Source organism: Mauremys mutica, chromosome 8 (genome assembly GCF_020497125.1).
Source record: "Mauremys mutica isolate MM-2020 ecotype Southern chromosome 8, ASM2049712v1, whole genome shotgun sequence".
NCBI classification, from domain to species: domain Eukaryota; kingdom Metazoa; phylum Chordata; order Testudines; family Geoemydidae; genus Mauremys; species Mauremys mutica.
This window is the reverse complement of record NC_059079.1, coordinates 87,087,883-87,159,971: the sequence shown is the minus strand read 5'-3', so window position 1 is coordinate 87,159,971 and position 72,089 is coordinate 87,087,883. Positions and strand designations below refer to the sequence as shown.

General features: G+C 39.7%; 1 protein-coding gene across 1 annotated transcript; it reads left to right on the top strand.

The window, feature by feature from the left end:
* The first annotated feature begins 24,941 nt into the window (after nucleotides 1-24,941).
* GABRA6 (gamma-aminobutyric acid type A receptor subunit alpha6) lies at nucleotides 24,942-47,883 on the top strand. The gene is made up of 9 exons (XM_045027840.1): nucleotides 24,942-24,979; nucleotides 25,196-25,314; nucleotides 25,807-25,874; nucleotides 27,286-27,506; nucleotides 27,594-27,676; nucleotides 28,857-29,000; nucleotides 29,445-29,597; nucleotides 33,921-34,180; nucleotides 47,590-47,883. Exons 1-9 carry the CDS (start codon nucleotides 24,942-24,944, stop codon nucleotides 47,881-47,883), a joined length of 1,380 nt encoding a protein of 459 aa, XP_044883775.1.
* The last annotated feature ends 24,206 nt before the right edge of the window (nucleotides 47,884-72,089 follow it).

Here is a 72,089-nt window from a genome sequence, read left to right as displayed (position 1 = left end):
TTGTACACCATGAGGTTGGCCTCTTGAGTAATTTGCCCTAAAGGGATGATGATGTAATTATTCAGAGGGCTGGACATGAGCATGATGTCCTGATAGTTTTGAGGAAGTCATTCTCTGTGAGGATTGCCTGTTAGTAGCAATATGTGGCTGCTCAGTAGCAGCAGTGGAGATCGGTTGGAGGTTTCACATACGGTAAGAATTTAATTTATGACACCAGACAAGTTTTAGGTCCAGAACAATACAAAACTGAGCTCAATAACAAGTGTTTTGGTTTTTCTTTTTTCCAGCATTTAGACTTCTTAAATTTTTTACATTGCGAAGATTTGGATTGCGTCCCTACCATTGAGGAACAAAGTGATAGTTTACTATTATGGAAAAATGCATATTTATTTTTTGTGATACCTTAAGAGATGGGTTTAATGGAAAGTTGCCATAAAAGGACAACAAAGTAACTTCCGTGAAAAGGCTATTAGAATATACAATAAGAAATAGAACTGGTCACACATGTTTTCTACCCATCTCTCCCTCTGTCCCACCCTCCAAGCAGAAATTTTTTTGTCAGCCCTTAAAACTGAATTTATTTTTTGATTTTTGTTTGCTCAAAACTGAATTTTTTTTCACATGAAAACTACCCTCTCAAAAAAAAAAAAGGATGGTTTTCAAGTGACATTTTTTTGTTTGGGGGTTTCCAGTTTTCCAATGAAAAAGTTTTGAGGGAAGCAGATACTTTCCATAATTTTTTTCTAGTAGTCAAAAATCCAATTTTCCGTCAAAAAATGTTTCAGTGGAAAACTTTTGACCAGCCTTAATGAGAATGATGAATTACACTGACAGTTATTTCTTTTACAGTAGTGGCTCCAGGCCCAGTCGTGCTAGACACTGTATAGACTCATATTAAGAGATTGGCCCATCTACAAAAAGTTTATCGTCTGAACAGACAAGATAGACACAGAACAGATGATGGGTGGATAGAAAGGATGTATTGTTATTAGAGCTGGGCAGGGAAAGGTAATTCTGTTCGGAGAGGATTTTGGCATTTTAAACTATGATTTTGTTTTGATTTGGAATGAAATCCAAAAAATTTGAAATTCTCTGTAAAAGCGAATGGTGACTCTGGGGCAATCTGTCTGGAAAGCTGCACAAGAGCCATGGAGCCTAGAAGCCTAGGATCCCCGACTCTAAGGCAGTCTGCCTGGCAAACTGCCCTGCAGTTGTGGACCTTGGAAGTCCTGGGAGCCCAGGCTACTGAGGGAGCTGCAGGTCTCTGGGAGCTTGGGAGCCAGGGCTCAGAGAGCTTCCAGATTCTCAGATGCCCATCAGTCAGCCAGGTGGACTGCTGAGGAGCTGGGCAGGCAAGCTGGCAGGAAACCAGGCAGGCTTCCAATAGAACCCTGCCTGCAATCTGTCACAATTGTCAGAGTCCAACCATCTCAGCAAAAAGTTTTGATTTCGACAAATCAGTAAATTCCAATGAAAGATTGTTTTGTCAGAATTTTTCCAACCAACTCTCTTTATTACCCTTTTTCCGGAGGTTGGGAATTGAGGTACAGAGCTATTAAGTGACCAGCTCAAAGTCTCACATGAAAAAAAAATTGCTGGTCAGCTGGGAATCTCCCTATTTCCAATTCAGTACCTTAACCAAAAGACCACCTTATCGTTCTTTCAAGAATAGGATCCTTATGCAAACATTTATACATGAGTTACCTCATACACAAAACTAGAGTCCAGCTGGACTACCCCTTTGAGTGACTTTAAGCACATGCATTAAGTGCTTGCAGGATTAGATCCTAAGCATGATATCTGTGGACTAACACACACACTGCTGGACTAAGGAGATGATTGCAGAGTTAACATTTCAGGATACAGAGTTTGTTGAACAGTCAAACTAAAACAGGAGAGGCTGAAGCAATATCATGGAGGAGAATATGCTGAGTCTGCAGAGGAAAATTATATTGATTGACAGATAGAAGTTGATACAAGTTATTGAACTTTATGGAAGTTTCAGAACATAAATATAAGTAGGTGATTTCTGATTATAGTTATAGCCCTTCACAACAGACTATTATTTTATTCTATTCTATTTCATTTTTTAAAGAAGATGCTCATGAGAAAACCAGCACTTTGAATACTGGGGATTCTAATTTCTCAGATTCTGACTGAAATAACAGATATGCAAAAAATAAGTAGGGAAATGCACCCCATATGGTATTTCAGGACTGCTTTCTTATGCAATTTGTTGAAAGTCTATTGGCCAGAGGACTATTCTGGATCTAATCTGAGGAAAAGAGCCAAGCAAGATAAAGCAGTTACAGCCAGAGATTGTCTAGTATATAATGATCACAGTATTGTTAGTTTATAAATTAATAAATATGTGCTAGAGTAAGCAGTACAAATAATTTAATTTTAGAAAGCTGAATTTCATAGAATACAGTAGAGATTTTGGGTACTATGTGCACTTAACTCAGTGACAAAACTCACATTGACTTAATTGGGAGCTGCATCAACCAATTTTTTATTATTTGTAACTCTACAGTATATGGAAATTTACTGTTGAAAAGTGGACAATATTGAAGATCCAATTAGAAACACTGACATGGAAATTTCTCCTCAAAAGCAACAGAGGCTAAGGTGGCTAAGTGGAGATCTAAAATAATAATATAAATATTAAGCAGGAGGTATTTTTTTTAAATTTATTAACTATCTAGTGAGGAGACGGATATGGGTAGCTATAAAAATCAAGAGAAGCCAATTAAAATGATAAATTACTGCAAAGAGAAAACAGAATATATTCACAGCAGGCAGGATGTGGAAAAAGGGAAATTGGTCAACAAATGATTATACTGGGAAATCAGATAAGGAGGATAAAAAATAGCAGTCATTAAATTGTTATTTTACTTTGATTGTTTTTAAACATAACAAAGAATAAAAAGAGTCTAACAGCTGTCTCATCTTTTCTATATATGTAGATATTAGATATCTCATATGTATACACATATTAGACAAGAGTTAGTAAGCAAAAAACAATTGAAATACCTGAGAAAAGAGTAGAAACTTTTTAGATGGACCAAATATCCACTACAAAATAAATACTTTCATATGTGCTTATTTTTTAATCTATTTATTTATATAGGAACTTTTAATATGTTTACAAATCATTGACCTGTAAATGTCACAAAAAAATGATGATGATTACAACAGTGAGCTTTTCTTACAATATCATCATCAGCCGCATTGATGTCATTTGAATCAGATTCTTAAAGCTAGGCATGTGTTTTAAGTACCTTAGAGAATTAGGGTTATGATCCCCACTTCTAAAGTAAATGATAATCAAAATTAATGACCTTTTAAGACATTTTTGTAGCATATCATTGAAGACCAGTCAGATTTAGGGTTATTTAAAAAAAAAAAAGTAGCTACAAGATTAACAGGCATGTTTGGTATAATACTTGCAGGAAGGTGTTAGAAGTAATATTGTAGGGTTTTAGGAGCTACCATTAAAAGCACATTTTGGATAGATTTTCAAAGGAGCCTAAAGGATTTACACTCCCAGATTCCAATGAATTTCAATGGAGTTAGTGTGTCTATCTCCCTCAAGCCGCTTTGAAAATCCCAGGCTTTATTTATAGGTCAATTTCATGAGGAAGAGTTTTTTCTTAGCTAACTGGGTTAGGTTCTACCATAGTCTAGTAGAGAAGGCATCAGGATGGAGGAGACATCATTATGAATTTACAAGGAGCAGTTGCTAAGCCATTGTGGTGTAGACATTATTTTAGTGGAGAATGCACTGCTCTGGACTATACCGAATTGCACATATGTAACTGAGAGCAGAAATATGGCATCCGTCTCACAAATAGTCATAGGATGGCAATCAATAAATATGTACATCAGCTCTCAATTTCCAGTGTTTTTGTGTCCCACTACAGTGATGCTTGGACCAAAGCACTGGGTTTGGACAGACTGTTATTGGAACTTGATCCTTGATCCTTATAGAAATCTCCTGGCTGATTATGTAGATGAACAAAATAAAGGTCCCTTGATATAGCAAATCACTTCAGTACAACTTAAGTCAACGGGACTCTCATGCACTTAAAGTTATGCCCATGATGAAGTGCTTGGCTGAAGAATATTTAATTAAAATTACATTAATAGAAAAGGTTGGGCAATGAAAAAACAACTGGAATTCACAACTGGGCACCTGTTCCCCTACAACAGAAAAAACACATCAGAAAAACTGGACTCGTGGCATCCAAGTTTATACTTGTAGAATCAAAAAGCGGTAAGTTGAATAGAAATGCAATGGAAGATTCTTCACTACATCCTCGTCACTTAAGACACATTGATGCCGATAGTGGCAATGAATGCAGAATGAATGCAGAAACTACAGTCAGTGAAAAAAATTGATATATGTTATGACTGTGCGTGAAAAATGAAGGAAATGTGCTGTAGTGTATATGGCAGAAAAGTGAAGGAGGTGCTTTGTTAAAGAGGTGGATGAGGGCAGTGAACATAAAATTACACATGAAAACTTCACGACTAATTAAATAGTTCAGAGTTTTCAGTCACAGTTCACACAGCCATTGTCATGGACTTATCCACGTTGAATGGAATAAATGTGGGAACTGGAGAATGGACAGTAAAACTCAGGCTAAGCTGCGGACGAGGAATAAAAGGCAAAATCTTATCAATAAAAAGAGAGCTAGAGTGGAAAAAAGTATTCTTGCAGAAGAAGGATCAAAACAATTTGATGGAGATTTAAATCTGAATCAAAGTTTTGAGAAAAAAAAGGCATAAGAACCTAATACAAATTCCACAAACTATGAAGCCATAGCCATATAACTGAGTCATTGAGAGTACAACATACTACTACTTTACCGGGCATGTATCAACTGGTAACATGTCTGACTTTTTTCTTTTTGTCTTTTTAAATAGCCCTTCATCTTTAATATACACAAGAACAAAAATCTGGCTGGTGTTTCTCAGTACTGGAAGCCAAAAAATCCATGATGCACAGTTTAGGATCTTGTAACAAGGTGAAATTTAGGTTCTGGAATAGACCGATTCTAAACTAAAGGAAAAAAAAAACTTCAGCACCACCAAGCCTGGATATAATGGAAAGGAGAGACTGTTTAGGCTAGGAAAGAAGCCCTCTGAGCAGCCATGCATGTGGAGAAGGCTTAGGCTGGGATTTATATAATGTGTAGTTTGCTAGAGCCATGTAAGACTGCACTAGCTTAAAGGGCTCAATTATGATTTTTTTCTAAAACAGTAATAAGAGGCTGCTCAGAAGACCCCATGCAAATGGAACTGTAAATTTGGAGTAAGGAGGCATATTCCAACTACTGATATACACACTCTCCTTGGCACAGGAATGCACATACCCTATGTATGGGGGAACCCAACCACTGATTTAGACTTTCCAGTTTTCCAAGGTCCAGACATGGATCAGTTAGCTACCCAACAGTTTCATATTATGCATTATGAACCTGAAATCTAGAACTCCCTCCCTCAAGTCATATACTCCATTTGATCTTTACATAAACCTACCATAGAGATCAGTAGACCACAGGCAGTCACGTAGCCCCAGGAATGTTAGAGGAGCTGGACACATAGTCAAAATGTTATTTCTTAATTTAATTTATCCGAATAGCTGCTCAGTTTTTATAGCTGCATTTTACCGCTGTTAATGTAAAGTACTTTTTGATAGCCACATAATTAGGTAGCTTATGAATGATTATTGTAGCTCATGATGAGAAGGCATTAAATCAAGTGTTTGTGTATGGGGGTGGAGGATTGTCAGTGTATGGATCAGATTCTGATACCCTTACTTTGAGTAAGTATATACTCTACAAGGGTTCTGTTGATTTCAACAGGGCGTTACTGAAGGTGAACAGATGTAGCAGATCTGCCTATCAATGAAAACTATATATTTTTCCTTCAGAATATATTTTTAAATCAACAACCACAACAACGAGCATTTAGCAATTACTTTGAAGGAAACAAATTTGTCTTTTCCCCTCTGAGTTCTTGCCAGTTCTCCCTTGTAGTTATGCCTATAAATATTTAGAAAGCAGTTGTTACAATAAAGGTTCCAGTATTTTATAACCAATGACAAATTACTGAATCTAATATGTTCATCCAAGAAATGGTTTTGTCCACCGTAAAACATTGGTATGAAGTACAGTGTACAAAAGCATAAATGTATTTCACAGAAAAAGGCAATTTGGGCTAAATTACTTGCAATTCTGAATGTATTTCTACTGTCATGGCAAATGATCCTAAAATTTCATCAGGAGTGGTCTAATGGTTTTATACAGCTGGTAAATTATTTCCAATGTTAACAGTTGTTTCCTTGTGAAATAGGGTATACAAGATAGCCTTTAACTTAAATATAACGTAGCAAATGTTTAAATATTATTTAAAATAGTCTTTCCTTGTTCTGCTTCAATTGTAGTCAATGGAAGATGCCTGCATAGCATTAGAGGAGAAGATAACCTTTGATGTAAAACTATATAACTAAGTTAGCTTTTTAATAAATATTTGATTGGGAGATGTTTTTTTAATTGTATTTTTACTAGCAGGTGAATTATGGATTTTCCTTTTTTCTTATATCTTTCCCTTGGTTTTCTTAAATCCTTTTGATACTTAATATATAATATGCTTATTTTGTTTACTATACTAGGTCAGAATATAATGAACACATATGGGGCTAGAAATGTCTTAAAATATAATTTATAATATGTTGCATTTATTAATATTTCACCCTCTGAACTCATATGAGTATTTCCTTACATATTTAGTTAATATCTCTCCTCTGTTTCAGTGCTTCTTTTCTTTCCATTGTACAACATTATCTTTCTTCAAGCAATCTCTGGTTACCTCAGATCATGTTAATTCTTTGCAAATTTAGGTAATAACAATATATTCTAAAACTCCCAAGGATGTGAATGAAACCATTTTATTGAAGGTTCTAACATTCAATTACTCTAAGAAATCAGTAATAAATTCTACTGCACATATGATTGGTCCTCTGGAGTTCTAGGTGCATTCTTCTCAGATACAGCTTCCGTATGTGTTAAACAGCCCAGCCAACTATAAGTAATTGCCATACTGGACTTACACACGGTCACATTCACTAGTATCTTATCAAGACATGCAACACCAAACACCAACACTCTGGATAAAAATGACTTTTAAGATTGCTTTATTATTCAGTATTAATATGCTGTCAATATCAATGTAAGGAGCTCGGGGCCTGCATCTTGAGATACAAATGTCTGTGTCACTTCTGGAGGTGGAATCAGATGCATAAGGTTTTTTTTTCTTCCCCATTTCTGTGCTTTCCTTACCTGGTGTGTGTATATCTAAGACATTAAAGTGAAACATCTGGGAGCTCTGCCATTTCCGCCCTGAGGATTAACTTCACCGCGGCCCTTAAACTTCTCCTATTATGGCTTCTTCTAGAATACTCATGCTTACATTTGACCCTTGACTAATAGAAGCTCTGCTTTTGCTCTGTGTTCATACATTGTGAGGATGGTGGCAGGGGTGGATAGCTGCACCACCCCTAGATTTTGCAGGGCCCTGTGTGAAATAAGATATACAACACTTCCTGCACTTCCACAATCTGCGTTCCACAGCAAAAGGTGGTAGGGTTTGGCAGCTGGATAGGTCAGGGGTTGTTCTGAAGCTAGGGGAGGGTTTAAAAGCATGAGAAGATCAGAGTGCATGCTATTAGTGGGAGGCTGGAGAGGATGAGCTGCCTTCATTGATCTTTGAAGGTGTGGGGAAGTGGTTGGAAGAGGTCTTGACAGAATGCTCCCTCAGCCCTTCTTCCCCTGCCCCAAAAAATCACAGAGCCTTGGGCAATTCAACATTAGGTGCAGACCTAGTGTCAGCCTTGGGGGTTAGAGATATTATTGGATCTAATGAAGCATTCCTGTTAAAACTGTGTCAGTGTCTCCTTTTGGGATCCTTGTGCACTTTGTTTGAATAGCTCACTCTGAATATCCTTCATTGGGCTTGTATGAGTCAGTTAAAAAAATTGTAATAATATAAGAAATACTCAATTATATTACTCATATATAAAATAGAAAAATATAAAGCAGATATGTTGTACATCTTTGAAAGTAATTTCCACTTAAAGGGAGCATAAATTGTAAATTTATTACAATGTTGAAATGTTTCACCTTTCCTAAATCAAACCACCATCATCATGTTATGTAGTCAGATCACTCATACATTTTTAATTTTATGGTACAGTATGTTTGAATAAAATTTATGTGTAAACATATTTATAATTCATTCAATCCATACATTTAATTTCTGAAATACAGTACAAGCAAACATTGCCCCAGTGCATCATCACTGATTTATTCGGGAACCAAATAGTAAATAAAAGAGCATAAATAGTACATAATCTTTGTTAGAAAATAAGATCATCCTCTTTTTTAAAATTAACTTTGTCTGCAGAAGATTGGTTATTCAGGAAAATATGTAGGCAATGAATTTGCAAACACTTCAGAAATGTTTTATATAGCTGAAGATCAGAATAAATGTTTAGTATTAGCAGTTGGATTTAAAAGTGTGTCACTTCTGAGGAACTGGTTTTGATGGATTAAAGTTACATTGCTTCACATCTTTCATAAACCTGAAAAAACTTGAGAAGCTTGTCCCTTCAGACTAGAGAAATTGAGTCCAATGATGTGACAAATTAATAGTAATAATTAAATGATTACCTTTGTATATTCAGGGTCTTCTGGTTTCAAAGCATGTGTTTTTGCTTGCCTCAGAGCAGTTTGGCACTAATTGAATGGATCTGCATTATGAATTATAAATTCAATATTATATATTAGTGCAAAAATTAAGTTGTACAAATAAAATAAGAAGTTAGAAGATTCAAAAGTTGGTGTCCTGCAGCAACATTAATTTGGTCTCATTGCACATGCTTTGTAACTTATGGTATATATATTTATTTAAAAATAAATAGAAATATAGGAAGACAACAAGAAAAACAGGAATAAGAAGTACCGCATTATATTTTGTCCGCTAGCTCAGACCCTGACATAGGGCTCCCAGGGTACAATGTCAACCAGAAAGAAGGTCCAAAATTGTGTAAGTGACTCTTCACCCTTACTCTGAGTGATGCTGACTAGGAGTCATCATAGCTAGACCACCTGGAGGATGTGCTAGATACTCCTCTAGAGTCTGGAACACCAATGGAAACTTTTCTCTAAGGCCTGGTCCACACTAGGACTTTAATTCGAATTTAGCAGCGTTAATTCGAATTAACCGTGCACCCGTCCACACCAGGAAGCCATTTAATTAGACCTAGAGGGCTCTTTAGTTCGAATTCGGTACTCCACCCCGACGAGGGGAGTAGCGCTAAATTCGACATGTCTATGTCGAATTAGGCTAGGTGTGGATGCAAATCGAACTTACTAGCTCCGGGAGCTATTCCACACTGCACCACTCTGTTGACGCTCTGGACAGCAGTCCGAGCTTGGATGCTCTGACCAGCCACACAGGAAAAGTCCCGGGAAAATTTGAATTCCTTTTCCTGTCTGGACGGTTAGAATCTCATTTCGTGGTTGGACATCGGGGCGAGCTCAGCAGCACCGGCAGCGATGCAGAGCTCTCCAGCAGAGGAGTTCATGTAATCTCTGAATAGAAAGAGGGACCTAGCATAGACTGACCGGGAACTCTTGGATCTGATCGGTGTGTGGGGCGAGGAGTCTGTGCTTTCGGAGCTGCGTTCCAAAAAACGGAATGCAAAGACCTACGAGAAGGTCTCCAAAGCCATGAGAGACAGAGGATACAGCCGGAATGCAACGCAGCACCGCGTGAAAATCAAGGACCCCAGACAAGGCTACCAAAAAATCAAAGCGGCAAACGGACGCTACGGAGCCTGCCACCACTGCCCCACCAGTGTCCATGGACTCTGACGATGGGACAGTGTCGACGGCCAGTTCCTCAGCGATGTTCGCGGACGGGGAAGATGAGGAAGGGTTTGTGGAGGACGAGGCAGGCGAGAGCGCTTACAACGCTGGTTTCCCCGACAGCCAGGATCTCTTCATCACCGTCACGGAGATCCCCTACCAACCGTCCCCGGCCATTAACCCGGATCCTGAATCAGGGGAAGGAGCAGTCGGTAAGTGCTTTAACCATGTAAACTTTTATTCTTAATATAACAGGAAGCTGAAGTATGTGAAAAGGAGGTCTCTCTATATATGGGGATAGAACAGAAATCCTCCTGGGAAATCTCCACAAAGCTCTCCTGGAGGTAATCGAAAAGCCTCCGCAGGAGGTTCCTGGGGAGAGCTGCCTTATTGGGTGCTTCGTGGTAGCACACTTTTCCGCGCGAGGCTTTCATGAGGTACTCAGGGAGCATTGCCTCCCCGAGCACGGCTGCATAGGGCCCTGGTTTGTGCTGGCTTTCACGCAGCATGCGCTCTCTATCTCCTTCAGTGACCGTCCTCAGGGTGATCTCGCTCGGAGACTCCTGCATCTAATTAGGGGAATTACTGTAATGTTACGCCTGGTCCAAAGTATTTTTAAAAAATCTCCGGACAGACGGCATAGCAGAGACTCAGCACGCTGCTGCGTGACGAGCGTAACGGAAAGCCAAAGAATCAAATGGACGCTCATGGAGGGAGGGGGGACTGAGGACGCAAGGTATCCCACAGTTCCTGCTGTCTCCGAAAAGCATTTGCATTCTTGGCTGAGCTCCAAATGCTTCTAGGGTCAAAAACAGTGTCCGCGGTGGGTCAGGGCATAGCTAGGCAATTTACGCAGCCCCCCCACCCACCCCCAGAAGTGAAAGGGAAAACAATCCTCTCTTGACTCTTTTACGTCACCCTATCTTTACTGAATGCTGCAGATAGACGCGATGGTGCAGCACTCAACACCAACATCCTTGCTCCCCCCGCCGCCATGGGTGGCTGATGGTACAAAATGACTGGTACCCATCCTCATCATCAGCCTATTAGCACATGGGGCAGTGCAAAAGGACTGGTAACCATGCTGACTAGCATCGGTAAGGTCAATCAAGGGCGCCTGGCCCTAATTTTTCCTGGTAGATGGTACAATATGGCTGATAACCATCGTCATCATAGCAACAGGGGGCTGAGCTTCATCAGCCCCCACCCTTCATGTGTAAAGAAAAGATTCAATTGCCCGTGGACTAGCAGCAGGATGCTGGGCTCCTCTCCTCCACACTCCTTAATGTCCTATCTGGACTATCATAGCAACTGGAGGCTGCCTTCCACTCATTTCTCACTAACAAGTCACTGTGTCTTATTCCTGCATTCTTTATTACTTCATCACACAAGTCGGGGGACAATGCTATGGTAGCCCAGGAAGGCTGGGGAAGAATGGAATGAACAGGTGGGGTTGTTGCAGGAGCACCCCCTGTGAATAGCATACAGCTCATAATCTATGCAGGATCTGACACAGAGCAGCTGTGCTCTCTGGTTCTCTGATACAGTGGTTCTCTAGTACACTTGCCCATATTCTAGGCAGGACTGATTCTATTTTTAGATACCAAAAAGGAGGGATTGACTCAGGGAGTCATTCCCAATTTTGGCTTTTGCGCCCCTGGCTAAGAGCAGCCAGGGGCACTTATGACAGCAGCAAATGGTGCAGTGCAAAAGGACTGGTAACCATGCCCATCTTATTACCAATTTATGGTGTGGTAGATGGTACAATATGGCTGGTAACCATCTCTGCTGTCATGCAAAAGCAAAAGCATGCTGCTGTGTAGCGCTGCTGGACCGCCTCTGTCAGCGGCATCTAGTACACATACGGTGACAGGCACAAAAGGCAAAACAGGCTCCATGGTTTCCACGCTGTGGCGTCTGCCAGGGCAATCCAGGGAAAACGGGCTTGAAATGATTGTCTGCTGTAGCTTTCCCGGAGGAAGGGATGACTGACGACATTTACCCAGAACCACCCGCGAAAATGGTTTTTGCCCCATCAGGCACTGGGATCTCAACCCAGAATTCACAGAGACAGACTAGACTGTGTTCATTGTTCGCAAAATTTTATCTTTGCAAGGAATTCACTCCCTTTTTCCCATCACACAGCTTGGACTGTCTCCAGACCCGCCACAGCATCCCCCTCACAGAGGCTGGCAAAGATTAGGCGGCGAAATAAAAAGACACGGGACGAGATGTTCGCTGAACTTATGGGGTGCTCCCGAGACGACGCGGACCAGCAGAGCCAGTGGAGGGAGACCCTGTCTCTGTACCAGCGCTCACACAGTGAACGGGAGGAGAGGTGGCGTGAGGAAGACAAGCAGGCGACTCAGACGCTGCTTGGACTAATGAGGGAGCAAACGGACATGCTCCTGCGCCTTGTGCATGTTCTGCAGGACCTCAGGCAGGAGGACAGAGCCCCCCTGCAGTGTATCTGCAACCGCCCTCCCCCGCCACAAAGTCCCATACCCCCCTCACCCAAAATAACCAGAAGGAGGGGCGCCAGAGGCCGTGTAAACTGTCACTGCACCCCAGCAGAGTGCTCAAGTACCCAAAAGCTCTCATACCCTAAATTTTGAGAAGTCCTTTCCTTCCCACCTCACCCAAGCCCCCATCCCAGTTTCATCCCCTAACTGTCTAGTTGATAATAAAAAATACTTTTCTGTTAATTACTGTTTCTGTCATGTTCTTTTAGAGGAGACTGTGTTTGAAGGGGGGGGAAGGGGGTTGGTAATTTGACAGGACAATCACCTTTCCCAGGGTACAGACATGGGGGCAGGATCAGCAGCAGGTCACACACACACTGCAATCAGTACGCACCCTGGTCGGTATGGGAGGTTGTTTGCAGGTTCTGTGTGGGTGGGGGGGTACGTGACTTTGTAGCGGGGGAGGGGGGTTACAGATCTCATGCAACGGTCCCTGTCCTGAACCACACAGCCACGCAGCAGAGGAATCTGTATCCGTCCTCCCCGGCCAAAAGGCCACATAGCCCCCGCACACAGAGTCCCAAAAAGGAGGGATGGCAGGCTCCGTTGAAACATCCAGTCCAGCACTGCAAACCGCTCTGGGAGCAGGAGCCTGTCATTCCTCGAGTTTACAGGCGGTCTTTACATCACTGTACACCCTACCCAGCACAGTCCGTGTCCCAGTTTCAACCCTGTAACGCAAAGTCATCAATAAAGAAACCTTTGTAAAGTTACAGTGGAACATGTATTTTATTTTTAAACGTGTGTTGGAAGTTGGGGAAGCGGGGTGGGCGGGGTATGTAACTGCAGATGATAGTCAACAGTCACTTGGTAAAGAAACAGGGGCAGGTTCAGCTTCTCTGTAAAGAAACTGAACAGTCACAGGTCACGCTGCTCACTGCTCGCTGGTACTTGAAGAGTTCCTTGTTGCTGTGCAAGGCGCCTGCATAGGGCTTCACGAGCCAGGGCATTAGCGGGTAGGCTGGGTCCCCGACGATCACTATAGGCATCTGCACATCCCCAAGACTTATTTTGTGGTCCAGGAAGAAACTACCTTCCTGCAGGCGTCTAAACAGACCAGTGTTCCTGAAAACACGCACGTCATGAACTTTGCCTGGCCACCTGACGTTGATGTTGGTAAAACGTCCCCCATGGTCCACCAGTGCTCGCAGCACCATTGAAAAGTAGCCCTATTTCTGAGCAGCTGATTGTGGAAGAGGTGGACGATAAGGTGCGAGGAGTTGACAACGGCCATAACTGCAGCGGGATCCGTGCTCAAAGTGCTGTGGCGCCCGCGCTGTCACTGAGCAGAAAAGTGCACGAACAGATTGCCCGCAGGCGCTTTCAGGGACGGAGGGAGGGAGGGCGTGATTGACGGTTCAATGATGACAGTTACCCAAAACCACCCTCGACACATTTTTCCCCCCAGCATGCATTGGGGGGAAATCCCAGGATTCCAATGGGCAGCAGGGAGTGCGGGAACTGTGGGATAGCTTCCAAAGTCGACACTGGCCCCGTTACTGTGGACTCACACAGTCGAACTAGTGTATTTAGTGTGGATACACAACTTCGACTTCATAAGGTCGATTCCACAAATTCGAATTAAGTTGATTCGAAATAGTCTTGTAGTGTAGACATACCCTAAGTTGTTTTCCATGGATGGCAGTTAATATCACTGAAGCTCAGCCTCCACCCACCCATGCAGGGCATAAATCAAGTCCCTGTATATGGGTGAAGAGAGAGATGGAACATATGTGTTAAAATTGTTGTTGCACTTGTAACTTATGACTGTACTGACTTTTTTCAAATTGTAATTGTTACAGGAATAGGTAAACCAAAGATAAACAAGCAAGAGAATGGATGTGGAACCAACTTATCAACCAGTTTGAACTGGACCCAACAGCTGACCAGGGACCTAATTGGAGACCGGGGAAGCCACAGAGCATCTGGAGGACTCACTGTGATGTCAACAATTTAACATTTCTCTGACACCGGATGTCTTAGTGCATTCTGTTGTGCAAGACAAAGAGTCCAGGAAATTCAATGGTTGCACATTGAAATAAACAATATTTTTGGGGAAAACTTAAGAAGCTGGGGCCAGAAGACTCCAGGTTCAAATACAGCATTTGGACAGGCTGTAGACTTTGCACAGCTGCAGTCTTAATACACTGTAATAAATATGCACACTTCCCAAGTGGCACACACTTATGCAGACACTCTGATATTATAGTGAAGAGCAAGACACAAGGGCTTGGGAGACAAACCATTACCTCATAAAGGCAGTAATCAGAGACCTTCCAATGCTCAGGCAACAAGAAAGATCCTGAATTGATCACAAAGACTCATGGATTCCAATAAGTTTGAAAGCCTGCTAAAGTACAACAATACCCCATCCACAGGATAAGGAGTTGAGAACCTGGTAAATCATTACCATTCTACACTGGCCTCGGACATTGACACATTGTCCCTCAAACTGCCCCTTTCTCCTCGTTGCTTCTTGGTTTTCTGATACCCTATGCTGGATGAAGATAGAGAGTTGGAAACTCAAGCATCAATGGTGGAAAACAGAGGTTGATTCAGGCAGGATGAAACATAATGGATTCCTCAAAGCCTATGCTGAAGCTGTATTACAGGCCAAGAGAACCTTCCTATCAGCCTCCACCAAGGCTGCCAAATCCCACCCAAGAAGCTATCTGGTGGATAAATTGCTCCAGCAATCCTGAGTGCCTACCACATGCATCATCCTACTTCATTGAAAGAACATGCACATTCAGGAACTCTTCTGAACACCCTAAAAGAGTCCCAATCCAAGACTTGTGAATCTGACCCATGCCCTTCCTGGCTTGTGAAAGAGTCATGAACAACTTATACCACTCCTGACCAAAATAGCCGATGCCTTATTCAGATAAGGAATCTTCCCTTCTTTCTTCAAACAGGGAAGAAATTCTCTCCTAGATATTTCACTCCTAGCCAGCTATTTCCCAGTGTCAAACCTGTCATTCTTGAGCAAGCACATAGAGAAGCTACCCAAAGGCCAACTACAAGCTCATCTAACTGAAAACAACATCTGAGACTCAACACAATCTGGATTCAGGACAGGATAGGGGGTCTGCTTTAGTGGCACTGATGGATGATTTTCTCCTGTCATTGGATAGAGGACAGACTTGCATTTTTTACCCTCCTGGACCTTTCTGCAGCATTATACCACTGTTTCACCTGAGAGAAGTGGCAGGAGTCTAGAGTAATGCACTAAAATGGTTTGAGTCCTTCCTGAGGTGGGGAGGGACACAGAAAGAATAGTGATGGAAACTGCACGTCCACCACTAGACCCCTGAAACTGTGAGGTTCCACAAGGATTAATTTTCTCTCTGGTCCTTTTCAACATGTACATGCAACCACTAGATGAATTGGTCAGATGACATGGACTCAAGTGCCAATAATATGCAGGTGACACACAGCACTACTTATCTTTCATCACATAAAGACAGACCACTACCAGCCCAGTGCTTGGATGAGATCAGCTCATGGATGAAGAGAAGCTGTCTGAAGCTGAACCTGAGCAAAAGAGAGATGATGCTGGTGGGCAGATGAAAGTATTTTGAGGAGTTTTCAGTGACAGTGCAGTCTCCTTTGAGTGAAGGTTCAGATCCACAGTCAGTCAATTCAGTCCGTAGTCTAGAAGTACTCTTGGATTCCTCACTGATGTTCAGTTCTCACATTGAGTAATGCTATCTACCAACTCTGTTTGGCTAGGAGAGTCTGTCCCACACTGGTGGATGAAGATCTGGCCTCAGTTATTCATGCCTTTGTCACCTCTCAGTTGGACTACAGCAACGTGTTATAGCTGGGCATGAAATCTTCAGCAATGAGGAAATTCCAACTAGTGCAAAATGCTGCAATATGTCTCCTCAGGAACAGAGGCTACTGTGAGCACATCAAATCTGTCCTCAGCTCTCTTCATTGGCTTCCTATAGAATTCCAAATCAAGTTCAAGGCCTTGGTCCTTATCTTCAAAGCGCTCCGTGGCCTGGGCCCAGGACACTTAAGACTGTTTAAGGTTGTGGGACAAAGACTGTTGTTGACAACTTCACTCTTCTGACGCAATGGAACTCTCAATAATAAGAGTAAAACGCATTTGTGTGGGAGATAGAACCTTCTTCAGGGGTGGTCCAAGACTATGGAATGAACTCCCCCACCAGGAACTAAGGACTATCACAAATCTCACCACTTTCTGCTCCAAGTGGAAGGCTCATTTATTTGAACTTGTCTTCTCTAATATAAATACACAGCAACAGATATATATAACTTACCAAAACAAAACACTCCACTCCATGTGATTCTTTCTCTGATGATAGGATGTATAGTCATGGTGTTTAATGCGTTCATGGAAAGCACTCAGATACTATGGTGTTGAGCATGGTATAAAAATGTATATATAATACAGGCTTAGGCTCCTAAGTCATTTAGGCACTTTTGAAACACACCCTCTGCCTTTCTGTGTAATTAATCTATCTGGAAGCACTCACCTGTATACTTAAAAATAATTGCTGTGTGCATGGTCAGATTCCAAACAGTCTTAATTTTACCTAATTGAAATCATTTTTACCTTGAACCAGCAGAACATTACTCCTGTAGAAGACTAATTAGATGTCTAATTTCTACTTTCAAAAGTCTATTTTATTCAGATCAATGTCTCAAAAATGTGCTTTAGAGTTAATAATTGTTTCCTCTTTTTTTTTTTTAAGAAGAAATCTATTTCACCTTCCTTCAATTCTAAGGCTGCAAGGATTTCCCTCATACTTTTGGACAGAAACCAACTGTAGAAAATTTGATCTGAAGAGGTGAATTTATGAGAAAATTATTAGCATCTGAAAAAAAAGAGTAATAAATGAAATAATTCTGAAAACTGAACTGTAAGCTTTTATTATGTATAAAAAGTGATATTATGTAAAAACATGGTGATTAATGTTTTATTAATAAAGATCTTGCTCACACAAAATAATTTTCAGGCCCTTACATCTCCATATCTAAATGCACAACTACAGGAAAAAAGTATCCAATAAAACATTATCTTACAAGAACAGTAATCTGTTAAGGAAACACTTGAATTGCTTGTCATACTACAGTATCTTGTCCTGTCTCAGATTCTGTACTGAATATGTTTTATTTTTATATTATGCATAAATGATACAGCTACAGTTGCAAATATGAACAGAAGAGAGACATTCTTCACATTTTTAGAGTGTCAACATATTTTGTAACCAAACTGAGAGCCCCATATTACCATTGTCACATGGGGATCAGAAACTGAGTTTGGATTCATTCATTTAACGCTTTCATTGCTGTATGTGTACAGGATTTCTCCCAGCAGAAGTGGCAGGATGGTTGACTTCATAAAACCACAGATCTTTAGGGGAGGGGATGGTACCGGGGGGAATGGGAGCAGGGGTGGAGTAAGTGTACCGTTTCTTTAAATCGAAGTATGACAACAGCTGGAGTGGCTGGGGAAAATTCTAGGCTGAAGATGGGCAGTGAAGCAGAGAGAGAGAGAGAGGAGCTCAAGGACTAATATTTTTTCCTTTATTCTAATACAGTTCCAGCCCAATGTTAAAAGAAAGCCACGCCACTAGCATTGTTACATGACAGGGGTTGCTATCACTTAACTCTACTTCGGCTTGCATCAAGGTCCATGGCAGCATAACAATGAAACTGGGCTGTTAGGGCCTCCCGCAACAGTTGCTGTTGCCATAAATCCGAGAGGTGTGGGAGGCTTTCCCCATCACCTACTGCCCGAGTACCATGCTGATTGCGGCATTAAACATATAAGTAGATAAACAGATTACAGGTGGGGGACCTGCACAAATTAATCCAGACTCAATCAGCATTAACCTATGCTGGGCCAACGGTCATATAGAGAGAGTCCAATTCCTCTAGCTCTGTGGAGCTGGGGCTTTCTGGCCACCATGAATAATTTACTTAGGTTCAGGAGGAAACAGAGAATCATCTTCTCCCCTTTGCATTCCTGCTCCATCTTAATGCCTAGGTTTCTGCTCCCCTGCAGATTAAGCAATTCAGAATAGGGACCAAGCCTTATTCTGTATTTATGAAGGGTTGTGTAAAGGTACAGCACTATATATTATTATAATAATAATAATATAATATATTATTAATGACACACAGCCAAGTTATCATGGCTGGTGGAACAGTTTTTTTCCCATTTAATATTACATTACCGTCGTATTGAAAGAACATCCCCACCAAATATATCTTTGTGTCTGTCTCACAAACTCAGGCAGAAGCTGTTTAACAAATGGGGTGGGGGCGCAAACAATCTGCCAACATTATATCACAAGGGCTCAGCTCAGTCTTAGGGAGGAAGCAAGTTTATACATATTAAAAGCTTGCTTTGCTTTGCCCTCTCTCCACCTCCCATGGCAGCATGATAATTCCGCCATCAGTTACCATCTTCCAGCTATAGGCTGGCATAGGAGACAATGTGGGAGCTATATAACACTTCAGGACTGTCGCAAGCAAGGATAAACCGTAAAGCTTTAAGGCTGTTTTGTGACATAAAGAAGCCAGAACAGGAACAAGAATCTCATTTCCATTGAATTTACAAGCATGGACCTTGATCTTTAGCTACATGTATACCATACATCATCTAAAACGGAGAGGGGTTTCTTCATTGGCAAATAAATAGAGCTGGTCAAACATTTCAGATTCTGAAAAATGTTGACAAAAAAGGACACATTTTTCAGGAAGAGTTTTCCCATTTTTTCCTTCAACTCTAGAAGCAAATGAATTTTGTGATCTGAAAAGACACCATCTTTGCCCCTTATTGAAATACAGGTATGTGCAGAATCATTTTCCTTGCAAGGTGAATGATGGAGAAGGAAAAAAAAATAGTAGGCATCTCCTTTCTCCAGAGATGAATGGCTCCTATATTAGCCACCCGTAGCATTTTGATAACAGCAAATATTGGAAACGTCATTGGAATCCTGTGGGTTTTGTGTCAGTTTTTGTACTTTAACCCCTGAGCTGCCACAATCACTTCAGTCAGACTAGTCATCTAGTTAGATTTCCATTTCATGGCTCTGGTTCCAAAAGCTTCTCTCAGGAAGTTAGGAACTTGTCTACACATGTCCAGTTGTCTCCCGCACGTCCTTTAGGCAGACAAGAAACTCATTCACTTTCAGGAGTATCGTTGCTCTGGTGACTCAGATACATTATTTTTCATCACAGTTTTAATGATGTTCCATAAGGTGATAATGTTGACAGCTGGAGAGTGAAACTGTGCCTCCACATTTACAATGTTGCTATCCAAAGCTCCAGCTGTTGCCAGTTTCTCAGATAGTCAGTTCATTTTTCTTACCAGATTTCCAAACGTTTGGTCTAAAAAGGGCTAGATTGACAAAAAGGATCTTTTCTCAAAGTTGCAATGCCTAACTTTAGGCGCCCTGATGTCTAGTGGATTCCACAGCACGTGCCCAGGCTCCCTATAAAGTGCATGGGAGAGTTATACAACTAAGAATAGGATTCACAAAAGCCAACAAGTTGAGCGAAGAGCTGCCTAACCTCACCAACAGAAGAGGAGAGGGGTGAGGCCTCAGTCCCACCCCTCGGAGGGATTTAGATACTTAAGTTCGAGTGAGAAGGGAGTGCCTATCTCCACTTGGTATTCACGGCCAGGAGCTCTTTGCTGGAGTTTGGCGCATAAGCCTTTTTTGGTAAAAAATGGAGGGGTTGGTGCCACTGGCTCCATTAATTAAATAGTCATTAGGTCAGAGAAGGCCTCAGAGAATGATACTGTATCCTAGTGGTTAGAACGCTTACCTGGGGTGTGGGAAACCCCAGTTCATGTCCCTGCTCCAATGACTGATTATACACAGTGGAACATATTCAATGGGCGAGACTGAGAAACATCCCCCCCCCCACAGCTGTAGGGCACTTTCTGAGAAATGGGAGATGTGGGTTCAAATCCCAGCTCTATATCAGGCAGGCAACCCCAGCTCTTCCACATCCTGGATGAGTGCCCTCACCCAGTGCTTAATTTGTAATGAAAGAGGTGCCAGAGCTCAAGCAACTTTTATAACTGACACGGCAAGCCCAGAGGTGCCGGGGCTATGAACTGTCAAGCCTAGGGGTGCCAGGGCTCAGCCCTGGAAAGCCCTTCCCTAAACACTGGGCTAAAGATTATAACAGCATCTCCTCCTCTGGCATTTTGTACATGTGCCAACACGTTACATGGCCTTCCAGATCGGGTCCTGCAGGCAAGATAGGCAGAGGAATACTTAATTCAAGGATCCTACCATGATTTATGTGTGAGTGAGGCAAGTGGGCATAGGACAGATGCAGCTGTGTGCCCGCCTATTGGCAGATATCTAGGTGCCTAGGGAATGTAGGCACCTACAGGTTTAGGCAACAGCTGAGGAGTGTTTGATGCAACTGAAGGGAGAGACTTGGTTCAGAGAAGGCTTTGTGCTCTTGTAATCCCAAGGCTGCTCTCTGTTGGGCTGGTCTGTTAGTGCAGGTTAGAAGAACAGACTTAATACTGCTCTAACTTGTGCCAGCTGCCAAGGGCCATGTTTATACTCCCTCTTTCCCTGCCATCCCCCCTGCAGTTGCTGCAGGGAGAAAGGAACCATAGGAGCTACTCTGGGTGACTGTGTAAGGCAGCTTTAGGGCAACTTTGGATTCATGGAACAGTGCCTGGTGCAGTACAGGCTTTGACCCTGAGGATCTCTTTGTCTCTCAGCTGGCAGAGATTTGGAGCACTGCAGAGCTAGCACATTCAATCAAATGCCTTTTGTAACGCTGCATCAATTTCTGGGGCTATGTTGTGAGTGGGCATTGAATGAAATCTCATCCAGCTCTGCTTGACCTAGGAAGCTTGCCATGACATAGGGTTTTGATGAAGAGAAGGGGGAAAAGTTTTTGAATAGGAAAAAGGGAAAAAAATACCCCATGCTCTGTAAAGGACAATAGAAACAGAAGCACCAGAGCAGAGCGCTCTCACTAGCTAGCATACCAGTAGGGTGACCAGATAGCAAGTATGAAAAATCGGAACAGGGGGTGGGAGGTAACAGGAGCCAGAAATCGGGACTGTCCCTATAAAATTGGGACATCTGGTCACCCTACATGCCAGTCAAAACCAGGAAATGCTCCTCCATACAGCACTACTAATGTAGGGCCTTGTCTTGCAACTGCTACTCACATGAGCACAAATAAACTATTGAAGTCAATAGGATGGCGCACATGATTAAGGATAGTCCACGTGAGAAAGTGTTTCAAATTTGGGTTAAAATTACTGTGTAATTTGAATTTTCTCTCTGTCAAATACTGAGGTGTTTTTGACTGTCTACTCTTTCTCTGTCCATAGTCTTTTCTGTGCCTTCACCTGTCGTTGCCTGAAATAGAGAGACATATGCATTATGCCTAGCAAAACTTATCTCATAAGGTTTTAATTAATTTAGTTTGCTCATATGTTGCATCAACAACTTACAAATGTTTCTGACCAAATAAGTGATATAATAATTTTTCTATATCATGGACATACCTAAAACTGAATTTCCAAAAGTATGCACAAATGTTGAGTGTCTCAGTTTTGGGGAGACCTGATTTTCAAAAGTTCTGGGCATCTGCAGTCCCCACCAAATTCCATTAGTCAAGGGTGCTCAGCACTTCTGAAAAATCAGGCCCTAGGCATATGAAACTGAGGCACCCAAAATCAGGAAGACATTGGTCTAACTGTGTTAATGAATTAAATATACCAAGTAGTATATGCCACCATGATCTGTAGCAGTGAAGGTCTCTTAAGGGGAACAAATGGAGTTTAGCTTCTCCAGAGGAATGGAGCGTTAATAGAGAAAACTGGTGATAGCTCCTGCCATATGGACAGAGCAGGATTGGTGAGAGAGGGAGGCCACTAGTGTCTTGTTCACCGCTCCACTGACAGCAGAGTCATAGTAAAAATGGCCTGACTACTGGTACTAGTCAGAGTTGGATCAAGAAGTGAGAATACTAGTCATGTCCAATTATGGAGACAGCATTCTCCCCTTCATCTGACTCATGTCCTGACCCACCCTGAGTCACCTTGTCCTTCCACTTTGTACATTAAAAGCCTTGTTTTGAACTGGACTGAAGAGTATTCAACATTGCAATACTTGATTTGATTAATAAGAAAACGTGTGCTCTACTTAAGCAATAATAACAAGGTGCAGGCATTTCTGGGGATTAATGCATGACTGAGAGGAGCCAATGGCACTACAGCACTGAACCATTAATCCCCAGGAAGTGCCTTGCCTTGAAGTAGCTGTTATTATAAACTAAAAAAGAAAGCCAAAATTGGGTTTATGTATTTTTTATGCGAGATGTAGTTTCAGTTGATATGTACAAGACGTTTCTGGAGAATGAATGCCCTGTGCTTTAGCCATCAGCTCAAGGTTCGAGTCGTTTTATGATTTCCGTTTGAACACTCAGGGAGTGAGCAATCTGAGAAGGTGCTCTTGCTTTTATTTTGGAGCAACTGCTTTCTTTCCTTAAGCAGCAGGTGAAAAGATACCATTCCAAGCAGTGGTGCTGATGTAAGTCAGGGAGTATAAGTAGCTGTGCAGTGACTATAACAAAGTTTCACAGCAGAGCCACAAAAAATTGTTAACATGCAGAATATCGGGGTTGGGAGGGACTAAGGTCCTCTAATCCACCCCCCTGCTCACAGCAGGACCAATCCCAAAACAGATTTTTGCCCCACATCCCTGAAGGGCCCTCTCAAGCATTGAACTCACAACCCTAGGTTTAACAAGCGGATGCTCAAACCACTGAGCTATCTCTCCCTGTAAGATAGAGGTGTTTACATATTTAATACTAATGGAAGCATGTTTGCTAAAAATGGGTATTAGTGGTGTTTAAAGGCTAAATGCAGTTTTAATGTTCTGACTAGAGTGGATGCACATAAAAGCTGTAGAGAACATGCCAGCGAAATCAAGTGTATTAGAGAAATAGGGAGACTTTTAAAGTGGTGGGCCTGGAATCCTGGCTAGTGATCCCGAGAGGGAAAAAAACCCCCATGGCATGGCAGCTTTGATTTTCTGATTTCTCTATTCCATACAGTGAATCCCTTTAATACTTTATGTACTTACTGTGATGTTTATAGGCTAGATAGTCCCATTCTCACATAATGTCACACAAAAATGTCTCTGAATGACAATAGATCATTCATTTTGTTAGCAATTATATAGCTTAGAGCATTTTTACCCTTTTTTGTTGGACCCAAATCTTAAAGTGGGTGGGGAAACACCTAATAAACAAACCAACTGTTGGACTACATAGAATTAAAGAAAGATCTCTACTGTGACATGAACATTCTCCTCCACCAGCCTCATAGAATCACCCTGCATTGGGTCTATCAATGGGAACTTAAATATATTTGCTTATAGCCTCAGTGAAGGAAATGTATTTTAAGCAACAAAATGTTACAAAGAATTAGTCTGCTTTGATCCAATGACTTGTTTCCCCCGCCTGTTACTATTAGGAGACAAGACATCTAGTTGTTTTATTTATAACAGAGCTAAATGCATGCATGCCAGCTATATCATTTAGTGGCTTTAGAAGAAGTAATAATATCACTGAATGATAGGCCTGATCTTACCTTCCTTTAGATCTGGCTATATTAACACAATTGTTGAAGAATGTGATCCTTAATGATCCAATCAGTAATACCTATCATTACAACATTAGCAATGATACATAAACCCTAGTATTTAAAATGGGATAGCACCAATCCGGGCAGAAGTAGCATGTTTCATAATGCTCTGGTTTAAAATCCAAATATAAATAGTTCCATGCAACTCCCCAATAAAGATCAGTATTAAAAAAGAAAACCAGCTTTGAAGGGTGAGCATATACATGTTAATGGGGGATTCAAGAAACCCTATGATAGGTTGAAAGGCCTTGTCACCGTTAAATCTGTTGGGAAAGGTCAGAAAACAGCCTACTAGAAAATCGTAGATTTTTTTTAAAGTTCTAATGATGCAGAAGCTGCATAATAATCTCTCTGTGAACCACAAAAATAATAAAAGCTGAGGCCATTTCTAACATAATCTCTATCAGCAAGATGCCAGCGCTTTTCCAGATTTCCTAACGGGTCCCTGCTAATTCCATGCCAAAACTAGCAGTGGATTTCTTCCTTTTAATCTCCCCTAATGCCTTATTCGATTATTGTCACTGCTCTCCGACCGTGCACCGTCCCTTCAAACTCTAATTCCCCAACTGAAACAGTCAGACGAGGCTGAACCGCGGCGTGGAAATCAAACCGCGCGCATACACACGCACAAGAGGGTGCCGAACCAGAAGAGGGAGAAAACAAACAACTCCACCCGCACAACTGCACTTTTAGATCCTAAAGCCCCGGGCATTCCCAGGGGAGAGAGGAAAAGATGGGCTATGGAACTTGCTCCAGTTGACTAGGCAGAAGGCTAGCCGGGAGTCCTGACCGCGGTGCTGAAGCATGGCTTGGTTGTTCTCTTGGATGTGCATCACTATCTGGTGAGTAAGCTCTTAAACAATACTAAAGACAATCAAAGACTAAAGCAACCCAAGTGCCCTGCCCGGAATCGAGTCAATGGGGGAAAGGGGATGGGTGGCGGGGTGTATGTTTCCTGGTGTGTTTCCCTGACCCCGGCTAAAGAAAAGCAACTGTTGGCTTTGCACGGAAGGGGAAGGGCTGGCTGGATGATGGCATTGTTGATGTGTTAATTGCAGTGTAGACAAGGCGCTGGGGAGCCAGACTGATGAAGGGAAACTGTACTCTGAAAACATCACCCGAATTCTGGATAAGTTGTTGGATGGATATGACAACAGGCTCCGACCTGGATTTGGAGGTAGAGGAAACCCAGTATCTTTAACTGTAGCGCTCCCCTCCCCTTGTGCCCAAAATCGATCTTAGAGAGGAAACAGCTGCATGCCCTGGATTCCTACCCCCTTCTCCTAGGGAAAGTCACACCAGTGGAAGGTGTCCTCCCCCCACCCCCTTCAATATAGACGTGTCTCTTCCAAACAGAGACCGTGGCGGTTTGCAGAAAGTTTGCATCTGAATTACCCCTGCAGAATGGAGTGGTTTACAGGAGAAACAATCGCTGTTGATTTACACAATCCAGAAGCAGGAGGTCAAAGTGAACGTTGTTCCCTGCGTACACCCCGTTTGTTTTGCAATCCACTAGGGAACAAGTTCCTTCACAGCCCCGGGGCCACGCTCATGCCCCAGCCAGGTTGCTGTGCAGGTAGGAGGATTGCTGAGGGAAATCCTGTCGCTAGCACACATCTCTTTGCTTGTGACCCTGGCAGTGCTCAGAGCTTGTTTGAATGTCCGCTAGGTGCTGTTACAGAAGTCAAAACGGATATCTATGTGACCAGCTTCGGGCCCGTGTCAGACGTGGAGATGGTAAGACTCGTTATAAATTACATACACCAGGGGCTCGGTAACACTTCCCCTTTTTTTGACATTCTTGCCGCACAAACCGTGGGATCTTTCCAGCATGGGAGCTTCGCTTGTCCCTGGCCCTGGTCTTGTTTTCCAGGATTCATTACGGTGGCATCTGAGTGGACTGTCATTAGAGCAGATTACTAGGGTTTAATCTTCTTGACAATCCCTGTCTCTGAGGGACCGAGCAGAGAGCATTTACAGAGAGCGAGTTCCACAATGGTGTCAACCTAACGGGCCAGGCAATTTCGGCAGCATTTGCAAGGAACATTTGAGAGGAATGGGATGCAAATAAGTTTGTTTCCCAAGCTAAGGCAACGAGAGCGACTGTTGTTTTGCTGAGTGTTGAATGAAAGGAAGGCTTGGTTAAAGATGCACAAGCACCATTAAGAAGGTTTTAGGCATCTGTGCTACAATGCAGAGCTTTACAGCAGGGCTGCATATTAGGAAACAGACTAATAGTAAAACAAAAACATGAGTAATTCGGGAATATTGATGAGCTCCACCCTTTCCTTTTCTCAGTAAAGCAGTCGAAGCTATAAGGTGTGGTACCCGAATACAGGTAGCTGCAGACTCCTATAAAAGTTATTCGTTTACAAGAACGTACATTGAAACCAATAGCAAGAGTTTAACCCATCGAAACGAAACTATTTCCCATGCTCCCCAAATAACCATGAAGCATATTTGCATTCTAGAAAAGGTGTTCGCTCTCCAGCTATGAGTCACAGTGGCTGTGTATTCTCTAACTTGGGCGGTTACTGTTAGGTGTCTATATTTGGGCTTCTGAGTAACTTGTTTAGGTGCTTAAATATGGATTGAGGAGACTAACTTTAGATGCTCCTTGAAAAGTTTGACATGAACATTAGAAAAAGTTTTTGAAAGCAATAGCACTATGAAGTAACTTGACATGCTGTGTAATCACACTATAATGAATATGTATAAGATTTTTGTAGCAAATATGCAAAATAATTTGCATAAGAGATATTGAGGGTGTCTTTTTTTGTTCATTGTCACTAAGTACTGAGAGTTTCTTTTAGCAGTCATAACGCATATAAAACTAGACATTTGTATCTCCTTACAACAGCAGTCATTTGAATTAAATTGTGTTTTGTGAGAGCAAAATGAACTTTCTTTGTATTCATATCAAATTATCTGTTCAATGATTAATTCGCAGCTCTTTATTAAAATAGTAAGAAAATAGGATATTTTTCTCATAGACTGACTTTTTTTAGCAACTACTTAATGATAATAGGATTAAAGCGATTAAGCAGTGGTGAATGAAATGTGGTTACCACCTGTGTTATGTCCTCCACTGAGTTATATTAGGTCAGTACTTTTGGCCATGACCTATGATTGACTTGTTTTCCTGTAGGAATACACAATGGATGTTTTCTTTCGGCAGACTTGGACTGATGAGAGGTTGAAGTTTAGTGGGCCAACTGAAATTCTTAGATTGAACAATTTAATGGTCAGTAAGATCTGGACACCAGACACCTTTTTTAGAAATGGAAAAAAGTCAATTGCTCATAATATGACAACTCCTAACAAACTTTTCAGAATTATGCAGAATGGAACTATTCTCTATACGATGAGGTAAGATTCTGCTGTGCTGTTTCCTGTTGAACTTGTTTTCAACTGTTAATGAAGGAACTGAGTACAATTTATTTTAATGTATTTTAGACTGACCATTAATGCTGATTGTCCCATGCGGCTGGTAAACTTCCCTATGGATGGGCATGCTTGTCCATTGAAGTTTGGGAGCTGTAAGTTTTTTGTAAAAGTTTAAGATTTTTTAATATATTTATTCATATTTGAACAACAGGATGTAGGGCCTGTTAGTGACTTTAAGAACTTGAAAATGGGGTCCTTAATAGGAGTTAATTAACTATAGGCCCATATCCCACATCAGAATCTGCTCATGCATACCACTAGTACCAGGACTTTGCATAGTCAGCGGAATCCAGGGTAGTGGATCTCATTGCAAGCTCATGGCTATAAACTGTATTGTGTTTTTTGTTATTCTGACGCAGCCAAGTGTATACTGGTACCTTTTAAATAAATCTGTTGTTTTAGCAGTGAAGAAAGGTTATCGTTATATGCTCTCACTTATTAAAGAAACTGGTATATTTTGAATGAAGAACTATGCTGAAATTACCACTTGCAATCACCAGACTTTCTGCCCTCAGCTGGAGGGAACCACCCCTCTACTGTGGGCAATATCAGAGTGAGTGGGATACCTCTCAGGGCCCTGACAGTCTCAGAGACCCACATGTGTGGCAGATACACCACATCAAGAGGAGGCTTACGTAGAGAGAGGGGGACCCATCATCCCAGGGAGCCATAGTAATAGCTTATGTTTCTTAATAAGCCCCTTTAATGGTAGGTAGATGGGTGGTGGTTGTAGTCTATGTAGCACAGGGGGGGAAATAAATACAAAGGCCATGGGGACAGGATCACCTTTTATTTATAGAGGGAAACAAGACAAATATTAAGGGAGCACAAATGCATTATGAATTGATAGGGAATTTTAAAATTAGAATAAAAAAGAACCTGAATGTAATTCAAAACCCTCAAGCTGAGGCATGTTATTAGTCTATGTTATGGGTTCTCAACCTGGGCATGAGCACTGTCTGCCCTTCCTATGTGGCTAAATGGGAGAAAAGGGTCCTGTGGAGATGCTAGCTACATGGGAGCCAGGGCGAAGAGGAAGGTTGAGAAGGAGAAGCTATTATTACTATTACCCTCATCATTCCTGTCCCCCTCTCCTGTTTGTTATGCTCAGGAGTTGAATCTTAATTAGAATTGAATTTTAATTAGACTAGAAAGAGTTTGTAATGGTAGGGACCAACTCCTACCATAGTGGGACCATAGTATTTATTTTGGCCATTGAAAACTACTGTAATATAATTAATACTATTGATTCTTTCCTCCATGATACCCCAGATGCCTATCCAAAAAGTGAAATCATTTACACATGGAAAAAGGGACCTCTGTATTCAGTAGAAGTACCACAAGAGTCTTCCAGTCTCCTCCAGTATGATCTTATAGGACAAACAGTGTCTAGTGAAACAATTAAATCTAACACAGGTAAGACATAGCCTCATGTAGAATTGACACATTATAAAACACTCATTGGAAACCAGCTAAATTGCTTTCCTTTTTTATCTAACTGTTCACTCTTCTTCCCCTAACTAAAATTGCTGAAAAGGTTTTGTTTGTTTCCTGCAAAAGATTGATTTTCAACATATTGCTCATAGGTGGGCAAAGTTTAATGTAACTTTCAGGAACACTGCTTTTTCAGTAGCAGAACAACATATCAAAATAATAACTGATTCACCTTTTCTCTTTATCTCAGTTGATTCACTTTAGCTTCTATTGATCAGCTAAACTTTATCATATAGTAGAAGGCCCATTATTCGCCACTGCTTTCCTCAAAACACAGCATATTAATTTAAGACATTCCAAAGTTTACTCCAGTAATGTTCATTCATATATTGCCAAAATAATGCTGACATACTTGTCTCCTAACAGGTGAATACGTAATAATGACAGTTTATTTCCACTTGCAAAGGAAGATGGGCTACTTCATGATACAGATTTATACTCCCTGCATTATGACAGTCATTCTTTCTCAGGTGTCTTTCTGGATTAATAAGGAGTCTGTTCCAGCTAGAACAGTTTTTGGTATGCTGTGTTAAAGTCTCTGCAACAGCATGTCATCATTCCATTTATTCATCACCTTTCATTGCTTGTTTGTTGCAGGTGAATATTCACTTCAGCTGCTCTATTTTCATCTGCAAAGGAAAATAGGCTACTATCTCATTCAGACATATATTCCATGCACCATGACTGTAGTCCTGTCTCAGGTTGTGTTTTGGATCAACAAAGAATCTGTTCCAGCAAGAACTGTGGCTGGTATTAATGTTTTTACCATGAAATTCATTTGTTGTATTGAATCCACTGTATTGAACAGCTACTGTAGTGTGATGGGAATTGGTTTTTAAGTAGAGGAAGAAAAAGCTAATGGATCCCAGGGAACAAAAATAATTAATTGTCTTGAAACCAAATAAATAATGTTAAAAAAATCCTACTACGAACAGAATTCTGTTCTCAGAAAATTTACATGGTCAATTTTGACCGTTTCTGTTGTGTGGTATCCATAGACATTCTGGGCATATGTGCATGGAGAGTTTGAGAGTTAAGATCCACCATTCAGATTTGAGAACAGAGGTTTTCTCTTGATTTGTATTCTGTTAAAATCAATACTTAGATTCAAAGAAAGGTTTACCAATAAAACTAATGAAAATTAAATGTATAGTGTTAACTTTTCATAGACTTCTCCAATTTATGTTAAAAGAGTAACAAAATGCAAACTAAACCCCTATCACAAGCTCTCTTATCTGCCTGTCTCTCATGACATTGGGATGCCTTCTCTCCAATGGCTTGGGTTAAAGGATGGACTATCCATTTTATATTTTGGATCCTCATCTCTGATATATATATTTAGCTTTTGTAAGTTAGACTCTTCTTCTGTTTACTTCATTCTTAATTTTGGACCTGTACTGTGCCCATCAACCTCAAAGACAGAACTTCCACCAACCAAATGGTTGAGAAGGACTGGAGTATAATTAGAGCTGGACAAAAAATTCTCATCAAAAATATTTACAATGAAAAATGGAGAAACATTGTAAATTTTAATGCATTTTTCCCAATATTATTTTTCAACCAGCTCTAGATATATTATTGTAAATTCCTTGGAGCCCAGTCCTGTAGTCTTTGTACAGACCAAACTCCTGTATTTGCCTTTTATACCAAGACTGCAGGATCTAGGGTCATATTTTCAGAAATGTTGGTTGCCCAACTTCAGGGGAGAGGAGGATTGGCTTTTATGGGTCTCACTTAACTGCAATGGAACTATTAATATACGTTCAGCTACTCATGTGCATGTTAGAGCCACTGGACACCTTGGGCCCAATTTTTAGAAGTGCCAAGCGCACACGACTTTCATTGACTTGAAATAGAGTTGTGCGTGCTTCTTCATTCTTACAATCCCAACTGCAGTTGGGCACCCTAAAAAAACAAAAATCTGGAACCTAAAATTAGAGACCACTTTTGAAAATGTGGAAATTAATGTTTATTGTCTTAAGTATTCAGACAAAACTATAAAGAATAATCAGATACTGGGATGAGTTGATATAATAGATTTTAAAGGGTGCTTTATTGCTATTGAAGTGCAGTGTGTATAGAACAAATGTGGGTTGACAATCTGACATCATAATATAACACTCCCAGTACTGTGTAGTTCATGGAACAGTTACAGATGATCGGAAGCATATCATGGCATATTTGGTGAAATGTATACTGTTCACCTGACAGGCTGAATGGGGGATTTGGAATTGCTCAGTCTATTGGGTAAATAGGTCTTCAGACTGATTTTTAAAAAAATATTTACAGACATCTGAAATGACAGTTTTATGAGCCATTTCAGACTGAAGAGTAAATACAGAATTAGGAACAGAGGAATATTCTTAGAAAACACAGTAAATGCAAGTGCCACTGCCAGTTTTGCTGAAAAATTAGTAATAGCAAGCCTGACACTTTGTACAAAAAATATACCAATTCCATCAGTCCTAACTCAGGACTATACTGAAAGTTTCTGCAGGGTAAGGACTGATGGATTTATCCCCATTACAGCCTGAACCTGCAGTCTTTATTCAGAGAAAACTCCCTTGACTCCAGAGAGATGATTTCAGGCTCAGTTCCTTACTACCTAGAGCAAATTATCAGGCCCAGTGACAAATCAGAGGTTTAAAATGGAAGACCTGACATCCCATTATGTATAACATTGGACAACACTGATGTTATAATTATTATCTAAGTGAATTTGGCTCGAAAAGTCATCTGAATTTCCCCAAATTAAAGGTTTAAAGAGGGGGAAAGGAGAAATTAATGATGGGAGATTAAAGCTAGTTTGCGAAAACCAATTCCAACATTATATAAAAGGGGCAACATTGTAAGCAGATCGACTCCCTCAGAAAGGGGTGCAAGATTACAGTCTACAAAAATAAGGAATGCTATGATCCCAAGATGAAGGGGAAGCAGGGGTCATAAAGATCTGCTTGCTAGAAACTTCTGAAAGAAACAGTGTGGTAGGCAGAACCATCTCAGGTACAGTAATACTCCTTTGTACTGCTATGTACTCAAAAAGGGCAGTGGATTCCCAATATGCTTTTCCCTATATATGTATTACTCCTGGCCTGGAGTGGAATAAAGAACATGGGTATTTCTAAGTATGCCTTATTAAGAGTCATATGCAAGTTATCCTTTAGCTTACACCTACTGTGTTCATGGTCTCACCACTTCATCCAGATTCCATATCTGTCTCAGAGTCCTCACAAAGAGTCCCTTCTATATGAATATTTAGCTAATAGATTCAGGATGGAAAATCTTATGCAGAGATAGATACGATCAGCTTTCTCTTGTTTTCGTATCACACTGGGAGCCAGAATTTGAACTTTGATCTATCATATTCATTAAAATCTCAGAGGTGGAAAGATTCTTAAAGCAAAATTTTATAATGCAAGCAGTGAAATAAAATGAGTTTTACAGTGATTTTAACTGAACTCTCTTAAATCTTACTGAGAAATATTCAAAATCTATAGCCAAAGATAAACAAATTTTTTCAACTGTGTTTTAGCATTCTGTGAGATAAGGCAGATTTTGTCAGTCCAGAGCATTTCAAGAAAATCACCTTCTAAAATCATTCAGCCCTCACTGATAGGAATCTTCCAGATTCCTAATATCTAAATTCCAGTAGTGATAAGTATTTATACAGACACTGAATCCATCATTACATTACTAAATATTGCTAAATAGCACATGACCATGTTCTAATCTCAGCACATATAATCTTGAAAAGTTCACCCGGGTGCATATGTGAGTCATGGACTTTTGACATTGAATTATACTTCAGACTTATTTATATTTCTGTTATAAAAATGTCTGCCAAATGTTGGGGACAGGAGATATTGGTTTTTTTTTAAATCTTCTATTTGCATTTTATTAAAAACATGTTAGATTATGACATTGGAACAGTGGTACTCATCTGCAGATAGTTGACAAGCTGCATCTTGAGAGTGAGTTGCAGAGAGAACCCTAAAATAATCAACTCACATAGTCCAGAGGCTGCAGTGAGGTGTTACGTCAGTATGTGATGACACTGCATTCTCATTGTTCAGCATCATTCATAGCATATTGATGATCAATACAACATAACATAACATTTTCTACCTCCCACCCACCCTTTCCTGATCATTGGAGGAGAGAAGCAGTGTTCTGCAATCTATTTACTTCAGTATAAGCTATCCTCAGACCCACCTGCCACTGTAAAGAGTTAACATTGATCTTGGAAGCTATCCTGCCACTGGTCTTCATGCAGAACTCCCATGAGTTCTGTATGACATCTTATGTCCCTTCAATGTAACCCCAAAGTGGGGTGGGTGGAGAAGGATGCTGAAATTACATGTTACTAAACTATAGTATTTTAACTTGGATTATTGCAATAGATAGTGCTCATTAACCCATAGGTAAAATAGGTTTTTGAAAGCTGAGCTCTTCCTTTCTTATATGGGACTTGCCTTGTGTGGTCCTCATGTCATTCCTACAACTTCCTTCTCTAGAAAGTGGTGCTTCCAGGCATGCTGTTATGTCCATGTTTTAGCATCATTCTAGAGAGAACCCTTACTCACTGGCTGGGTATCTTAACTTTACATTTGTGTACCATTTTAAAATATGGCATACAGTCTAGGGTGGCTTATTCACTATGGTTAGATATACAAATATGAACTATTTGAAGCACAAGGAGTACTTTGCAATCTGTTAATCATCTGATAGGGAGCGTAGTATTGAAACAATAGGAAGTGTAATCTATACATTTATAACAATTTATAAGCAATATGGATATAAGCAAAATCCTAATACCTTAATTTTCATTCTGTTATTTTAAAGGGATTACTACAGTTCTAACAATGACCACTTTAAGCATCAGTGCGCGCCACTCTTTGCCCAAGGTGTCTTATGCTACTGCCATGGATTGGTTCATAGCTGTGTGCTTTGCCTTTGTCTTCTCTGCACTTATCGAGTTTGCAGCTGTCAACTACTTTACCAATCTTCAGACTCAGAGAGCAATGAGGAAGGCAGCCCGGGCAGCAGCACTAGCAGCAGCACTAGCAGCAGCAACTGTACCAGCAGAGGACGAGATTGTCTCGGTAATTGCTCATTTTTCTAATAATAAGCATCATATAGGATGAGACAGCCAAAGTAGTGAATGCAAAACAATTGAACAATGTTAAAGTGATCTTAGTCTGGAACAGATTACATAACTGAGTCACATCAATTCAAACGTCAAGGAAGTTATTGCTCTCACGTCAGAAGGTGAAAGCAGTTCATTTGTAGTTGTTTGTACTAAGTGGAGATATTCTTCAGTCATTCTTATTTATATAAAGCAAAATAATTAAAGAAAAACAACATTAGAGCGTTACACACAAATACTTTCTTCAAGCAATGCTGTAAGTCCTGTGATTCAGGGAAATAATCACCAGAATGCAGACTACATCATAGTAAGATTGCAGAATTTGCAGGGCACTGTTCAAAAAAGAGTGAGAGCTGTGCATTGGCTAGATGGTTACTGGATCACTGTTATATACATACCATAAGTGGGTCAACTGGGGGAAGGGGAATTAGCTTTTACATAAACTTGGCATCTGTTACTTGCATAAAGAGCTGTGTTGGTGGAAGCTTTGAGAAAGCCACTGAGATACAGTTTTAAAGGAAGAGGGGTAAATATTCAGCACATGCGAGAGACAGAAATACTTTCTCGTATCAAAAGCAAGATATGTTAAATCATTGAAAATTGGTTTTAAATATTTTCACTACCAAGTCTCCCTAACTAATGATACAGCCCCCATTATCATCAACATCAGTTTATTTATATGCACAACACTAATCCAAGCTAAGTTAACATTATCATCATCTCCGGTTACAGATAGGGAACTGAGGCACATAAAGATTAAGGGACTTGCCCAGGGTGACCCAGAAAGTGGGTAGCACAGCTGAACCCAGTTCTCTTGAATACCATTCCACTGCCTTAACCACAAAGCCATCCTGCTTCTCTATGTCAAATCTCAAATTCCCTAGCTAAAACATTTCTATTTAAATATGTTTTAGTACAACTTAAACTGTAATAGGTTAGGTGTATCTCAAACCATTTAAAAAGTAGTAGGGTACATTTACTAACAAAGGTGTAGTTGTACAGCCTGTTACTGTTGCTGCTCCCCATTGAAATAAAAAAACAACATTTCCTTGACATCAGTGGCAGAAGAATTGGGCTCATAAATCTTAGGGCTTGCCTAGAAAAACAGCGTGTGGCAAACTGAGGTGCAGGTCTACAGTGCACCAGTATGCCGTCCCCTAGTGTGCTTTAATATACGCCTGTAAAGCAGAGTAGATTAAAGTGTTCTAGAGAACTTTTAATGCATGGTAGCAGGGTGTACACGGACAACTAGCATACTGTAGATTTATACCGCAGCTGTGTGTCTAGACAAGCCCGCAATGCATTTTAACAGAGATTTGTTTTAGCATTGGGAAGAAATATGAGACTCCAGAAAAGACAGACAAAATAAAGAAAAGCAGATTATTCTCATAACATCTTTTGTCTTTCATAAAAATTTAAAGAAACTGTATCACACATTACAACTCAGAAAACTGGGCTTTTTTCCTGCCCAGATTGTGTAAAATGAGGTTAAAGACCCCCCCCTCCCCCCCCAAAAAAAACCAAACAAAAACTCAAGCAAGACTGACTTGAGCAAAGCTAGTAATGTGTGATAGAGTTTGCATAAGTTTGCAATAATGGATAATGAAAAAGTATATTTTTATTTTGATGAAACTTGTAAATAAATAAGCGTAAAGTAAATCTAGATGTGCATGTCGAATATTTACATTTTTATCATTCTAAGGAAACCTTAATAATAAGTTGCCTCATCAAAACTTACAACAAAAGCTGATAATATATTTGTTAATGTTCAGATAAAATAATTTTTTTCAAATGTCATGACATTTGAGAAAGGCTCAGTTGTTATGACTGAATTATTAGTATTTGACTGAGGACATTACATACCCTATGGGCTGTATATTATAACAGCAAATTAATGCTACAAAGGTAAAATGCTACAGATCTAAAGACAAGGAGCACTTTAAAAGATTTTAAGTCCCCCCCCCTTTTTTTTTTCAAATATAGATTTTCACAGGAAATCACTCAGGCAAATATCAAAATACTAAGTTAAATAGATCACCTGGCATGACATAGCAAAAGAAAATATTAACAAAAAGCACATCCCTATCTTAGAATAAGAACCCTAAACTGGAAAGACATTTCGGGTCTGAATCCCTGAATAATGCTCTTCATCATTTGTTCCATTTAAAGACCCAAATATATAGAATACTAAAGAACATATAATATGATCTATAGAGCGTCCATTATATATAAACAATGAAATTAATTCATAGAGGACAGAAGGAGGAGAAAAGAACAATGTGATAATGGTCCATAAAGTCCTGCGTTCTTGAATAAGGGAAAAAATATAATTTTACACAATTTAGAGTCCAAACACAGTAGGCAGAGACATCAAATTATATCCAGTAAAACACTTACTTAAGTACCGCAGTCATTAAAATTCTGAGATCCCAGAAGAAAAAAATTATATTAGAAGAGCCAACTCCTCTTCAAAGGTAGACAAATTTTTGCCTCATTTTTTTTAAGACACCAATACGTATAGTGGAACCTGAATAAGACAAGGTGGCTCAAGGAGGCCTGGCAAGAAAACTTGCCCGATGTAGTTCCTATTTGCTGTTCCCAGAAGTAGCAGTGAGGAGGCCCACCCACAGCACTGGTTGCCAAAGGCATCATGAGCCTGATCCTCATGGTGCTGAGTGCCCTCAGCTCCCACAGAACAGAGAGTTTAGCAGAACTCAAGAGTCTCTAGCGAAAAGAGCATTACATTCATGTTGCAAACGTTCAATCAAATACCAAAATCCAATCAGCACTTTCATTATTCTCAGCCTCTTCATCAGTTCTCAAAGTCCTCATATTGGGTTTCAGAAATTTACAATCCAGGGTTTTGGGTAGGATTCTGCTCTCTCTTGCAGTGAAGTTAGAATGGTGCAAAATCCCTATAAGGTACAGAACCATTGCCTTTCACAGAGGAACTCCCCTATTTTCAAGCTCTAGTGCAGATCACAGAGGAATTTCAGCTTCCCCAAAACAGGGCCCATATTCAAACAGTTTAACTTCACACTGAGCAATTACAGCAAGTGACTTTTTGCAGTTTGCCCTCCTCTGCATAGTCCGCTGTGGGGTGACTCTGCAACAGATGCTACAAAGCAAAGGAAGTGAGAGCCCGGCTGCTGAGGACATTGCTCCATATAGCTGCTTTCCCAGTCATGCCAGGGCTTGAGTCTAAAAAGCCTGGCAGCTCCCACAGCTACTGAAGGGATTTACATATTCTCCATACCACTGTAGCCCAATCTGAACACAGGCTAAAAGTCTGACCTTGAAGAAATCAATAAAGCAAACAAAGAAGTTTGAAATTCGCACTCTGTAAAGTTTCCCTCTCAAGGGTTTAAGCCTCAAACAACTGTAGAAGTAAGTACAATCAATACTTCCCTCTTTTTTCACCGTTTTAGCAATAAAAGCCAGCAAGTGAGTAGTAAAATATCTAGAAACACAGTCTCCAAATATTTTCCTTAACAGAGCTATTTACAAATAATACATGGCATCTAAAACTAGGAAAGAAGCAAAAACCAACCAAGCAAACAATATAAGCCCTATACAAAAGTCTCCAAATTTAAAAAGGTTGCAGACAGCAGTGCATAGAACTTCTCCCCAAGCAGAATTTCAGAGTTGGTATCTTCAGAGAGGATGTTTATACCTGTGGAATATTGTTCCACTTCCACCCTGCTGGTTTGGCATAAGGATGTACCCATCTCTTCAGGAATAGGAAAGGGAAAACCAAGGGAAACCACAAAAATCTAGAGTTCTTATGAATTACAAGAAGGAGATGTAGCAATCAGTTGCAACAGTGACTTCTTTAGGACTGCAGCTGCTTGACTCTGTTACATTTAAAGGGCTGACCCTCATAAAGGCATGCTGGGAAAAATTCTTGTAAAAGGCAGCCCTGGTTCAAGGGGAGTTCATAGGAACTAGAATGTCATTAAGGAAGGTGTTTTGAGGAAAGGAGGTGTGTCTGTGTTTTGTATACTACTGCTATATCACTCTCCTATTTGTCTAGTCTCTTTTCCCTTCTCTTTCTAGAACCCTGCTCCTTCTGTTTTTTATTCAGTTCTTATGCTTTGGTTTCTTACTCCTTATTTGATTCTAAATCATATCATTGCTTTCTTTTACAGTTCCTTTTCTCTCTGATTTCTGCAAGGTCTATTTCTTCTTGTTCTAGATCCTTGTATACTATTGTTGCAGGACTTTCTGTCTTTTCTAAGATGTCCTCTGTGTGTGTCAGAATTTTTTTTAACCAGGCCCTGTTCTATTCTCCCTCAACAATGTTTTAAAGAGGAAAATTTTTCTCTCCCCCCCCCACCTTTCTAAGTAGCCACCAAGTTCTCTGCATCACGTGTTTAAAAGAAATCCCTTAATTAAAAATCTTCACGTTCTCCTATGCCCTCAGATCTTGTCTCCTTTTCTGTTCAGTTCTAATATTTCTCCAGCAGAGTAAAAAAAACCAACCTTTCTTCCACTATGATGGTGGGTTTTGTTTTGTTTTTTTGGTGATTGCCAGGGGTTAAGGTTTATCAGTTGGGAGTTTCAGGAGAAATGTAGTGAGCAGTGTTTGTGTCAGAAGGAAGAGTGCCATCTGCCTTCTGTCTTTATAGAACTTACTCCTTAGATAGTGAAAGCTGCTGGAGAATGTTAAGGTTAGGCTAGTTACTGAAGAGCCCAGGAGCAGAAAATATAAAAGGGTTGTGTCTGTGTTAGACGGGGAATCATTCAGTGCTACCAATACAATTTCATTAGTGGTATTAATGGGGTGAGTTACAGTGTAAATAGGACACCAGCATTTTTGCCATCATGTTCTCTAAGCCTGTCCCAACCAGTCTAAGTGATATGGTGGTGTGTATGCCCCTGTTTACATAACACTTCCACTGGTGGTATAGTAACGATGAGATAGTTGCACCCAAACATTTCATTGTAGCAGACAAGACCAGAGAGAGAAGATCTAGTATTGATGAAAATTCAAAGAGTCATTTAAAAGCTTTAGTTGCTTGAATAGTTTTAAACCCATCAAGTTAAAGTGGATTCAGAATATGTTCAATATTTTACAATTCCAAATCTAATTTTGTCTACTACAAAAATCATTCAAAATACAGTAGAAGTGTCCCTCTCACCCTTCGGGACAGTTAATTTTGTTCAAATGCCTCTTTTATTCAAAATCTCTTGCTAATATGTTGTTACATAATCCTCCACCAAACCTCTGTAATCTAAAAATAGAGAAGGCACAAGACCAAATTCTATTTTGTCATACTCAGTGGAGTTGCTACAAACTTCCATTAAGTCCTTGGACTTCATTGTTTTCAGTCAGATACAGTGGGCTGAATTCTGCTCTCAGTGAAGTGATACAAACCCAGAGTGACTTCACTGGTTGCCAAGGAGTCACTCTAAATTTATCTCAGGTAGCTCAGAGCAGAATTTGGCTCATTGTATTTGTCAGCCGCAGGTGATCTCTGTGTGAAATACAAAACTATGGGCATTCCACTCCAAAATATGACAGCAACAAGCTGAGAATGCATCTGGACCCTGATGGAAGCCCATTTTTATTCTTACAGTAATTTCATTTGTTCCAGCATATCAAAAACAACTCCGAATCTATAGCATAGGAAAGCAGTGCAGCTTTTAGATTTTATTCCATTTCAAATATGTGTTTTAAATATGAATCATATTGTTTCTTCCTCACAGCTCTCTTTATTCAGTAGGCCCAGATCCTGAAAGTGTTGCACGGGTCCCTAGGTGCCTAGAACCCTCTGGACTCTCACTGACTTCAGGAGGGAGCCAGGGTCCACCAGTACACTAAAGGACAGGGACCTAAGTCACTTAGTATGGGTGCCTGTTGTACAGTATCCAAGAGCTTTTGCAGCATGACAGTCAAAGAGCTTAACAGGGATTATTTCCTATACAGCTGGTCAGAATTTTTGATGACATTTCGATAAACAAATGAAATGTGAAAAAAAATCAACAAATAAAAACCCTTTCCAATTAAATATTTTTGTGAAAGCTTTTTGTTGTTTGTTTTTTTCAAAGAGCTCTTTTTCCTAAGCCACAAAGGGATATGGCTCCGACAGCAGAAGATTCTTATTCTGTCTTTAAGCAACATTCCTCAAGTGTAGAGGAGCCTGATGTTTTTCCAGTATAAAGGATTTAGTTCCCTGTGATTACATCAATCAGAATATGTTGGACATGTTTAATGAGTATCCTGATGTGGCTGAAAGGAGAGGGCAAGTAACTGATGATCATTTGGATCCACATGAGTTAAATGTTTTCTAGAGCTAGAGCTGAGCGATAGGGATGGGAGAGAGAAGAGAGAGTTGAAATCATACACAAATATATGTTAAATGTCTTGTATTTCACGATATGAGGGTTTTTCCCCACTAGCATTTAGACATTTTTGCACAGTATTGCAGTCTGATCTCAGTAATCACAGCAGCACATATTAAAATAGGACAAACAAATGTGATTGCACAGTAAGATGAAGGAATATCACTTCTTTTTGCATAAAAGCTGCAAAGATTGCACAACGTAAGTGGAGAGACTGGCTTCTGCTCACAGTTCCACTTGGGCCACTCCAGAATAATTCCGTTTAAACTGCTGGGTTGGCACCAGTGTATCTAAGAGCAAAACTTGGTTTTAAACATTTAACATAAATAACATAAAATAAATATATTTTGTCAGAGGATCTGCAGTGTCAGCCTGCATTTTGATTTGTCATATCATGGAACTGCATTGAGATAGCAAGATCATAAATCTTTAAAAGAGCTTTTATTTTTTTACCTGCTGAGATCACAGAATCATAGATTATTCAGGTTGGAAGGGACCTCAGGAGATCATCTAGTCCAACCCCCTGCTCAAAGCAGGACCAATCCCCAAATGGAGTTCTGTGTTTCTTCTGCAGATGTTAATAGCGTTAGTAACAGCTGTGGGCTCAGTTGTGCCAATTCCTTACCTGTTTTAAATGTTGGTGATGGAACCAATAGATGTTGGGAGCAATGTAGAACTTTGGAGAGAAGGTTACTAATCGAGGGCCAGACAGTGAACCTCTTATACTTACTGGTAAGCAGTTACTCATAAGCTTGGTCTCGTTGACATTGGAACTACTCTTATGAATAAGTACTCACCATTGTGAGTAAAGGCTCAGTAATCTGGCCCAATTTGGAAGTAGATTTAATATTTTCAATGGTGTTTTGGTTTTAAATCTATATCTATGTCACTGGGATCTAAAAGAGTGTTCTTAGAGTCCTTTTGCCATTAGGTCAACAAAAAAAAATAAGAATGAAAGCTCTATCAATTATTAATTATTGTTATTATCTAAGTTTTGTAGTGTCTAGGGTCCAGATCCTCAAAAGTAGTCAAGCACCTAACACCCATAATGGAAGTTAGGCCCTTGAATAATCTTTGAGGATTTAAGGCCACTAGTTAGTTATTTCATTTACATTGTGTAGCACTGGTAGGAATGTCACATATTCATAGGTATATTAATAAGAGGAAAGGGGGAAAAGCATAGGAGACATGCTTTTTTCTTGTTTAATGCTTGTCCAGGCATATTTGAGCTTTGGCACTAATTTCATTTTCATTCTAGTGTGATGACAGCAAAATTCTATATCCTTAGCGTAGTAAATTACAAAGGAGATAAGAAATATCACATTTTTCTATCTGAAAGTTTAGAGTTTATTGCCATTATTTTCTTCTGACTTCACTGTACTGACAGGAGAAGTACATAATTTTAAGTGAGCAAAGGAGACAGCAATAAGAACAAGTACAAATTGTTTTAAAGTTTGTTGGTATCTAGGCACATACATAAGATGCTCATTTTAGTGCCATGCTACAAGCTGCACTGACAGCATAATTACATATCCGCAGTACAAAGGAAGGCAGATTTTTAGATAATTTCAAAGTGATTTTTAATTAGAAATATGAAGAGAAAAATGTACACACAAAATTCATAATATACACACAACATCGCTATAAAAATAGAGAAGGCTAGAATACAGAATTACATACACTCTAAAGTGATATTTTCCCTATCTTTTCTAACTGGAGGTAAGGGCCTGATGCTGCAATTTGCTGAAAGCCTCCTGAGTTGTGTCAAGAAAACCCTAGCAAAGTCAATGAGAATGGAGGGTGATAAGTATCTGGATGGAATAGACTCCCAGCTGCTTTGTGGGCATCCAAAGGACATCCAAATTAGTTTAGTTGTATGACCTTAGTTAGTCCTAGACAGCACCTTACTACTCTATGCAGTACAGCACCTCCTGTTTAATTCTGAGTGATTGTGCAAAGTTCCACATGCATGGGTCAGACTGCAGGCATGGAGCAATTTTGTTCATTGTGCTGCAACTTCACAAATCTGCATTGTCAGCAAAGAGGCCACGTAAAGGAGCCAGTTTCTTTTGCAATTTATCAAATCAACTAACAGTGTTTGAGATTTTGTGTTAGGTGCGCTGGACAAGTTTGCTTTATTATATCCCATAAAAGCAGGGATTAACATAGCTTGCTAGTTGTAATAGTTCATATATTTTCTTTCTGTGTAGTGTTTTGGCAAATTTCATCACTGTATCCTAATCTCAATGCTCTTTGTCAAAGAAAACACTCAAAAGGGAAAATCCAAGTAGAGAAAAGTAATGACTACAGCAACTATTCAGAGCTCAGCTGCCATAGAACCTGCAGGCTCCCATCCTCATGCATAAACTTTATCAATTTAATTTGAATGAAAGCCACAAGTTGTTGCATCCTCTTGCTGCTGTTCCATGGCCAGAGTCTCTGGGTGAGTCTTCATTGGTAGCTGAGAAAAAGTTGTATTATAAATTGGAGAATAATTTACAATGATAGTGTTGGTAAAGACAGTCCATTGCAACACAAAAGACCAAGTCCTAGGCTTCCATCTGCCCCTTTTGCATTGCTTAAGTAGCAAACAGGGATCTTTGAATTGGTTTAAGCAGCTATTTGAGGTTTCCCCTCCAGAGAGTTATACCAGCTCTACCTGATGTTCCTCAGTGTATGGGGCATGCCCAAGTAACTGGCCATTAATGGCTGGAGCAATAATGTGTCCTGGCTGCTGGAATAGGCCATTGAGGTGTAACTTAAAGCAATTTGATGCTCCTTTTAATTGCTCCAGTTGCCATCCAGCCACTGGCTAGGTCCAGGGTTGGGAGCATAAAACTATCTTGTCTAGCTCAATGGGACCCAAGAATTGGGACTAATTAATATATTCCACCTTGAATCTGTGATCAAGGATTCTGTGACTGCAATGCTAAATGAAGATATACAGGTGGGCCCTTGAACATAAGGGAGAAGTTAAAATAAAAGGAATCACCTGTATCTTGTGGTGGCAAAACCTCCCCAAATTTGTCATCATCTGATGTGAAGAGAATGTTCCTTCATAGCATGGTAGGGACAGGGGTGCTGGAACAATTCATATAGTGGGGGTGCTGAGAGCCATTGAATCAAACTATAAACCCTGTATATGATGGAAACCACTTCAAGCCAGAGGGATGTGGCAGCATCCCTGCCCCCCTCCCCAGTTCCAGCATCTATGGGTAGGGATGTTTATTTCTTAAAATTTGTGCTACACTAAATAAAGAACTGCCCACACCATGCTCTGGGAATACTTCACTCTTAAAAATACGTCCCCCAATAAACAACCTCCGGCAAGTACCTGCAGATAACCCACCCTTGCAGCAATGTAAATATAACAAAAAGATTAATAAACCCACTGACAAAATCACCACCTCAGCTCCCCTCAACCAACTCCCTATACAAAGGGATTTGCTATCTTTGCATTAACAGTGGAACAATAGAATGTTAATGTACCTTCTGCCAAAGCATCATCAGCAACCTGTGAGCCTATTTTTCTTTTCACTATGGATGTCTACACAGTCTGGGGGAGAGAGCTTCCCAGCCAGGGTTGACAGACTTGGTCTAGCAGGGCTTGGCTAGTGCTCTAGAAACAGTGCTTTGAAGTTGCAGCTTGGGCTGGAACTTGGGCTCTGAAGCCTAGGAATGGGGATGGGCTTCAGAGCCCAAGCTCCCGCCTGAGCAGCAACTTCAAAGCAGCATCTACACAATTATTTTTAGAACACTAGTGTGAGCCCCACTAGCCTACGTCTGTCTACCTGGGCTGTGTAGATATACCCATTTCGACCAGCTATACACCATGGTACCTCCTCGACTCAGTGTACTGAATCCTGATTTACACCAGTGTAATTCAAGGCAGAATTTGTCCCGATCTATATATGTCAGAATGCTGTTTATTGACAAGTGATAGGATGAAATAACAAACACTTTTTAAAAAAAAATCTGCTCATTTTCCTCCACTGTGGAGAGACCAAGCCCTCTTGTACAAAATCTAAAGACAAACCACATTGTGTGTCTAGCAACATTCCAGTTTCGAAAGCAGGGCACAAAAGCAGAATGGGATAGTGACTCTGAGCGGAAGTAATGGCTCAGGCTCAAACAGCTAGTCTGTTTAGAGAGAAGGATTATTATGATTAGTGCCAGTGCACATGGATAACCCTCTTTCTGTTTCTGTGACACATCTGTGGATGATCCCCCCTTCAAACCTGTCTGCTGCTTGCAGTGTAACTGGAAAATACAAAAATCAAACATCTGTGTTCCAGATAGACATAGCCTCACAGTATGTATGCCACTTATAATCCATCTGCAAAACATGTTACTCTTCAGTTACTTGACTAGTGTGGGCAGGGGACTTGGGATTCAGGAAAGAAATGTGTGTGGGGAGGGGTAGAAACAGAGAGAGAAAGAAAAAGCATTATCTGTTGTGCAAATAGAAGCTTATTTTTCTCCACTGCCTTCTGTTTATGTCTTCTTAGACCAAATTCTGCAAGTGATACACATATACAACTTCCATCAATTTCCATGGGAAATAAGCATGTGCATCCATGAGCAGAATCTGGGCCTCTTGTGAGAAGTGCGTGGTTCTCTTTCATACTCTAGCAGTGATACCGAATACTAAGAAGATAATTCTTTTACATCCCTTTTGTTCACCAAACATAAGACATATTGTCAATACCAGGTTATCTGGTTATCCGTAAATGCATGATATTAACTATAGATTACCATAGAATAGAATAACAGTTTCAACACTGTGACGTTGCACTCTATATGACTTTATAAAAATATGCTCATGTAACTGGCATATGCTTCATGCAAAAGGTCTCTTGTATCATTACAAATCTTATAATCTACTGAGTGTGATCATCCTATTTGTATAAATGTACCACTCTTGTATCTGAAACTAGAACTATGAACTATAACTGAGGGCCTATTGTAATTATGCAAAGTGTAGGCCATTAATGGTGGTTTGGAATCTTGATGACTCCCATTAACCAGGACAATTGACTGCAGATGGCTCTGTTTTACCTGTAAGTCTTCCTGTATAGGTGTGTGCTGGCAAGTGGGTAATAAAGTCTTACAGTGACATGTGATCATGTCACCTGAACTGGAATCCATCTTTAACCTAGTGCTTTTCCATTGAGAAGGGGGGGAAGGAGGGAACCCAGAGGAACAAAGGATTCCCATCTTATGCAAAAGATATGTAAATGGGTGGAACAGAACAAAGAGAAGGCAGCCATCATGAGGAATCCCCTAGCTACCACTTGAGCTGGAACAAGGGCTGTACCAGGGGAAAGGATCGTGCCCAGACTAGGAAGGCGTCCAGTCTCTGAAAGAGACTTATTGAAACATCTCTCAGGGTGAGATTTTATCTGTATTCAGTTTGATTAGACATAGACTTGCGTGTTTTATTTTATTTTACTTGGTAATTCACTTTGTTCTGTCTGTTACTACTTAAAACCACATAAATCCTACTTTCTGTATTTAATAAAATCACTTTTTACTTATTAATTAACCCAGCGTATGTATTAATACTCGGGGTGGGGAGGCAAACAGCTGTGTTTCTTTCTATCAGTGTTATAGAGGGTGAACAATTTAGGAGTTTACCCTGTATAAGCTTTATACAGGATAAAACAAATTTATTTAGGATTTGGACCCCATTGGGAGTTTGGCATTTGAGTGTTAAAGGCAAGAACACTTCTGTTAGCTGCTTTCAGGTAAGTCTGCAGCTTTGGGACAAGTAATTCAGACCCTGGGTCTGTGTTGGAGCAGACGGGCGTGTCTGGCTCAGCAAGACAGAGTGCTGGGGTCCAAGCTGGCAGGGGCAGAAGTAGTCTTGGCACATCAGTTGGCAGTTTCCAAGGGGGTTTCTGTGATCCAACCCACCACAAACACATGTTCATCTCTTTATATGCTAAAGGCTCAATCCTGCAGCTGCTGCATTGAAATGAAGTCCGATGCATGGAGCAGCTGAAGAATCAAGCCATAAAACTTTTACAATAAGACACTGGGATGTTCTTAAATGAATGATTGTCATAAAAATCAATGTCCAAATAATGAATTTTGCACAGTTTTGTAACCAAAACTAGATATCCAACAGCATTTTACCATGCTATACAATTCAAATATAAAAACACAGAAATGGCCATATTGGGTCAGACAATGGTCCATATAGCCCAGTATCTTGACTTCCGACAGTGGCTGGTGCCATATACTTCAGAAGGAATGAACAGAACAGGGCAAGTGTTGTCCAGTCCCAGCTTCTGGCAGTTAGAAGACACCCAGATTATGGGGTTGTGTCCCTGACCATCTTGGCTAATAGCCATTGATGGACCTATCCTCCATAAACTTATCTAATTTGTTTTTTAACCCAGTTATACTTTTGGCCTGTACAACATCCCCTGCCAAAGCTGACTGTGTGTTGATTGTGCATTGTGTGAAGAAGTAATATCACAACACTATTTTACCATACAAGTATTCTTGTTAATCTAATGATATTTAAATTACTGAAGACTTCAATCATCAGTTTCAGTCATTCTGTTTCTGCAGAGGATGACTGAAAAAGCTCTTTAGGTTTTCACTAATTCACATCCACAGAGATTATACCCAATTTAAGTGCCAACATTTTTATCCATTACCCTGAAACATAGGTTCTTGGGACACCTTCCTTCCTCAGATTCGGTAAGCTTCAAGCCTAGCTATGATGATAGTAGACAGAACTAAGCAGAATCAGTGAATCCACTGGATTGTTAACTCTTTGGGGTAAGGGCTGCATGTATCTTTCATGTAGTGAGAGTGGTGCACATATATACATCTGAGGACTGATTCTGGCCATTAGCATGTCTATGTGTATTAATTTTGTGTCTACTTTAAACTGTACAAAGAGGAATATATATAGAAATATATTATATAAATAAATATATATAAGAAACTGCAAACATGTGTCTCAAATCTCACAGCTGAGAATCTGGTAATGTTTTCTCCCTACAGCATTCTGATTCCAATTGTAACCTGAAGAAGCGAGTGAACTCCACAACCTCTCAGACGGACCAGTCCCCTGAAGCCAGCATAATGTCCAATAGTGCATCTCAAGGTCAACCAACATCTATTCCCCTGCCAGCCCCGCCACCGCCACCACCAGCACCGCCACCAGCAATCGGAGGCACTAGTAAAATAGACCAGTATTCCCGGATCCTCTTTCCAGTGGCATTTGCAGGATTCAACCTGGTATATTGGGTTGTTTACCTTTCAAAAGACACTATGGAAGTGAGTACTAGTGTTTAATTGTGTTCAACTGTTACAGAATGAAAGTATGCTTTAGGGGCTGCATTTTTTTTTAAATCAGCCTTGGAACTTCAGTTACTCAGTTCTTTGCAGCATGGACATTTGTAATAATATACATTAGCAGCCAGTGAGAAAGGAGTATTGAAGACAAGGAAGTAATGCTATTCATAGGGGAGAAATTAAAAACATTTCTTACTACATACTTTGAGCAGGTTGGGGGCAGTTGTCTAAGTCTGTGTATATGACAGTATTCCTAGCAAATTTTATTTCTTTCATCACTTAATCTTGTTAGGTGTGACAAGGAATGGTATAGTATTTGTTGAAGAAGTGAAATGAAGGAGCTAAAAACCCGAATATCTTCTATGATTGCCTTAAAATGATGAGTTTATTTTGCATGGTCTCTTAAAAGAAAGAAAAATTTAAGATGCATTCTAAACAGTAAACAGTAGGAAAAAATTGGCTACACTTGCATTGTACATTCTCTAAATACTGCTCCATCATAACTTTGCATAACTTTGTTTAAAAGATTTAGTTTTACTTGCATTTAACCAGCACAATGTCCTGTCCTTAGTATTCCCAGACTCATTCCTAGGTGTTGTGGAAAAGATGCATATGATGCAAATTTAATGCTCCTGGGATAATCTGTCAATGATTAGCTTATCATTTTCAGGCAGTCATTAAAACCCTAAATCTTTCTTCTAATAGCTTAAATTCTCCTTTGAACTTATTCTCTTTCACCTAAATACAGCTGATGGGACAAAAGAATGATGCAACCCATGAGGTGTTTACTTTGTTGCCAGGTTGTCTTTGAACCAGCTAATACATTGCAATGGATTTTATGAATATACTTTGCTTTGTTTGTGAGAGTTACAGAGAGAATGGTCACATTTGAACAATACCAAATACACAACAGAGAGCGAAAACATATATATTTCTCTCTCTCACACACACACACGCAACCAATCAGAAATATTCAGGTCCCCCTAAAACAAATATATACAATACATAATTATTACATGAACTGGTAGTATAAGAGTTTGGGGGGCAGATACTCAGCTATTGTAAACCGGTGTAAACTCCACTGACTTTATTGGAGCTGTTCTGATTTGTATCAAATGAGGATATTGCTCTGAAATTCTAAATTGAGGATGGAAAATGAAAGACTATTGTTGTTTTCCCACAGTAGCTATGAAAAATTTAAGTTGAACCAGGTATATTACCATAAATATTAACCCTACACATTTTAAAGGCTTCTCAGATAGTGCTGACTGCAATCATTTTTCATGTTTCACTTTTAAATGCTCCCAAAAGACACACACAACTGAGAAATTCTTTTCAGGACTAGCCTTAAAGTATGGCAGAAATCCTAAAGCAGAACTACAGAACTCGGTCAGTGTTTCTATTTTTCAGACACGTCTCCATAAATTACATTTTGCTTTTCGTTTACTCATTTGTGAAGAATGATGGCTTTGATATTCATTGTTAGAATTATAATCTATTATACTATCTCACTAACTTTTCATTATTGCCTTAAATGCCTATAGTCATTTTGCTATATTAATCTTTTCTATTCAAGGCATAATTCTGCAAAGCCTGGCCCATGTAAACAGGACAATTCAACTCAGTTGCAGGATTAGGCCCAAAGTTACTAAACAGGGATACGCTACTGAAATAAATTGTTTTAACAAATTGAATCCTGCCACAATATCTTTGAACATCATTAATATTTTTCACACTCTCACTACATTGGATCAGTGTATAACTTGTATAAGAAGTCAATGGAGATTAGTCAATAGACTTGCATCTACTTTACGGAAGTGGCTCATTCGGCTCATCCATAGCCTTACATTTCCAAAAAAAGTAGCAACCTATGCACATTTTTATATAACAATCCAGTTTTATTAGATTTTTAAAAAATCATTTATTACATCTTTTAAAAAAATAAATACCTTAATATTATCCAAATATCCATTACATGTGCAAACACTATGGTGCATTCTGTATAGTAATATTATCAGGGACTAGTGACCCGAATCATGAATGTGCTGAAGTGCTTTGCATAGTTCCACTAATCATAGAGCAAGTTACATACGTGCTTAAATGCTTTGCAGGATTAGGGCCTACAAGAGATCTGGATCCATATAATATGGACCATATGAAGGTATAGTTTTAATTATTTATCACTTGGGCTTCACAAATGAATAACAGCTTGCATGTGTGTCTGCATTTTTTTAAAATAAATTCACTTTGTACAGTCAGATCTCAGAATCTAAGCAAGGGTACTCTGGATGGGAGACCTTTAAGGAAATCATATATACGTGTTGCAATAAGTGGTGTTGGTGTTTCTGAAGGTGGTACTTTTACCCCTTTAGTCTGTATTCAATCAAGATTTCTCCAGTATGTTTTATGGTGGACTGTGGGGCTAGAACTACTGGGTCAGATCCTCAAGCTGATTTAAACCGGGTGTAGCTCCACTGAGCAAGGTCAACGGAATGATGCCACTTTGTACTAGCTGAGAAACTGACCAACCATTTTTTAGATGAGACATAACAACGAGCTATGGATAACTTGTAATAAAGATCCATGGCACTTTTTGTAAGAGCAGGTGTGTTAACACAGGTGTCTTGGTTGTTTTCCAATTCAGAACATTGTATAGTCTGCCCAAATGCTTCTTTTTATTTCAGTAGGCTACAGTATTCTTCCTTACCTCATGATCTGGAGTCAGACCCTCATCTGGAGTGAATCTGCATAGTTTCACTGAAGTCAATGGAGCCATGCTGATTTACACCAGCTGAAGATCTGTCCCTTAGACTTTTGGGAAGTATTGCTGTGCGCTATCATATAGTTATTGCTTATTGCCCAAATCAAAAGTGGCTGCATTTTAGAGGTGAATGAAGTGATCCCTGTATAGTTTGCATGGTGTGTCAGTTAATACAATTTGTAAAGCACTTTGGGATTCATAATGAGGTGCAGTGCTTTATAAATGTTATATCGTTATCATTAAATAATTTTCTTATTAGAGACCAGTACAATTCTGGAAAACACAATTAAAGGGAAAAAATAAAAATATTAGATACACAGATGCAATAATTAGATTTTTGTGTATTGAAAGAAGTGTCTTGCCATGTTTACTTATGTTATTCTCAATGTTGTTTCTATATGCAGAACAATAGAAAATGCCACAAGGGCAAATATACTAACAAAATAATCAAGGGAAAAATGTTGTCCTAATGTATATATAAATCCCATCAACAAGCTAAAAACTAACTGAGTACTTATGCTCATTGGTCACAGGTATACCACAGGCTAAATTTATGGCCCCTTTGTACCAATTCATCTGTGCAAGGCAGCAATAAACCCAGTGGATCCAAGCATTGGAGGATTTCTCCTAGAGAGGAATCCACTGATGGCAGAGTGCTGACACAGCAGGTCCTATGTCATACTGTCCTCCCAAAATCTGGATTATGGTGCGTGGCCGGGAAAGTTGGTGCACTGGATCCAGCTGAACTCTGGGTTCTTGAACAGACCCTGGCAGCCTTCCAGGCTGGTTTGTTTTATGCAGTTGATACTTCATGACATCAGGAGTGGGGGTTGCATAAATGGTGTAATGTCAGACCCTCTCCCCCTCACTGGTCCTGTGCCAAGTACAACTCAGCTGGATCAGAGAATCTCACAAATAACTTTATCAATTTTTTTGTAAAATTGCTGGTTTGATCTATGCTGGGGGTCCCCTGAGACCTCTACCACTCGGTTACCAAAGAACTCATTTTGACTCCAGTCTTGTCACTCAGGCTCCTTTATTTTGCATACATCAAAGCTATGCTGAGTTGATCAGATTCAAGTATAGGGAGTGGGGATAGGCAAAAGTTTTCCTTATATACATCTTTACCAACACTAATAACACATGCATTTTTAACTATAAATTGCATCACACGCTTCCGGATTGGTTTGGTTACTCTGCAGGAATCAATCCCTGTACAGCATGCTCTGTCCACACATTGTGCACGCACGACCTACTTTTTACCTCATCTTACATTGCAGGCTTATTTTGTCCATTGTAAACGGTATCCTGATATTCCCTCTTATCTCAGCTAATGCAGACATCCTGTCTCTAGCCGACTGATCAATTTACCTTGCCCGTCATGCCCACTAAGAAATGAGGCAAGTAAGTTACTTATGCCCTGGCCTACATTACATTTAAGTAATATGACAAAACTCTCTGAAATGAAAGAAAAGCAAATGCAAGTTAAAACAAGAGGATTGTGGGAATTTTCTGTTCATGAAGAAAATAGGGTAAAGAGAAATGATTCAAATCTTAGCTAGATCATGAGTGGAAATGGGTTTTCTTTGTCCATAAACAGCAATTCTCCGTATCATAAAACCACCACACGGTTTGGTATTTTTGACACACTTGGCCATTATTGCTCAACACCTGTTCAGGGCTGGAGTAGCAGTGGTGTTGCAGGGCCACAGTTGTATCAGCAGAGTTGTGAAATGAAGCTAACACAATGTTCTGCCTGCAGTTTGCTTGGCTTTATAATTAGAGTCCCACTGATTTTTTTCCTCCTGTGCAGTTCGTAACAGGAGAATTGAAGTGTTTGTAATGTTAAAAGAGTCCTGAAACCACAGATGTCAGTTTCTAGACCACAATGAATTTTGGTAGCCATGTTATAAGCCTCTGCAAAGATAGATTTATCTGAAATGCTGACAGATGTTTAACTGCAGCAGCATGGATGTACCATTTATAATATAAAAAATCAAAGCATTAAAACCACTACTCTAAGAGGACTTATTCCCTTTCTATGTAAGGTCAATTTGTAATTAATTTAGCTGCAAAGTATCAGAATGTGACTTCCTCATCACACCTACATGGCACTGGAATACTGCCAACTGTATTTGCATGGACACACTCATCTGCTGAGCGCAGTGGGAGGCACCATTCCAAAACCCCCAGGACAGACAAGCCAGATACAGGGATTTATGAGTGGAGAATCTAACAAATCTGAAAAAAATATAGGTTGCTTCAGTGAAAGCTGCCCTAGACCTGAAATAGCCCTAACTGTGGAAATAATACGCGAGAAAAAAATTCCCCCAGATAAACTTTGTTCACACAGTTCTACATGAGCATACTGTCCAAAACCAAAGTGCAAAGAATAATGTATTAGGAAGATCGCAATTGCCATTAAAAATTTGACTAGCGGTCCATCAACTCCAGTGTCCAGTCTCTGACATTGGCTAGCTGCTTCAGAGGAAGGCGCAAGAAGCTCTACAGTGGGCAGTTATGGGAACATCTGCCCCAAGCGAATCTTTCTCCATCTTTCACAATCAGTAAGAGTTTGGTTTATGACCTGAAGAATGAGGATTTATATCCTTTCCCAGATTGTGGGTTTTCTTGGAACCTCCATATTGTAACTCTCGCTGTTCTTGTTACGCACATACCTGGAGATGAGCATGGTGGGATAGAGGAAGGAAGCTTTGCAGGGGCTTAAAGGAGAAGATGTAGAGTTTGAATGTGATGCAGAAACTGCACAGAGATTTGAGTGAGGAATTGATTTTAGCAGCAGCAGTGTGGATAGACCAGGAGAAAGAAGTGTGAGAACTGGAGAGGCATTTAACATAAGAATGACCATACTGGGTCAGACCAATGGTCCATCTAGCCCAGTATTCTGTCTTTCGACATTGGCCAATGCCAGGTGTCCCAGAGGGAATGAACAGAACAGGTAATCACCAAGTGATCCATCCCCTGTCACACATTCCCATATATAATAATATGCTAACATTCAGAAGACCTCGCTGACCCTTGCAATGTATATAATATCATGCTTCATTTTAACCACTGGAAAATAAAATGAACTGCAAAAGAACTAGCCAGAGTCATTAACATACATACTTAGAATTGAGCTTTGCTGATCCCAGTAGCAAATGTTGCTTCTAATCCTGAGAAGATTCTCCCTTACAATATGTTGCTGGTTTAAGCCTGCTGAGGCAGCTGGGAATCAATAGCTGAGTTGTGTTATTGATTGACTGCATTGTTAGCAGCACATGACTAAAATTTCCCCTTGTACCTTTTCTTCCAGTTTTTTGAACCCACTGCAATGCATCTTCGGAATGACTATCAGCCCAACTGACGTACACAACACAGGTTTGACAAATCACTGACCGTCTTGTGGAGCTCAGTGACTTCAAAGGATGAGTGTCTATCTCTGCCTGCCCCAAATGTAAAATATAGTGTATTTATGTGGGATACCATCTGGAAATTTAGACTCTTGGCCGCTTGAAGGGACAGACTCTGTGCAAAGTTCTAAGGTGTTGATTCAGAGTGCAAGCTCGAGTTCTTATTTTGTTAAATGGTTTAGGACTGAGAATTATACTTGTTCTAATTCTATTATGAATGTTTGAAGGTAAATCTTGAATCAAAATTGAGATTCCTTGTAACATCTCCCTTAAGTACTTTTAAGGGTACTAATGAAAACCTGATTCTGAGCTAGCGTGAGTAGGCTCAGCTCCATTGCAGTCAAAAGGGCTGTTGTCAATTTACACCTAATATCTGTTGAGTTGTCCTGTCAAAGAGGGTTGAACCCTATCAATTTTTCCTGATGAATGCTGTACATTTGTTTGTATCCTTGTTTTTAGCATCTTGTTTAAATGTAAAATTTAAATGAAGATTCATACACTGTTATAAAAAAAATCCAAAAAATATATGCCAAGGGGAATGGAACAGGACATGTAAATCACTGCTTATTAATCTGAGCTGGTAAATTAAGATATTGCACTTTATCTTGCCTATACACAGATAAAGTACTACCAGCAAGTTTGGTGTCACTTTCATCACCATTAGATTTGAAGGTATTTACAATTTGATTCACGCTCTTGTAACAAAGAAAGGTCTAGTCTTTGTTGTAGTATTTGTGTTACATATTTCTTTGCTTTCTGACATTTTATTATATACCCACCCTTCATCTCCATTACCCTTGTTTACGAATGTAATTGGAGAGAACTTACCCAATGAAATAAAACCTGAGCCTTCTTTCTAGCAAGCCCAGTGGATATTGGTAGGCATTGAGAATAACATGCAGTAGAAATAAACTAAGAACTCCTACATTTATATTAAATTGTTAAGATAAATGGAATTAAAAATTAGTGGGATGATTAGGTGCTGCAATGGTTCATACATCTAAGCATTGCAAAGGATTTCTTGTTTCAGCTAAACCAAACCTCTTTATCACTCTGAGTTAATATTCAGGGACTAGATTCTCAGCTCTTGTAAGTTCTCAGTGCTTCACTGACTTCACTTGAGCTATGCCAATTTACACCATCTTTGGACCTGGCTTTAGTTGTCTACTTTCCCCCTATTTTAATATGTATGTAGCTTCTCTTGGTCTGGCAACCAGAAAGAACACACTAGGTCAGATCCTTAGTTCAATTTCAGCCTCCCTGCTCTCCACCTGTGTGTACTTTACGTGGGTGGAGTAAATTTCATGCTTCAGTACACTTGGGCTAATATAGTAATTGCAGCCTACACACAGAGATGTCATTATATGCAGTTTATTTTTTTCCAGAGGAAACAGACTGGCATGTTTGAATGTACTTGTAAGTGTACTGAATTATTTCCCATTTGCTCTGAAACCAGAATTGTGAAAGCTTTCCCCATTTTTAGTTTCTGTACAATATCTTTATTAAACATGGACCCCCCCAACTTTGTATTTTATAATTTGTAAATATATTTTACTTGACAAAGAACAAACTAAACTCAAAGGCCCAAAGATTATTTGTATTTTAAAATGGATATTTGGCTTGTGTAAATATATTCATTTTTGCTTTACAAACACATTTTATATTAATACACACACACACACACACACACACAGAATGAATAGTCTACCACAGTTTTCAAAATAATTTTGGACAGCCTTGTTTATAAAATATAAATGTATAAACGTGAAGGGAAAGCTAAACTGGAACTGAAAAAAGCTTAATTTTGTATTTAACTCTGTTTTAGTTAAAACAACTCAATCTAAATATAAGCGTTTGAAACAAATCCTTTCAAATGCCTTTGAAAAAAATTGCTTGACACCCAGAGCTGATTACAGTGTTTTAAGCTATAGGTTGCTTCAATGAAACTTATCTAAACTTGGAAATAATGTATAAGTACCTTCAAAACTGATGCTGAGCTCTCAGGTTTTGATCCAAATATATACCGTATAGTATGGGCCCAAATTCTGTTCATCTGACTTCAGTGGGATTTCTTTCTTACGTGGGCAAAGTGAACAGCAGTTGCCCCTGTGTATCTGCTTGGACACTTGAGCATATGTAACTCAAATTAAAATAAATTAAGGGAAGTAGTTAATTTTTCCTTGCATTTTCTAAATGAGGAACAATCCTGCTCATAATTACTACTACATGTACACTGCTTTTATAAGACATGAACCATTTTAATAGGAACAGTAGGAACTAGGCAGTGGTGCTGTAAGTAGTTCCACTCACCACTATTGCACCCCCTTGCACTGGGGTGTGGCATGGCAGGTGCTGCCTGCCTCAGTTTACACGGAGTAGCAACTGGTCCAGATGAGGGTGGTCTGTACGATAAGCTCAGCATACAATCTTTAAATGGTTAAATAATAGCCGCTTTAGAATCTGGCTATCCGTTCTTTTAAATGGGCAAACAAATATAAAAGAGACACATGTGGCTGCAGTGCTATAAGCCAAGGATCAGATCGGACCGGACCTGGCCTGGCTCTCGGGTTCTGACTTAGCACTGAAGAGCTTCCCCTTCATCCCAGTATCCCCCAGGACTACCCTCAAAGGAAGCAGGTAAACCTTCTTAATTGGCCTGTTGGCTCTCTATTCATCCGTATCCCTTCCTGGCCCTTCTAGGCCTCTGGAGGACTAAATCTCACAGGTAGCACAGCTGAAGTGAGTTTTTCTTAAGCAAGGGTAGTCAGGACACAGATGCCTCCAGCAGGGAGGCCAAGATGGCCTGAGACACCCTCACACAGGCACTTTGAAAAGCTAGAGATGGGAACATGTATATGCCCAACAGGATGCTCGGACCAGAAGACACAAGAATCTTCATGAATAATGAAGAAAGATCCTGGGTTTTCATGCTCTGGAGACAAGTTCTATGAGCTTTCCTTAAATCCTAATAAAAAGTGAGCTCTGATTTTGTACCACTGACTATTCAAGATGTGGATTTGAATTAATGAATGGGAAGCATGTAACCATGGTAAGTGGGGAGAAAAAGATGACTAAGAACAGAGAATGAGGCAGAATTATGTTGTAGATACAATGGAAAGCCCCTTACAATAGAGAAGTTACCTGTACTGTTATAGATTTTCCGTGTTTTTCATGGTTTCTAAACTGAATAAAATTCCAGCCAGGGTTTTAAAATGTGGAACCTAGGGATTGCCATAGTAGATCAGCACACCTAGTCCAGTATCATATCTCCAGCAGTGGTCAGGACCAGAAACTTCAGAGGAAGATGTGAGAACCTGACAGGAGGCAGATATGGAATAATCTACCCCCAGACTAGGTATCATCCTAATCTCTAATAGTTATAGATTAGTTTAAACCCCGAAGTACAAGATTTAACGTCTCTTCCAAAGTTTGTGTTAACTCTGGATATGCCGTTATAATAAATTATATCTAAAATCTTTTTGAATATTGCTAAAGTCCTGCCACAATGGAGTCTATGGCAATCAGTTCCTTAGTCTGATTCTGCATCGTGTGAAAAGTAGTTCCTTTTTTGTTTTGTTTTGAATTTGCCCCCTTTTAATTTAACTGAACATCTCTTCCCTTGTGTTTTGAGACAGTGAGAAGAGAAACTCCTATTCTATTCTACTTTCTCAATGCCATTCATTTTTTAAAATACATTTTTATCATGTCCTCTCTGATTCATCTCCTTTCTAAGGTAAGCAATCCCAATCTTTTCAGTCTCTCTTCATGTGAGAGATGTGAAAAGTGACTGCAAAAATGCACAGGGTTGCTGTAACATATCTGCTAAGTTTACTGAGGAAAAACAAGTTATTCACAATATAGAGTCAGCACAGCTGTGGGAAGAGTAAGCTATATTCCATTTTCTCTCACATATCCTCAGCAAAATTGTCACCTGAATTCTGACTCCAAAATGTGTTGCATCGGTGATATACAAAGTATAAAGATTACTGTTTGATTTTCAGATATCAGGTTGATATCCCCATGCTGGAATATTGTGTGTTATCTGAATACATTTGTGTGTTATCTACTTCCACACATTGGACATAGAAGTTACTGACAAAGTGTAAATATGACACACACAGCCATGCCACTTTTGCATTCCAATTTCTGACCATAACGACACAATAAATCTTTCAGACCCATCACAGAAACAGGAACTATTTCCTTTAAAAAAAAAGTCACCCACAAAAAGCAGAGCAAACAAGCAAGTTTCCACATACCTTGAGGGTACAGTTTTGTCTCCCTTGTTTACCAGGCACCACCCTTCTCCGGAACTCTATACTGGACACAGATATTTAGTGGCTGAATAATACACTGCAAGTCAGAAAGCCATTACACAGAGCACCTCATGCATATTGCATATTTGTATGGGAGTCAAAACTAGGCACGGTCCAAAGTAGAGGGATGTCAGCTGTGTGATTTGAATGGAAACATTCTCATAATCAGCCTCCATTCAAATTCAAACAGGGTCCACAAAGCACCATTACTCCCACAGGGACTGACTTCTGCTACTCTGACATTGAGCAATACCTTACTGCAGGAGTACTGTCATTGCATTGTTAAAATAATGTAATTCTAAACAATGCAAATATTGAAATGAGTCCTTTCAATTCTTGCTGGTCTAGCTCATTTCTATGTACTGATATTCTTATTTAAATTACCTCATGGTGACTAGACGTGACCAGCTGTGACTCCCCCTAACCTGAATCTCAGCAGTAGTTTTTCAATAAGATGTGTTCTTCAGTTGCGTGCCTGTTCAAGCTGCTGAGTCTGCAAACCATTGTGAAACCGTTATTACAATGAAATTTCTAACCCCCTTTTGAAGCTAGTTTGGAAGGGCATGCCCAACTCTGCCCCAAATGACTTTGATTGATGCCCTACTCAAGGAATGTAGTATACCACACTGTGTATGCACCATGGTTTAAAAGGGTTTCTTTAGCTTTTTTCCAAGTGATGATCATCATCACGTGAATTAAATCCAAAATTAAACCAAGCAAAACTCAGTCCTGCAGGCTGTATCAGCTCAGTCTTGCCTAATCTCACCTGATACTGTTCTCACAACACTCTAGTCATTATGAATGTGATGGAACAGCATGAATTGAAGGGACACTTTTAAAAAAAATACATTGTTAGGAAAGTATCTTGCTCAAGGATGTAATAACAAGAATGAAGGAAAACTACTCATTAAGAGCTAGGCCTCGCTACCTCTTACACAAGTATGCAGTGTGTGTGTGTGTGTGGGAAGGGGATAGACAGAGAAAGGACCTTCCTTGTGCTCTTGAATGGCACATGTAAGGCACTCCTCCTTAATTAGGGTCTGATCCTGTAAGTTGCTGATCACCTACAACTCCCATTGACTTAAATGAGGATTGGAGGTGCTCAGCACCACTCAGGCTCAGGCCTTTACTTGCTAAAGGCACATGATGCCCTCCTGAAGAAGGTGAGGAAAGGCCAGAGGTTGGCTGCATAGGGAGACGTATGTCCTTTTAGGGTTTCTTAAAAGTATTTTTCAGTTTTATGACTTCTCCTATTCGTAGGATTCTCTCTGCGGTAGCATATATGTATCCATTTTTAGCAGCAACAACAAAATGCCCAAAAGGAAAGCTGCACCTTCAACTTGAACTTAAGTAACTAGAAAAGAGTTGAAGGGGAACATTCTCAGTTAAACTTCTTAATACAGGTGTTTTCTCCTGGAACACACTGGGTCTACTGCAGATATAAGCTCTGCTTGTTGATACACATACATTCCAGCATTTTCAGTCTGAGTCCTGGAGAAAGATCTGTGATTATTTTCAGGGCATAGTATAGCCTCTGTGTCTAGAAATGTCTTGTTTTCCAGTTCCTCGGGTTCCTGAAACTTCTTTGATGCCTCCAGTTTCTGAATCCTACAGTTCTAGAATCATCTAAAGTAGTGGTTCCCAAACTTGTTCCGCCGCCTGTGCAGGGAAAGCCCCTGGTGCTTTCCCTCCACAAGAATGAATCCAAAATTCAGCTGTACAGGAGAAGCTCAATTTTATGAACACCAATCAGTGCTACAAACCTTTTTTCCTGACTCAGAGGGAGAAATCACATCACAAAAGTGATGTTGGTGAAGAGTTAAGTCCACATCCATTCACATCCTGATGCCCTCAGTGCATTAGCATGCATCATTTTGCAGTAGTTTAAAGGGTGAGGAAGAATTTTTTCCCCAAGTCAGACTGGCAGTGACTTTGGGTTTGTTTCACTTTCCTCACATTATGGCATGCTGGTCATTTGCTGGGATCATCTGGGTATCTCTCACTTAATCTATTTCCTGTAAAGGTATTGGTGCTCTTCAGTCCCTCCTATGCTCTGCCTGACGCATATAATAGTAAAGTCTTCTGAGGACTGTAATACCTTGGTCTAAATTCTGTTGTTGCATTAGGGGGCTGGTGCTGGGTGGTATTGGTGGGATGTGATATACAGGAGGTCAGACTAGGTGGCCTCTTCTGTCCTTAAATTCTATTACAAGAAGAAACTGATGCAGTGCTCCACACAGCAATTTATGCTCAGTAACAATTGTAATTTTGAGATGTTCAATTTTATGAACTCCTCAATCCCCAATTAGTTTGTAAAATAGGTTCTACTTGTACTTCTCAACCTCAATAAAGAGTGCTCAGCTGGTGTTTACAATTGGCTACAGTGCTCTTTAAATATCTCTTCTCAGTTCATGCTGTGTTTCTTCCAGCCTCAAACTGCCCAAAAAGAGCTCTTGTATTTTCTTATACTTAAGAAATGCACATTTTTAAACAGATAAGAAAAAAATCTTCAACCATGTTAAACATAATCATATAAAACTGTTGTATCACAAGACTTGTATTTCATAAACCAAAAAGTATATTTTCACTAAACCAAAGCAGAAATGCTCTGCAACAGTACCTCGTGACATCCACTGAATAGAACTGTGTGACTTTTCCAGTTTGTGGGATATTCTGCAATTTCTAAATTTGTTTTCACTCTGAATCGGAATGAAGAAAAATAATAAAAATCATCATCACAATAAAAAAAAATCCCATGAAATAAAATTTCAGAAAAGATTCTATTTCATGTCATTTGAAACATTGTTCTGATAACATCAAAATGTGCATTTTCAATATTTCAACATTTTAATTTTTAAAAAAATAATAAAAATTAATTTTAAAATGAAAAGTAACTTCAAAATCACTTGCATCTGACGAAGCGGGTATTCACCCACGAAAGCTCATACTCCAATATGTCTGTTAGTCTATAACGTGCCACAGGACTCTTTGCTGCTTTTACAGATCCAGACTAACACGGCTACCCCTCTGATACATCAAAATCAAAAGCATTCAACTCTGAAAATGTCAAAAAAGAACATTTAAACCTTATCAAAATGCTTTTTTCCCATTTTTTAAAAAATAAATTTTGTCACTATTCACACATTTCTCCAGGAAGTTTTGATTTCAAAGGAATGGCATTTTTCTGGTGGAAAAATGTTCCATCAGAATTTTTTTTTAACCACCTTTAATCAAGACCTTTCACAGTAATTATTATAATATCTTCCTAAGGAGAGTTGTAGTAGAAAATGGGTGATTTTACCATATGTGATACCATACATAGGCAGAGCAACTAGGACTACTCTCAACTGGGAAAATAGGATGCAAAAGAGAGAAGTTATACTGGTATCTGAATTATAACATTTCTGTCTTTGATCCTTGGTCCTATAGGTCTGTGTTACTGATCAGTGCTTTTACAATTTTTACAATTTTCATTAGTGCATGAAAATTCAATCTGCTTTTATTATCGTTCCCTGCATCCACTTTTTTACTTTACCACGGATATTAGAATCCATAATCATTTTCATATATTCTTAAGTACTAGAGTCAGTCAGAAGTCAAGCATTGCACTAAATTCTATGCTTATCTTAAGAAATAATTGATCCTTCTATTTTAGATACCATTGGGTATTTTATATTCAACCTTTGCTGTAAAGTTTTTTTTTGTCTTCTACATACTGTGTTTTAGTAAAATTTCTATAGTGAGGATGTTAATAATTTGGATTTAATAAAGCTAGCAATCCATATGTTAGTTATTGTGGTACTTGTTATAATCCTAGTGGTAAGAACAAGAATATCAACCTTTATATAATCAATGCATGTCTTCTCAAGTTTTAATTGGTCATAAAAACATAGAACTTGGGATACTAAGTTTTCAACTTGAAGAGATTGTAATGTTAGGCAATGGAGTTAAAGCTTTTCTATTCCCTGATTCATTCCTCATATATATATATATATATATACACACGCTAGATGTTAGACAATAAAAGTTTGTATGCATGTAGCTCACATAACTTATATTTTTAAGTAATAAAGATAACTTATAGGTACTTAACATTTGGAAGGTAGCTGGCATACATGAAAGTATCTTTCTAGCTAATATTGTTTATTGAACAAAACAAGTCTAAGAGCAGTGTCCATGAGCACATTGAAATGAGCCCTCCAATGGTATTATAGAGTTAATCAAGTTTAAGAAAGTTCCTAAATACAGATGTAGGCCAAGAACCACAGCTGGTGTAAATCAGTGCAGCCCTACTGAAGTCAAGAAAGCTATAGGTCTGTCACACTTACAGGACTAGCTGTACCTCGGTGTCATTGGGAGTATAATACCCTCTCAAGTCTTAGGCCTTGAGCCTTCATCTCTCTCAGGGTGGAATCTCAGTATTATCACATTCTTAGGCCAGGTCCTGAACTACAGTACCCTGTGGGTCAACTGAGTATACCCAGCAGGTGCAACAGGATTTGTGTATCTGTGGTTCTTCCCTCTGAGTCAGGGGTTGGCAACCTCTGGCACGCGGCTCGCCAGGGTAAGCACCCTGGTAGGCTGGGCCAGTTTGTTTATCTGCCGTGTTGGCAGGTTCGGCCGATCACAGCTCCCACTGGCCGCGGTTCGCCATCCCAGGCCAATGGGAGAGGCAGGAAGCCGCGGCCAGCACATCCCTCGCCCGCGCCGCTTCCCGCAGCCCCCACTGGCCTGGGATGGCGAACCGAGGACAGTGGGAGCCGCGATCGGCTGAACCTGCTGACACGGCACATAAACAAACTGGCCTGGCTCGCCAGGGTGCTTACCCTGGTGAGCCGTGTGCCAGAGGTTGGTGACCCCTGCTCTGAGTGTTTGTGTCCAAGTGGCTTAATGACACAAAATAACCTTCTTAAATCAAAGTATTGTTTCATCTTAACAGTAGGAATGAAGCATAACATAAGGGAAAGAGTGTTCTAAAACAATGGAAAGGCTACACATATGACTGTCTTAATGAAGGCTTATCATCCCCTGTATTGGAAGCCAAGGAAGGCCTGACTTCTTTAGTCCCCTCATTGGGTTCTCTATGTGTCAGTCTGTTCCCTGCAAACAGCTCCTTAATAATTGTTCGGCCTCTAGCTACAGAGTATCTGTTCATAGTGCTTTTGATCTGTTGGATCTCAACCATTGGTGAAACAAGCTTTGTAACTTGGTTGGAACCAAGATAGTAGGTGCCTTTGAGTTAATAGCTCAGCCATTGTTGCTTAACCCAGATATTTACCAGGAGATGTTTTGTATGGAGCCTCCTAACCTCCTGCTATTAAACTAAACCAACATATGCACACTATAAACAGCCCAACGACTTAATATAGTAATACGGTAACTATCCCAATCACCATATAGTATTCATGAATTATTAGCACCATGTCCTTCACAAGATCTACTGGTTAAATATTAACAAGCATTTTTACAATTTTGTAAATATGTATATATCAGATATAGAGCCCAAGTACTGAATTACCTAATAATTTAGTGTGTTAACTCCCACAGTATATACTGCCATGAGAGGATTTTCTTTTGTTAATTAACTTAGTCGTGAATGTAAAAAAAAGTGTAACTGGACAAATATATTCAAATCACAGTGCATTCGGTGATTTAAGGTTATAAAAACACATCTATACCTTATGTTTTTGCATCCAGGAATATCAAAAGTCTACAAACAATGCTGCAGGTGATTACTCATGCAGTGGGGGGCATATCATCTCCTGTCAATGGGAGTTGAGCTTATACACTGAGGGCAATGTATGGCCTTATCTGTGCACCAGTAAAATATAGGCACAACAGGGGGACTTGGGAAGTTCAGCTTTACCTCTGAATTTTCTGGCTTTTGTGGGCTTATCTCATGTTCTTAATTAGTCTTATTTCAATTAATAATTTTAAAGTTTGGGCAAGGAGAATTTTTTGGTGGGATTCATGGGTAGAGTGAAATCTGAATAGCACTATCTATATTAAACCACTAAGGAATTTGAAACTCCTCATAGCAGAAAGCTCATTTTTTATGTTTTTGAGATATTACCTCCCCAATTTAAGAAATTCATAGCACAGACCCTGTTTGGGCTTGTGCCTGAAATCATTCTGACATTTGTCACTTGAGGTACAATTTGTACATCTGTCTCAATGGAAATGAATGTTTTTTTCCTGCTAGACAATATGGACCAGATATACCTTTGCTAGTATAAATGTTCATTAGTTGAAGACTTGACCACATGCTTTTAAGATATTTGAGCTGAAGCTTATTCAGACAGTATTTAAATCAATGTGACTAAATAAGATTAAAGTTTGGCTTGTCTTTCTTAGGGCTTGATTCTGATTTTACTTATAACAATGAAAGTCAGGAATAATTCCACTGAAGTTAATAGAATTAGTCTGGAGTTAAACTAATGTAAGTGAAATTGGAAGTGGGGCCTTATATAAGAAAGCTGTTTTAAATATGAATTTTTATTTTTATGCGATAACTCAAATGGAATGGTGATGTTGGTTAAATCTAGCAAAGGGCAATCTTTTACAAAAAAATTACATAAGTATGTTTGAATAAATGCAATCCCTAAAAAGATCAGTTATAAAAGCCGAAAGAATATTGACAACTATAATTAATTAAATGAATTAAGGCAAATGTGTCTCTAAAAGCTGCACTTAGAAATGCCTGCCATTACATTTAAAAAAAAAAAAAGCTTTGCATACAATATGAAGGCAACATGAGGAGCTTCTAATGGTGAATAAAAGACAAAACCCTCAGGGGGAGCAAGAATTGAGATGCAAAAGAGACCAGAAATGCCTTTATAAGAAACTCTGCATATGATGTATCTATTAATTTATTTTTATTCTTTGGCTGGAAAAAGAGTTTCTAGATCAAAAAATGGCTTTCTGCATTCGAGATGTGTTCATTAACAACTCCTTATAGAGCAGTTGCAGAAGCATTATTGTGGGTTTTTTTTTAATTAAAACCAGTGGGTAAATGTGCTTCATTCAGCATCGATAAAACAGCCACAGAAGCTAAATAAGGTTTAAAATTCTAATTCCAGAGGCACTATGCAATTCATATCTACATGATTCCAACAACCTAAATTTATTTTAGGAACATGAAGTAATCTGTGCACTCACAAGGTACCATTTCACTAAATTTTATACCAATCAAGGACTCACCACTTTTATAATCAACACCTTTTTATGTTCCCAAATCATCAGAAATATATTCAGGTCAGAGATGTGTGAGCTTAACACTCTGACTTACTAAGAGTTCCATTTAAAGTTACAGCAATCTAAAGGCATCTCCTAATATATATGCCTTATGATAAGATCTGTGTCTCACAGACATCAACTTGCAAAATTATATATTGGGTCTAAAAAATCTATAGTCAGTGTAGGACTTGAGGGAGAGGATTGGATATGTACTACCTTTGTGCTCTTCTTAGCTAGGTGACACTTGGGGTCCACTTTGGCCAGCCACAGGACTGCTCTAAGCCATGGGTAGTGACCCCTTAATGGGACATGATGCCATTCAGAGATGAGCTGGACAACAACAGCACATTAGTTACTCTTCCTTCACTGGCCACGCCCTTGACATACCCTCTACACTGGGGGCTGAAGAAGGAGGTTGTGGAAACCTAGCTATGCTGGGAAGATCAGCTCTGTACCACCTGGTGATTTCCCATGCTAGGGAGCCCTTAGCTGTCTGGTTAGGGCAGCTTTATAACCACACTGCACCAATGGAGTGGCACAAAGGGATCGAGGGGGTGGGGGATGGGGGGCTAGGCCTGGCCCATTGTTCTTATTAAGAGCTGGTCAGCATGCTTTTGACAAAATGTACTTTTTTCAACATGGTGTGTGTCATCGAAGCCAATATGTTTCATGAAGGCATATCTTCTTTCATGTTGCTGGTATAGAGCAGTAACTACAATTTCACCTGAAGATGTATTGATTTAGACTAAGGGTACGTCTACACTACTCGCCGGATCGGTGGGTAGTGATTGGTCTATCGGGGATTGATTTATTGCATCTAGTGTCAATGCAATAAATCGATCCCCGATCGCTCTGACGTCGACTCCTGTACTCCACCACGGTGAGAGGCAGAAGTGGAGTCGACAGGGGAGCGGCGGCAGTCAACCCCGCACCGTGAGGATGCAAGGTAAGTCGACCTAAGATACGTTGACTTCAGCTACGCTATTCTCGTAGCTGAAGTTGTGTATCTTAGGTCGATCCCTCTTCCCCCTGACCCCACTCCCTCAGTGTAGACCAGGCCTGAGTCTGTGTTTGAAGATTTCTGAGGTCCAGAGCACTCTGGTCCCTTCTGACTAGACAGAGCATGCAGAACCAGAAACCCTGACCATCTCGAGTGGAAAGAGTTGTTCTGAGAAAATGCTGTTTTGTGAAAATGTTTGAAAGGTTTTGTTCTCTTTCCAGTGCTGAACGAAGACAAATTTCAAAACCTCAAAAGTTGTTGTGACATGGAATTGTCATTCTCTGGTCAGCTCTAGTTTTTAATGCTATGCTTCTTCTTAGATGCTCAGATAAGTACATAAATAGATTAGATTCAAATATATATAAAAAAATTATAATAATAATAATGGGGGATTTCAAGTATCTCCATATTGACTGGGTACATGTCACCTCAGGATGGGATGCAGAGATAAAGTTTCTTGACACCTTAAATGACTGCTTCTTGGAGCAGCTGGTCCTGGAACCCACCAGAGAAGAGGCAATTCTTGATTTATTGCTAAGTGGAGCACAGGATCTGGTCCAAGAGGTGAATATAGCTGGACCGCTTGGTAATAGTGACCATAATATAATTAAATTTAATATCCCAGTGGCAGAAAAAACACCACAGTGGCCCAACACTGTAGCATTTAATTTGAGAAAGGGGAACTAGACAAAAATGAGGAGGTTAGTTAAACAGAAATTAAAGGGTACAGTGCCAAAAGTGAATTCTCTGCAAGCTGCGTGGAAACTTTTTAAAGACATCATAATCGAGGCTCAGCTTAAATGTATACCCCAAATTAAACACAGTAAGAGAACCAAAAAAGAGCCACTGTGGCTAAACAACAAAGTAAAATAAGCAGTGAGAGGCAAAAAGGAAACCTTAAAAAGTGGAAGTTAAATCCTAGTGAGGAAAATAGAAAGGAGCATAAACACTGGCAAATAAAGTGTAAAAATACAGTTAGGAAGGCCAAAAAAGAATTTGAGGAACAGTTAGCCAAAGACTCAAAAAGTAATAGCAATTTTTTTTAAGTACATCAGAAGCAGGAAGCCTGCTAAACAACCACTGGACGATCAAGGTGCTAAAGGAGTACACAAGGACGATAAGGCCATTGCAGAGAAACTAAATGAATTTTTTGCATCAGTCTTCACAGCTGAGGATGTGAGGGAGATTCCCAAACCTGAGCCATTATTTTTAGGTGACAGATCTGAGGAACTGTCCCAGATTGAGGTATCATTAGAGGTGGTTTTGGAACAAATTGATAAATTAAACAGCAATAAGTCACCAGGACCAGATGGTATTCAGCCATGAGTTCTGAAGAAACTCAAATGTGAAATTGCAGAACTACTAACTGTAAATCAGCTTCTGTACCAGATGACTGGAGGATAGCTAATGTGACGCCAATTTTTAAAAAGGGCTCTAGAGATGATCCTGGCAATTACAGGCCTGTAAGCCTGACTTCAATACCAGGCAAACTGGTTGAAACTATAATAAAGAATAATATTGTCAGACATATAGATGAGCATACTTTGTTGAGGAAGAGTCAACATGGTTTTAGTAAGGGGAAATCATGCCTCACCAACCTACTAGAATTCTCTGAGGGGGTCATCAAGCATGTGGACCAAGGGAGATCCAGTGGATATAGTGTACTTAGATTTTCAGAAAGCCTTAGACAAGGTCCCTCACCAAAGGCTCTTATGCAAAGTAAGCTGCCACAGGATAAGAGGGAAGGTGCTTTCATGGATTGGTAACTGGTTAAAAGATAGGAAACAAAGGGTAAGTATAAATGGTCAGTTCTTAGACTGGAGAGAGTTAAACAGTGGTGATCCCCAGGGAGTCTGTTCTGGGACCAGTCCTATTCAACATATTCATAAATGATCTGGAAAAAGGGATAAACAGTGAGGTGGCAAAATTTGCAGATGACACAACATTACTAAAAATAGTTAAGACCCACGCAGACTGTTAAGAGCTACAAAAGGATCTCTCAAAACTGGGTGACTGGGACAACAAAATGGCAGATGAAATTTAATATTGATAAATGCAAAGTAATGAACATTGGAAAGCATAATCCCAACTATACATATAAAATGATGGGGTCTAAATTAGCTGTTACCACTCAAGAAAGAGATCTTGGACAGTGGATAGTTCTCTGAAAAAATCCACTCAATGTGCAGTGGCAGTCAAAAAAGCGAACAGAATGCTGAGAATAATTAAGAAAGGGATAGATAATAGGACAGAAAATATCATGTTGCCTCTCTATAAATCCATTTGTTCGCATACATCTTGAATACTGTGTGCAGATGTGGTCGCCCCATCTCAAAAAAGATGTATTGGAATTGGAAAAGGTTCAGAAAAGGGCAACAAAAATGATTAGGGGTATGGAAGGGCTTCCATATGAGGAAAGATTAATAAGACTGGGACTTTTCAACTTGTAAAAGAGATGGCTAAGGGGAGATATGATTGAGGTCTATAAAATCATGACTGGTGTAGAGAAAGTAGATAAGGAAGTGTTGTTTACCACTTCTCATAACACAAGAACTAGGGGTCACCAAATGAAATAATAAAACAAATAAAAGGAAGTATTTCTTCACACAACACACAGTCAACCTGTGGAACTCCTTGCCAGATGTTGTGAAGGCCAAGACCATAACTGGGTTAAAAAAAGAACTAGATAAATTCATGGAAGATAGGTCCACCAATGGCTATTAGCCAAGAAGGCCAGGGATGGTGTCCCTAGCCTCTGTTTGCCAGAAGCTGGGAATGAGCGACAGGGGATGGATCACTTGATGATTACCTGTTCTGTCCATTCCCTCTGGGGCACCTGGGACTGGCCACTGTCAGAAGACAGAATACTGGGCTAGATGGACCTTTGGTCTGACCCAGTAGGGCCATTCGTATGTTCTTATTAGGACGAAATAAGACAGACCACACCAAATTATCTTCACATAAGCAACTGCATTCTGTATTAACAGCAAATCACACTGCTTAAGCAGAGGGCAGATAAAGATTACTTGGAGGAATTTGGGCCTTTCTGTTTCTAGCTATAGTGATTTTTCTAGAGCTGACACTAGAGGCAGGACATCAGGGTAGTTGCCCTGGCTAACAACATCTGGGGATGCCAAATCTGTGGGGAATTGGGGGAGAAGAGGTACCACATCACTTAGTTGCTCCTCTCTGCTTTTTGTTTGGGGGGCTTTTTAGGCTCAGCCACTTGTAGGCACTGAAATATTTTCCTCCCTGGGCTGCAAAACAACTAGGTTTGGATCTAGATGTAGCTGCACCAGTGCAGTTCTGTAGTATAAATACATTGCACCAGAGTAAAAAAACAAACAAACAAACACAAAAAACAGTTTCAACAGAAATTTTTGACCACTCTTGCTTACACTCTACATAAAGAAGGTAGAAAAGGGTATGTGGTGTGTAGCCTGATTTGGGGTGGGTTAATAGGGACAGTGGAATTTATCCACTTAATTTAGTTTTATTTAATAATTAATTTTCTAATTAATTAGTAATATTAATAATAATTAATAGATATTAATAATATGGGTATGGCTTGCCAATGTGTGTGATCAGAAGATAAAGTTCGTCTTGAATCAGGCTTCACAGAATTTATACAAGGAGATTGGGATATATGACAGGAAATTACACTGAGACAAAATTAGTCAATCAAGACCTTTTATTTAAAATCAATGAAACAAGAAGTAAATGCAAAAATATTAAAAGCAGTTTGAAATTACAAAGTTACAAAATATCACAGTTCTTTAAGAAAAATACCTATGATAATTAACAGTTTTAAATTCACTAGTGCAGTAGCACTAGGGTGTTCACACCTCTGAGAGATAGAGGAAGTGATGAAAAATGGTTATGAGTTTTAACCCTATAATGCTTAGAGGTAAAGCAGAAATTAAAGTCCTTTTTATACTTACAGCTTTGAAAAGAAATAACCCCACGACTTATCAGTAGTTTGACAGCTTTCGTAGGTGTAGGCAGGGTGAGGCGATGGAAGATAGAAAGATGGGTGTATCACCTGCCTAATGGTGGATTGTCACCCTTTTTATAGGGAGAAATCCTTCCTCCTATGCCCAAATTTGTCTTTCCCCCATGGAAATGTTAGGGTACCTATTCCCATAGGCTGACCTTTTATGTGCGTATTAATGACAGATATGTACGCATCTGTGGTGTACGTGTGAGATTTGTGGGCAGAAATCTCCCACTTTTCACCCTATCTAGGTGAAAGGTTAGCAGACATTCAAAAGGTCCTCAGACGTTTACGTGGGTTTGTATTCTATTATTACTTTTCTGAGTAAGGGTCTTAAAGGTTGCTTTCAGCGTCACGCAGGAAATTGGCCAGGGTGTCTGGCCTGGATGTCTATAGGTATCTTGCATTACAGCTTATTATAAAAATTCTATAATCTATGCAGCCTACACACTTTTATCAAAAAGACATTTTATACAGACCAACAGATTAATCCTCAGGGCTACAAGTGAAAGAGTAACAGAGTCACAAAGCAAGTCAGTGGCAGAGCTGGGAATAGAATCCAGGTTTCTGGAGTCTCAGTCTAGCACTCTATCCACTTGATGATGCTGTTTCCTCTAAGATTTCAAATAAGAGGCTATGTTATAGTAGATACAAAATTCTTCAGGAAGAGGGAGATTTACATTCTGACATGAGAATGCAGCAAAGAGTTTTTGGTGCACCATATTGTGTATGAAGCAATCAGAAAAGCTAATTACACTATCAGCATTCTGTAATCTGCCCAATATAATATGGGGACAATGCAGCATACACTGGCTCTGGACTGCAAAATCCAAAATGGCATCTGATGCAAACAGACTATTGCAGATGGTACCTTAATTCCTCTGCTGTTGCAGTTAGAGCTGCTCAATAGCCCTCACGGTTTGAGTGACAATGGTTTGGCACAAACCATTAGAAGGGGGACATTTTATGTCATGATGAAATAAAACTATCAGTAAAGAAAATCATTAACCTTTACATGCAGAAATCTTGGTAAAATAAAGTACCAAGTCTGATTTCAATACCATTACTCAATAAATCAATACTTGCATACTGAGATATGTATGACACACATGAATTCAGGCCAATTGTTAATACAATATAATTAAGAAGCCAAATATATCTTCAACTATCATGTGAATTTCACAAATGATGTAAATTGAATACAAATTTCAAGTGAACTCGCTAGAAATGTGTTACTATTGATCTAATAATATATAATATGTGAGTCCATCAGAAAGATGGCAGTGCAGATGTGCAGACAGAACTGTAAAGATTTATGGCCTATTTTAAAAGGCTCCAAGTGCCTGCAGCTTCCCACTGGCTTCAAAGGGATTTGCGGGTGCTTAGCACTTCTGAAAACCAGGCCATTACCGCACAACAGATTGCATGATCACTGAAGATTTTATAAAGGACCCCTTAGCATGTCATTTTATTATATATTTTTGTC

Excerpts from the sequence above, each read along its gene's own strand:
- GABRA6 (XM_045027840.1), top strand. The coding sequence starts at position 24,942 with ATGGCTTGGTTGTTCTCTTGGATGTGCATCACTATCTG. Across the intron at positions 27,507-27,593 it reads ACTATTCTCTATACGATGAG|ACTGACCATTAATGCTGATT; the intron begins GTAAGATTCTGC and ends AATGTATTTTAG. Across the intron at positions 27,677-28,856 it reads TCCATTGAAGTTTGGGAGCT|ATGCCTATCCAAAAAGTGAA; the intron begins GTAAGTTTTTTG and ends ATGATACCCCAG.